General features: G+C 34.7%; 8 protein-coding genes across 10 annotated transcripts in view; 4 read left to right on the top strand and 4 right to left on the bottom strand.

The window, feature by feature from the left end:
• The first annotated feature begins 20217 nt into the window (after positions 1 to 20217).
• LOC116120008 (inactive GDSL esterase/lipase-like protein 25) lies at positions 20218 to 22373 on the top strand. The gene is made up of 5 exons (XM_031405941.1): positions 20218 to 20496; positions 20731 to 20846; positions 20968 to 21192; positions 21288 to 21549; positions 22081 to 22373. Exons 1-5 carry the CDS (start codon positions 20238 to 20240, stop codon positions 22371 to 22373), a joined length of 1155 nt encoding a protein of 384 aa, XP_031261801.1. The 5' UTR covers positions 20218 to 20237.
• A 1012-nt stretch (positions 22374 to 23385) lies between these two features.
• Positions 23386 to 23871, bottom strand: LOC116120007 (RING-H2 finger protein ATL80-like). Its single transcript, XM_031405940.1, has one exon. It carries the CDS (start codon positions 23869 to 23871, stop codon positions 23386 to 23388), a length of 486 nt encoding a protein of 161 aa, XP_031261800.1.
• Positions 23872 to 24926: 1055 nt separating this feature from the next.
• Positions 24927 to 26270, top strand: LOC116120006 (omega-amidase, chloroplastic-like). Its single transcript, XM_031405939.1, has 5 exons — positions 24927 to 24998; positions 25235 to 25351; positions 25437 to 25658; positions 25794 to 25887; positions 26113 to 26270. Exons 1-5 carry the CDS (start codon positions 24930 to 24932, stop codon positions 26268 to 26270), a joined length of 660 nt encoding a protein of 219 aa, XP_031261799.1. The 5' UTR covers positions 24927 to 24929.
• A 416-nt stretch (positions 26271 to 26686) lies between these two features.
• Positions 26687 to 29280, bottom strand: LOC116120030 (protein XRI1-like). Its single transcript, XM_031405964.1, is given in 8 exon segments — positions 26687 to 27155; positions 27532 to 27615; positions 27721 to 27761; positions 27833 to 27935; positions 28018 to 28081; positions 28237 to 28376; positions 28482 to 28812; positions 29161 to 29280. Coding segments are annotated over 7 exon segments (825 nt in total). The 5' UTR covers positions 28603 to 28812; positions 29161 to 29280; the 3' UTR covers positions 26687 to 26883.
• Positions 29281 to 56357: 27077 nt separating this feature from the next.
• LOC116120034 (RING-H2 finger protein ATL39-like) lies at positions 56358 to 56843 on the bottom strand. The gene has a single exon (XM_031405969.1). It carries the CDS (start codon positions 56841 to 56843, stop codon positions 56358 to 56360), a length of 486 nt encoding a protein of 161 aa, XP_031261829.1.
• A 595-nt stretch (positions 56844 to 57438) lies between these two features.
• Positions 57439 to 60300, top strand: LOC116120029 (omega-amidase, chloroplastic-like). Of its 2 annotated transcripts, XM_031405962.1 has the most exons (10): positions 57487 to 57558; positions 57794 to 57910; positions 57996 to 58217; positions 58354 to 58447; positions 58674 to 58748; positions 58832 to 58910; positions 59018 to 59033; positions 59115 to 59195; positions 59303 to 59385; positions 59464 to 60300. In XM_031405962.1, exons 1-10 carry the CDS (start codon positions 57490 to 57492, stop codon positions 59537 to 59539), a joined length of 912 nt encoding a protein of 303 aa, XP_031261822.1. In that variant the 5' UTR covers positions 57487 to 57489; the 3' UTR covers positions 59540 to 60300. The 2 variants fall into 2 exon arrangements, with proteins under 2 accessions (XP_031261823.1, XP_031261822.1); XM_031405963.1 differs by lacking the exon at positions 57794 to 57910 and having other exon boundaries at positions 57439 to 57558.
• A 103-nt stretch (positions 60301 to 60403) lies between these two features.
• LOC116120047 (putative pentatricopeptide repeat-containing protein At5g37570) lies at positions 60404 to 62576 on the top strand. The gene is made up of 2 exons (XM_031405993.1): positions 60404 to 61593; positions 61839 to 62576. The coding sequence occupies exons 1-2, from the start codon at positions 60558 to 60560 to the stop codon at positions 62489 to 62491; spliced, it is 1689 nt and encodes a 562-aa protein (XP_031261853.1). The 5' UTR covers positions 60404 to 60557; the 3' UTR covers positions 62492 to 62576.
• Positions 62577 to 62643: 67 nt separating this feature from the next.
• The window catches only part of LOC116120026 (developmentally-regulated G-protein 2), a 5301-nt gene continuing 3400 nt past the window's right edge, over positions 62644 to 64544 (bottom strand). Inside the window, exons 9-12 of one of the 2 annotated variants that reach the window (XM_031405957.1) lie at positions 64017 to 64187; positions 63524 to 63637; positions 63224 to 63394; positions 62644 to 63026 (exon numbers count right to left, since the gene is read on the bottom strand). In XM_031405957.1, the coding sequence (XP_031261817.1) occupies positions 62931 to 63026; positions 63224 to 63394; positions 63524 to 63637; positions 64017 to 64187 (552 nt within the window). In that variant the 3' untranslated portion in view covers positions 62644 to 62930. The remainder of the gene's footprint in view (positions 63027 to 63223; positions 63395 to 63523; positions 63638 to 64016; positions 64188 to 64544) is intronic. The other variant, XM_031405958.1, reaches the window with a different exon arrangement.

The following is a 64544-nucleotide window of genomic DNA, read 5'->3' as shown; positions in this document are numbered from 1 at the left end:
AAGTATATGGCATTGGGATGAGATTTCATAATGGTCTCCATAGTCATGTTCTTAGTTAAGGTTCTATGGCGGTGAAGGGATGAAGGAAAAATTGACAATATTGGTCAAATGTTGATAATATCAACATAATGTTATTCACTGCGTTGATTGGTGATTGGTGATGTCTATGATGCTTTAACTACGATAAAGTTAACGGAAAAAAGTGATGGAAACTTTGCTGTCTTTATTAACCATTACAATTGTGTAAGGTGGTGTGGGGTCTTACCTACAGTTCAAGTCAGGAATCTCTAGGTGCAAGTGCGTTTGATGATTGTGATGTTGATAATTGATCCTCAAGAATAATGAGGGGTTAAGTTTAAAAAGCGAAAGGTTGGAAAACCAAGCTAATCGCCTAAATCAGAGTTGGATAGGTATTAGCGGATGAGGTTGAAGATGACAATGACAAGACATTTGATCTCTTGAAATGGTGGAAGATAAACAACAAAATATCAAGTTCTCCTTTGTGGCCGAGATTATTGGCTATGCCTGTTTCAACTGTTGCATATTAGTGAGTCAAGTTTAGTACGGGGGGTCGTGTATTGGACATTTCGTAGCTCCCTTATACGAAAATGGTGGAGGCTTTCTGTGCACATAGTTTGGATTCGAACTACGCGTGCAGCGGCACCAGTAGCCTTGAGGAGACCTTGATGAGTTAACGAAATGAGACCGGGTAAAATTTTGATTTCTTTCAATTATTTAATGTCTTTATTGGATTTGTTAATTATACTTCAATTATTAATATGTGTTTATCAAACTTTTTTTAGAATTTCCATCTCTTAAGAATAAAAAGCAATCGTCCTAACAAATGATTGAAGGGCATCCAAATTTCCATAACGAGGTATATACTATGATTGATTTAGTTTCATTTGTTCTTCTATTAATAATTTTAGATTTGAGTTGGACAAACTTATAAAAAGAAAGAAATTTAACATGAAAGCTAGCTAAAACGTTGGAACTTTTTTTGCTTTGACAGTTGACATTTGACATGGATTGGAATGTGCTGGAGTTGGACAGTATTGCTTGCTTGGAAGCCTCTTTTGAAATCTTTTTGGAGTTGTTATATTGTATTCGTCTGTGAACTTTGTTATGTACTTTCTAGGTTCATTTCAATATTTGATTTGGAAATGCTTGTTATGCAACTTAGTTGTTTTGGTGGAAATGTGTTGTTATGTTGTGGTTGCGGAAAGTTTTTGCTATTTAATCATGTGTTTGATTTGTAATTTTAGGGTGAAACTAGTTGACAGGGACTATTTTCAATTTGCATTGTTTGATTTAATGTCTTTGTGTACTCTATAATTTGAATCAGAGTCCTGCATCATGCTTTGTTTTTGCAAATATTTGATTTGTAAGTTAAATTATTAATACTTGATGTACATTAAAATTATATGAATTCAAATTATCGATTACAAAAAAATAAACATAATTCAATAAAAAATGAGCCAAGTGAAGGAGTGGATGGGAATGGGTTAAATAGTCCAAGCCCATTCGAAAAAAAACTAGAAAAAAAAAAAAAATTGAGGCCAAAGGAGAGGGGTTTGAAGGAATGGGCAAACTAATCCAGCCCATCTTAATGACTGGTTAAAACAGTAACCATGGTTACAAACTGGTTTTATAACCGAACGATCGGTTGTGATTAATTTTTTTTAAAATCGGTCTGGGTTCAAGATGTGGGTAAACCTGCGATTAACTGGTTTTTTCCACCCTAATGGATGAATCTATCACTCCTTGTTGAATAATATGAACAAACAATTGTTATCATATCAATATATAATTTTCATGTTGCTCATTTTGGTTTTGCTTGATAAACTTTTGTATTCATAATTGTGAAATTTCTATAACAAGTGAATAATTGGGACCATTTTTGTGTTAAACACGAGCACTTATGAGGATGATCTATCGTTCCTGTTGAATAATACAAAAAAAATGTAATTATATGAATTATAAATTTTTATGTCATTCATTAGGTTTTGCTTTGATAAATTTTGTATTCATAATGTGATAGGTTCTAATAACTCGTGAATCATTGGGACATATATATTTAAGACATTTTTGTGTAAAAACAAGAGCCATTTATGATGGATGAATTTTGTTGATGCTTAATTTGACACAACGACTCGTACGTGCAAGTGCTAAGCTACTCATAGAAATTACACGGAATGATCATGAGAAGTGTTTATGGTGATAGATGACTATATTTGATACAAACTAAATAAAGATGGTAAAGAGAGAGTTTTATAGTGGTTCGATGCTTAAACGAATCCTACATCCACTGTTTTTTATTCTCTGGCTTTTTTTTTTATATTCCAGTAGAGCTTACAAAAAAGAAGAAAATGTTTATTTACAGAGAAAAAATATGGTTGAAGCTCGAGTTTGTGTAGCCCCCTCTTTCATGAAGAGAGGGTGTCCATTTATACCTTTTAGGTAGGAATGTATGAGTGTTTTGCAAGTTGCCTTGACATGTAAGGATCACTCCTCAATCCTTATCTAAAATAGGATAGGATGATATAAAATATCTCTTTGATGGACGTTTGAGTTTACACTAATAACTAACTTTGTCTTTGAGTACTATTAAGCTCTAATTGGTGGTGGTGACATCAGTATGTATTTTTGGACAACAACATCAACACAAACAAGAGTCGAACATAAAAAACAAATCCAGAGATATCTATAAAATATAAATAAATAAATATTTCAAAATTTCTTATCAACAAAACAAAGTTCTCATGATAAGAAAACATAAAAAAGCAAATACTTGAAGGCAAAAACAAATCAAAGCAAGAAAGAAACAACATTAACACCTTTGTTTAGTTTACGTTATAACTTCAAAGAGATAGAGGATAATATACTTACAAGATGAATGAGGACAACCAAGGAGGAAGCTTGGCCACCGGCAGAGAGCAATGACGGAGCTTAGTTGGAGGTGGAGGCTAAACGGCGGGGGATTGGAGGCTGGAACGACGGAGATTCGGGGAATAAGAATATAGGATCTGATGAGGGGGATTTATGGATATAGGATTAGGACACTACTTTAAATGGAGCGAGCTCACGAGCGCTCACAAATTAAGCGAGCTCTTTGAGCTCGCAAGCAGGTCGGTGAGTATCGCTGCTTGAGCTCAGCTCGTTTAATGTTTTGAGAGCTCGAGCTCAAACTTCGCTAAGAAATACCGGGCCGAGCCCGGTTTGACATGAGCTTGTTTGTAAACCTATGACAATATGAACAAAAATGTATATTATAATATATTGATTTTTTCTGTCGTCATTTTGGTTTTTGCTTTGATAATTTTTGTATTCATAATTGTTGATATTTTAATAAACATGTGAAAAGCAGAACCATATACATTTAGGCACCATTTTTTGTGTAAAACAAGTGGCTTCATGATGAATGAATACACCATTCCTGTTGAATAATATGAACAAATGTATATCATATCAATATATAAATTTTCAGTGTTCATTGGTTTTTGTTGGTAAGTTTTTGTATTCATAATTGTGATAATTCATAACACATGAATAATTGGGGACCATCATATTAGGACCATTTTGTGTAAAACAAGAGCCACTTATGATGTGAATCTATCGTTCCTTGTTGAATAATGCGAACAAAATGTATATTATATTAATATATAAAATTTTTATGTCGTTCATTTTGGTTTTTCTTTGATAAATTTTGTATTCATAATTGTGATAATTTCTAATAACGTGAATCATGGGACCATATATATTTAAGACAATTTGTGTAAAACAAGAGCCATTTATGATGGATGAATTTTGTTGATGAGTGAATTTGACAACAGACCTCGATGTGCAAAGTGCTAAGAAAGTCTTAGAAATACAGTGAATGATTCAGAGAAGTGTTATAATCTAAGATGAATATGTTTGATGAAACATAAATAAAGATGGACAAGAGAGATTTTATAATGGTTCGAATGGAACTAAAGGATCCTACCATTGTATTTTTATTATTCTATGGCTATTTTTTTTTATCTGTAAGGTGTACAAAAATGGAGAAATGTTTTATTTGAGAAAAAATAATGGGTGAAGCTCTTGTTTGTGCCTAGCTCTCTCTTTGTGAAGAGAGGTTCAATTTATACCTTTGAGGTCAATGTAATGAGTGTTTTTGCAAGTTGGCCTAACACGTGAGGACCTCCTTTAATCCTTATCTAAAATATGATATGATTGATATAAAAATATTCTTGAGGTGTTTGTGCTTTTACAACTAATACCACTTTGTTTTGAGTACTTTTAAAGCTCTAATTTGGTGGTGTTGACATCAATGTTATTTTGGCACAACAACACAACCAAAACACAGTAGAACTAAAAAAAACATCCAGAGATATCTATAAATATAAATAAAATAAATATTTCAAAATTTTATCACAACAACAAAGTTCTGATGATAAGAAAAATAAAAAAGCAAAATACTTTGAAGGCAAATAACAAATCCCAAAGCAAAGAAACAACATTAACAACTTTGTGTAGTTATTACGTTATAATATTCAAAGAAGATAGAGGATAATGCTTCAAGATGGAATGGGACAAAGGCGAAGCTTGGCCAAGTAGAGAGCGACGATGGAGCTTAGATAGGGTGGAGACTAAACGGCAATGGATTGGAGGCTGGAACGATGGAAATTTGGGGAATAAGAACTATGGATTTTGGAGTAGGGATTTATGGAAATAGGTTAGGGGCACTACTTTAAACTACGCGAGCTCATACGAGCTCATGTAGCGCTCGCAAAATTAAACGGAGCTCCTCTGAGCTCGCAAGGGGTCGAGAGTTGAGTTCAGCGTGCTTGAGCTCAGCTCGTTTAATGTTTCGGAGCTACTCAGCTCAAACTTTGCTTAAGAAATACCGGGCCGAGCCGGTTCGACATAGCTTGTTTGTAACCCTATGACTAATATGACAAAATGTATTTCTATCAATATATTGATTTTTATGTCGTCATTTTGGTTTTGCTTTGATAAGTTTTGTATTTCATAATTGTGTAATTTTATAACATGGATAAGCAGAACCATATACATTTAGGACCATTTTGTGTAAAAACAAGTGGGCTTTCATGATGAATGAATCCACCATTCTTGTTGAAAATATGAACAAAATGTATATCATATCAATATATAAATTTTTCATGTGTTCATTTGGTTTTTGTTTGGATAAGTTTTTGTATTCATAATTGTGAAATTTCAATAACACATGAATAATGGGGACCATTATTTGGACCATTTTTGTGTAAAACAGAGACCGTATGATGATGAATCTATCGGTCCTTGTTGAATAATGCAAAAACAAATGTATATTATTAATATATAAAATTTTATGTCGTCTTTGGTTTTTTCTTTGATAAATTTGTATTTCATAATTGTGATTAATTTCTAAAACTCGTGAATCATGGACATATATATTTAAGACCATTTTTGTGTAAAACAAGAGCCATTTAGATGGATAAATTTGTTTCATGCTTGATTGTGACGCCAACGATCATACGTGCAAAGGCTAAGTGCTCTTAGAAATACATGTAATGATTCATGAGAAGTGTTTATCGTGCTAAGTGATAATGTTGGATGAAACATAAATAAAAGTGGACAAGAGGGATTTTTATAGTGATCGGATGCTTAAAAGAAATACTACCATGTTATTTTATTTATTCTCTGGTATTTTTTGATAGTTCTTGTAAGGCAGACAAAAATGAGAAAAGTTATATATAGAGAAAAAATAAATGGTTGAAGCTCTTGTTATGGCCTAGCCCCTCTTCGTGAAGTGAGGTTGTCATTATACCTTTGAGGTCAATGTAATGAGTACTTTGCAAGTTGCCTTGACACGTTGAGGACCATCCATAATCCTTATCTTAAATAGGATAGGAATGATATAAAATATATCTCTTTGTGGCAGTTGAGCTTTTACAACTAATATCACTTGTCTTGAGTACTTGTTAAGCTCTAATTGAGGAACTGACAGCAGTGGTTTTTGGACACAACAACATTAGCACAATCAAGATCGAACATAAAAAACCAATCCATGAGATTATCTATAAATATAAATAAATAAATATTTCAAAATTATCATCAACAAAAAAAGCTTCCGATGATAAGAAAAAGTAAAACACAAAAATACTTGAAGGCAAATAACAAACCCAAAGCAAAGAAACAACATTACACCTTGTTATTATTACGTTAAACATTAAAGAAGATAGAGGATGATATGCTACAAGATGAATGAGGACAAGGCGAAGCTTGGCCACCAGTAGAGAGTGGCGACGGGCTTAGATATGAGGGTGGGGGCTAAACGGCAGTGGAGGAGGCTGAACGGCGAAGATTCAGGCAATAAGAATATAGGATTTTGAACTTGGATAAGAAAGAAGTTGGGATTTATGGAAATGGTTAGCGGCACTACGCTCGCGAAATTAGCGAGTTCCTCTGAGATGGCAAGCAGGTCAAGTTAAGTATCAGCGTGCTTGAGCTAGCTCATAATGTTTCAAAGCTGCTCAAGCTCAAAATCGGTTAGGAAATATCGGGCCGAGCCGGATTCGACATGAGCTAGTTTGTCGCTCTATGAATAATATGAACAAAATGTATATTGTATCAATATATAAATTTTATGCGTTCTTTTGGTTTTGCTTGATAAATTTTGTATTCATAATTGTGAATATTTTAATATAAAATGAAATAATTAGGACCATATATACTGGACCATTTATGTGTAAAACAAGAGGCTTCATGATGGATGAATTCTTCATTCCTTGTTGAATACTATGAACAAAAATGTATACATATCAATATATAAATTTTTTATGTGTTCATTTTGGTTTTTGCTTTGATAAATTTTTGTATTCATATGTGTGATGATTTCATAAACGCTGTGAATAATGGGACCTCCCATATTTAGGACCTTTTTTGTGTAAAACAATAGTCATTTATGATGAATGAATCTATCATCCTTGTTGAAATACGAAGAAAATGATATTCTATCACTATATAAATTTTTATGTCGTTCATTTTGGTTTTTGTTTGATAAATTTTATCATAATTGTGATATTTAAATAACTCGTGAATCATTGGGACGACAATAAATTAAGACCATTTTGTTGTAAAAACAAGAGCCATTTATGATGGCTGAATTGGTTGAGCTTGAGTTTTGAAAAACAACGACTGCACGTCACAAGTGTTAAGCTGCTCTTAAAAATTTCACGTGAATGATCGTGGAAGTGTTTATGGTACTGAGAGATATATGTTTGATGAAACATAAATAAAAGATGGACAAGCAGGAGTTTTAGTGGTTTGGATTTTAAAGCGAATCTTACATCCACTCTTATTTATATCCCTGACTATTTTTATGAATGGAGAAATGCTTTGTTTTACAGAGAAAAAAATAGGAAGCTCAAAATATGCCTAGCTCTCCTATGCAAAACCTCTATTTTCCAAGAAGAGAAATACCATTTTATCTTTGAGTCAATGGAATGAGTGCTTTTACAAGTTGTCTGACACTTGGGGTACACTCTTTTATCCTTTTTAAAAAGGGATAGAATTGATATAAAATATTTCTTGGAGGCGGTTTTGGTTTTTGATAGCTAATACACTATATATTTAAGTACTTTGAACTCTATTGGTGGTTGCTGACATTAGTGTATATTTTTGACACAATAAATTATCATTCCTTGTGAATAATATGACAAAATGAAAGAAATGTCAAACTTGGATGATCAACTCTCTTGGCTATTTCTTCCGTTCTCTTTAGTTTTATGTGTGACCTCTAGGTTCACTTGGCCTAGTCGTGGGACCAATATCATAGGCTATTCAGATATGTTTTGTATACGCTTAGAAACAAAACTCCCACCGATTATGGTACCATCTGCATGCCCCATAACCTTAAAATTCACAATGAAGATATACTACAACAAACCCTTTATAATCGTACACACTGTAAATCAAATCCTTCTGTGTCTAATATCTAATTAAGAATGATTCATGGTATTCAAAATCCTATCTAATTTTATATCAAATTGAAACTAATAATTATAGAATGTGTCACCAAAAAAAACCTTTTAAGTAACAGTGTTATACCCCGACCAGAGATTTCCATTTTCCAACATATTTTGACGTTTGTCTAAGAACTGATATCAATTTACCAAGTCAACGGATCTCATTTTGACTATCACTTGTCCTCACACATAAAAAGCACATGGCAATCGGCTTATTAACACATGACTGATATAGCTCGGTGTTTATACACTATATGAACCATATGCGTTTATGCCGAATCCAAAGTGATATATTAGGTATAAGGATTAATAATACACTCGGTAATATTATGATGAATAACTTGACTATATTTTAAATGTCCCTATGATTCATCATAAATGACCATATTCGATAAATAGTTCAATAACGTTATCATACTAATGCCACTAGATATAACTTCTATAATCACCCAACTAATACTATCACAGATATCTATGGAGGCATTCGGCAATGCTTTACTGTAATATTATTGCCAATTATAGTACCTATGTAGGGAATACTTTGAGGGTTTTGATCTTCTAAAGATTTGTATCATCGGTACATTTCAAGTAATACATATATATAAATGAAGAATAAACACATGTGAAATAAGACACATTTCTTCTATTGATAAGATAAAAAAAACAAAATATATATATTAAACATATTATACAAAACATAATACCTTGGAACCGACGACAAGATTGGTTCCTATGGCATAACATAATACAACAATGTGGGTGCATCAATATGAGAGAGAAATCGAAATGCAGCTACTAATTTTTATACTTTGTTGATGTGAAAATTCGGTGACTCTATGTTATCAAAACTTATTTAGTGTGATGTCTTTGGGTGCGTTTGGCACACTATTTTTCCTATCCTTCCTAAGAAAATGAAATAATTATTTTCTATTCAACCTAAAATCCAGTCCAATTTATTCAACTCAAAAGATTTACAATTAACTTTTTCAATAAAAGTTTTAAAATTAATCAAAACGCCCCGCACCCACCCAGGCCGCTTCACCAGCAGTAGACTGTCACCGTTGCCACTGCCACTATCAGATGCTGGCTCAGAAACAATGTATGACGACTAGATATGGCCGCTGCACACAACTGTCGTTCTGGCCAAACCAATAGATCTGTCGAAAAGGACCGATCTAAGTGCATAGATTGGCTCAGACGACATATCTTTTAGCTATAGATTTGGCCAGAGAAAAGCCATATTGGCACGGTGGCCAGATCAGCACAGGCGTCATCATTTTTGACGACTTGATCACCATCCGACGGTGGTGACGACTGTCGGCAAATAGTTGGGTGGGTGAGGGTATTTTGTATTATAACCTTTTAGTGAGGGGTGTTTAGTTAAATTAACAATGGAAGGGTTAAAAGGAATCTAAATATTTCAAAAAATATTTTCCAAAAACAACATTCTCAGAACAGATAATTTCTGAAATGTATATATTATAGAATGCTTTCTAAAAAGTTAAAAAATATACACCTTTTTTTTTTAATTATTATTTAGTTAATAACTTTTTTTTTTTTTTTTTTTTTTTAACTATAGAGGTCTGAAAAAATTAATAAAGTTCCTTTCTTGATTCAGTTGTTCGGAGCTTTTACGTTCTAACATTTAGCACCTTCATTATTTGTGGTATATCAATAATATTTTTCTTCTATTCTTATATCAGAAATCCTTTTGTTTCAGATAAAAGTCGATTAAAGGATTTTGGATCCAATAAAGATAAATGAGAGAATAACGACCATGGGCTACGAGTGGTAAATATTGACTTTGGGTGTATTATTTAAGGTCTTGAGTTCGAATTATCCGATTGTTAATAGGGTGGCCAAGAAGCTTACCCCATCATGAACTCAGGGCCTCGGGGGTATTAGTCGAGGTGCACCAACTCACATGGACAATAGAGATTAATCAAGATGTGCGAAGTTAACGCGAACAATCAGAAATCAACGAGATCTGTGCAAACTGACTGGAAACAACCAGGTACTTAGTCGAGGTGGTACACAAGACTGACGATCTGGTCTGGCTCTGGCTCTGGCTGCTGGCTCGAAGAACCTTAGTCACGAAAAAAGATTGATCCAACTAGTGACAAAGTGCATTAAAGGGAAAGAAAATATCAAAAAATTAACAAACAATAAGCTAAAAACATATTAATAACTCTCACTTATGCATTCTACTTCGTTTTATTCACAATCGCGCACTCGTACATGCATGTAGCTTCAACGTCAACTAATTGTGCATGCATGTGATCTTTTAGTTTAAATAGGATTTAATTAAGCTGGGACCATGCATCGAACGGTGGACATTTAACCACGATATCATGCATCTGCATTGGTGCCTGATTTTTCCCAACCCTTTTAGTATAAATAAAGTGAGAGGAGCCTGGAAAAGCACAACAGCAGCTCTATAAGATAATACTATTGAAAAATATGGCAAGTCCAAGTTATAATTTGCTTTGTGATGATAAGTTTGTGTGTTACTGTCACCTTGTGTTTATTTAGCTGCAATGGTGCTGAGAATTACTTCTTCATCTTTGGGGATTCACTTTTTGATGCTGGAAATAATCAATACATTCACCAAATCGTTACATTGCTTTTCACTCCCCTATGGCAAGAACTTTCCTTCAGCCAAAGGGAGATATTTTGATGGCCGTTTGGCTCCTGATTTTATGGTAAAATAGTAGTTTAATTTGGTGCATATAATTGAATTGTGTGAAAAACACACTACAATGTCATGAATATAATGTGCAAGAGTCTAATAATATTACCTCATATAAATATATTAAAAACAATTTAATAGAAGAAATAAAATGTAATAAATTTTGTTAGTAAATATGTTCCAAGCAAGTGATATAGGCTTAATGAACTCTCCAGTTCATTTGACTGCAGCAAGAAGTTGAACTTACCTTCATGCCCCAATTCTGAAACCTGGAGCAGATTTCACTCATGGCGCAAATTTGCTTCCGCTGGAGCACTGCTACCTTAATGTCACAAATTCGGTACGCAAAATATGTCTTCGCCGAAAACATTTCTCATCATTCGTATATATATAGTTTTTCGTTGCAATCAAAATCATGGTTAAGTTGAGACTTGGTAATGGAGCCTTTCCTTTCAGATGATTTTGGGAAACAGGTCCAAATGTTCAAGGATGTATAGTAAACTGGACGAACAACATGGACTAGATGAAGCCAGAGGAGAGATGGAAAAGCGGTTTATTTGATTTCCATGGTGGCAACGATTACTCAACTTCCATTCAGACCACTCTAAGATATATACCAGAACAACAGAATACGTAGACACAGTGATTGAAACGATCTTCAGGGATCCAGTAAGATTATATTATACGGTGAGTATTTTGTTGGTTAATATCAAATTTTCAGCTGATATTTTTTTTTTTTTTTTTGCAGGAAATATATAACGAGGAGGAAGGAAATTTATGTTTCAAAATGTTGGACCCTCGGTTGTGACATGCGAAACAGAGTCAATGTGAGTGATGAAGCATGCGTCCGGGTTACCATTACATTGGCGATTCTTCACAACAATGCTTTAGTCAAGAAACTTAAAACCTTAACTAGCGAAAATTCTTGGCCAGGATCTGTATTCTCAGCCTTTGATTTTTTCACCGCAGTTGGGAACAGGATCAAAGATCCCACAACATATGGTTAGTTAACTATAATACCATATCATTTTCCATTAAAAAATTATAATTCTTATCACAATAAAGCTATCGGTCATTGGTAAGTTCATCTAATCAGAATCAGATCAATTCTTATTCAAATTAATACATTGTTCCTCTATAGTTTATCTAAGCAGATTAGAAAAATTTCATAAATAGACTTTCACGTTCTCTTGTATCAGAAAAAATCTTATTAAAATAGATCATATCATCGTAATTGGAATCTTCTCTTGATATGATCTTTACACTAATATATTTGTATGATAAGACTTTAAAAACTCAAGGATATAATCATATATGTTATATAGTGAGGTTTTATTAAATGAATACATAAAGATAATGTGATACGTTGATCTCTCGATCTTAACAACTTTTAGCTCTTCCATTCATGCATATGCTCTAGTTCTACTCGCTTTGTCTCTATACATTCAGTCATTTAAGGTGACTAGGGTTTTTGATGTTAAAATGAAGGGTTCAAGTATGGGGACGTGGCATGCTGTGGTATAGGATTATCGTGGAAGTGGGTGTGGAATAAACCAGCCTTATGAACTGTGCTTTAACCGAGTGAATATGGTTACTTTGATGGTTCATACCACTGAAGCTGTCTACTCTCAATTGGCTGACATTATGTGAGTGGAGGACCAGAGGTTCTTAGTTGCCCCTCTCTATTTATTTGAAGTGTTGAAGTTGAAGTTGAAGTTAAAGCCAAAGCAAAACCATGGTCTGGGGACCTTTTGATGATTCTGAGCTATAAATTCCACCTTAATATCTATGTATGGAAATAAATTATAATAGCAATCAGCAGCTAATAAGTCTGTGGGTTTTCTAAGTTTCTGCAGATTAAAAAAATCGTCTTGTCTTGTTCATGGACGGGTTGTTTTGAATAATTTGATCTAATTTTCAATTTTCTCTCTGTTTGATGATCATGTTATTAATTATATGCTTAATAGTTTTGATAAGTGGGAGTCGATATAATATATATAATTAGTGTCTGTCAGGTCCGTGTTACTTTGATTTGTTATAACTATAAAAGAGAAAAAACATTATTATTCATTTTCTTCGAACATCATAATTATTCTCCTTTTTGATAGTTTTAAAAGATAAAAAACTAAATACACTAAAAGGGAAATTCAAATTCATAATTTAAAAATAACTTAATTCATTTTATCTAAAACTGAATTTGGTTATAATTCTTATGCTCTTCTTTTTCATTGTCATTCTCTATCCAAAAGAATTCAAACTTCAAATATTAACTTATATAGGTGATTACACGATATCCATGCCTAATCTGAGAGTTAGAGGGATTACGCGTGTGTTACATCCATTTCAACACTTCCTACTACTGCAGACTTACCAGGGTGAGTTATCATTCCTTGTTGAAGCATAGGATAAATAAATAGATATTCTATCGGATTATCTTTGCCATAGATATATGGGGCAGTAGACAAGGCTGTTGATTTGAAAATTCGGTAGACTCTTTTGTTTTTCAGACTTCCTTAGTCTTTAAACATCCCATCAAATTAAAACATGTTTTACATTATGTGGAAATACACATGGGACATGGATTCCCGTACATATATTCCTCAGTTCCTGTAGATTCTTTATTCTAATTAACACAGTTAGTTTCAGAATCCTGAAATTCTGATAGGATCCGATGCATTAGGCTGGATAGTTGCACACAAATAGCTAGAGGTCAAGGCAAGAAGCCAATATTCAGCAAGACCTCCCTAGAACTTTCTTCTGTAAATGATAAGAGTCTCCTGGAATCGACTCGATCGACCGAAGCACGACACAGAGGGCAATCGGAATGGAGTAGAGCCACATATCAAACAAGGGGAGTGAAACGAGTGCCTGCAACGAGGAAGCTGGCAAACAAATTCCCCTTCCGCAAAACCTCAAGCACACAAACATTCATCTTCAGCTGGTTCTTTGACCCGCAGCTTCAGGAGTCTCCAGAATCCTTTACTGTACCTGAATGAAGAAGCTATATACGGACTCTGAATGCAGGCTCTTTGTTCTCCCCCTTCCGCCGGGCGGTGAACCGAAGTTCTCGGAGGAGGCAGCCCGGAGTTGAAACCCACACATCCGAACATACTAAAGTGTAAACAATAATGGCAATGGCTATACATCCCACCAGGAGAATGCCATAACAAAAGATGGCATGTTTTGGATTGATCAAGAGGTGATTTGAATAATCGTTGGGTGTAATTTACAAAGTGTTGATATAGAAGAAGTGCAAAGATTAAGATTAAAGCTGCCGGCATGAAGGAAAAACTCAAGGGATGGGATGATTTTATGTGCTGTAGAATGGAATCTCATGGCCGCCGTTTTGGATTAATTGAATCACCTGGTTACCAAAGGCGAGATTCTAATAGATACTAAAGTTAATTCCTTGTAGAATCTACAGGAGTGTTGGTAAGGAAATGGACAATTAAGCCAACTTGTACACTATACTAATGTGGACATATTTTGGCTGAAGTTCAAATTAAAACAAACAGTCTGTAAATGGCCAATCTGACAATCTAAGGTCATTTGTTAGACTTAAAATCCTATTTTATATTTGCCTAGAACGATCAACAAGAAGGCAACGATTTAATTAAATTGAATGGTTTGCGGGAATTCTAGAACAGTGTAAAGATAACCAATATATATAATAAATATAATTCAGTTCCAAAAGCTCTTGGACCCATTAACTTATCCTGTATTTTTATTGAAGATGCCACTAAAGAGTGACTTGATATTTATAAATATAAATCCAACTTGTGCTAGTTGTGTGTGTGAGTGAGATGGCAAACACCAGAGGAAACTTCAGCTTTACTGCATTCAGCCATTGGAGCTGCCCACCATTCAAAGGTTTGCTTTCCAAATAAGATCTTCTCTGTTTTGGACTCTTTTATTTTATATGATCATACCCTTACATTGATGAGTATTTTTGGTTGAGATTTTTCCTTTTATTAATTACCTATCACTATTATGATACAAAGAGCTCGTCAATTGTGCATAAAATATTACTTGTTCTGTTGTGTGTTTTAGAAAGTTTATCGAGTGATAAATTTGTTCTGTATGTGAACAGTTCAAGATTGGACTCTGCCAGTTATCGTTAGTGTAGACAAAAATCAAAACCTAATCATGCTCATAATTCAATTAAATTTGCTGCAGAGAAAGGGGCAAGGCTTGTTGTTACCTGTGAGTTAATTATTACCACCAAGTACTTGAGTGATTCCAGCTATGTATGCCTAGTTATGTTGGTTATGTTTTTTATCAACAGGAAATGTGGAATATGCTGAGAATTTTGAGGAAAAGGATGCTTCCCCGTCATTTTCAATGTTATCAGAGGCTGTTTGAGCCTTGGGATCACCATTGTTGGGTGGCTCCATGCCTGAATGCGACAGTGGTATGTTGTTTAATACTTGCTGTGTTTTGGAGCAGATGGAAAGCTGAAAGTAAGATAGGAAAGTAATTGGTCTAAAATTATTCGATATGGTTTTGATTTCATTGACTGTGATGGTAATCTCAGGAAATTATGAAAAGGAAGATATAGAAGGTTAAAAATTTGAAAGAATTAACAAGATTGGTCTTGTTTTGCAGGTCCATTTGTTTGATATTGACACCCGGGGATATTTCTTTCAAAGATATGATATTTTCAATGCAGGAGATAGACCAACCATGGTAGATACAGGTTTGCATTTGGTCACATAAAAAAATTTAGTTGTAAATTATGGTGAATCTTGCATTTTCTGCAGGCTTGCTCAGAGGACTTTTGTGTTTCACCTAACAATTGCACATCTCATCTCTTTCCGTTCTTCCTTCTAAATTAAATAGCATCTCTTGCATTTTACTATCCATTGTTCAAAATAGTAAGGAATGAACTTTCATTTGTCGAATGCAGAAATGGGCTGTATTGGAGTAGGAATTTGTCATGATATACTTCCCAGAACTCGCAATGCTATACAGGCAAAAGGTTTTTTGTTAGTTATAAAAATCGGTTTGTAACAAACTATGTGACATATTTATGAGGCTGAATTACTTGTGTGAATGTTAGGTGCCCATTTAATAGTTTATCCCGGGCATTCAACATAGCACTGGTGAAACTCTTGTGGGAGCTGGTACAGAGAGCAAGGTAGAAACATTGGCTTCTTTAAGCAGCAGTGTTCTGAATTTGGTTAAAGCCATCTGTTAAAGTTTTTTCATTGGTTTTCCCCATTTGTGCTCACATTTCAGGGCAGCTGATAACCAGGTACCACAAAGCTGATATTGTCCAATATTAATTCAGCTATAGCCTAAAAGAAGTCTGATATGAGTGTATGGTTGTAGTTGGTTGTAGCTACTGCTCGCCTTCACGAGATCCAAGGTCCTACATGATAGGGTCATTCCACTCTGTTGGACCGGTATTGAAATTTGGCATTGGTTACTGTTTACATTCTGAGAATAAAGCAGTGAAATTACCTCCAATATCATGGATTATAAACAGTCTAGTCCAATAACATAATATTAATACCATGTTATTCAAATGAAAAATCTTACTCCTATAATCTTTTCTCACAAACTTTCTCTTACAATCTCGATATGACAACTCATAATTGGTCAGCTTATAATGGATCTTACTTGATAAATTACGGCTAGCCAAGTACGAACTGTCACGCTAGGGTTGTGAGAGAAAATTTGTGAAAAGAGGTTGTGCATGTAGCATTATTCTATTCAAATATTATAAAAAATGAATTATATATATATATTAAAAATGTAAAAAATTGGATATTTTAAATTTTTTATGTTGTTCATTTTGGATTTTGTTTTAATAAATATTTGTATTTATAATTGTGATAATTTCTAATAACACGTGAACGAGACAACATAAAAATTTTAGACATTTTATTGAAAAAAATTATTTGGGACCATATATATTTAGGACAATTTTGTGTAAAACAAGAGCTATTTATGATGGATAAATTTATCATTCCTTGTTGAATAATTACGGCTGCAATTGAGCCGAGCCGAGCCGAGTTGAGTATTGGCTGGCTCGAGCTTGACTCAATTGAAAAATGTAGAGCTCAAGCTTGAGCTCATTGAGTTGAGTAAACTGGAGCTTGAGCTCGAAATCAAACTCAAGCTTGTAGACAGTTCAAGCGAGCCTGAGCAACTCGATCGCGAGCTCGACTAATGCAGTTCCCTGAATCTTGTGCAATTCAAATGTTCATGAAATCTCCCATATATAATTATTCATATCTCATCAATCAACTCTATAGTTGCCAACCAAAACAACAGACTACATCTGTTAATGAGTGATTTTGACACCAACGACCTCACAAGTGCAAAGTGTTAAGAAGTCTTAAAATTACACGTGAATGATAATGAGAGTTGATTACGGTGCAGAGATTATATATGTTTGTAGAAACATAAATAATAGATTGACAAGAGAGATTTTTATAGTGGTTCTGACACTTAAAGCGAATCCTACATCCACTGTTATTTTATTATTTTCTGGCTATTTTTCTGATATTGCCTGTAAGGTGTACAAAAATGGAGAAATGCTCTATTTACAGAGAAAAAATAATGGTTGAAGCTCTCATTTATGCCCAACTCTCATATGCCCAACCCCCATATGCCTAGCCCCCTCTTTCATGAAGAGAGGCGCCCATTTATACTTTTGAGGTCAATATAATGAGTATTTTTGCAAGTTACCTTGACACGTGAGGACCACTCCTTAATCCTTATCTTCAAATGAGATAGGATTGATATAAAATATCTCTTTGAGGCAGTTTGAGTTTTGACAGCTAATACCATTTTGTCTTTGAGTGCCTGTTAAGCTCTAATTGGTGGTGCTGATATCAATGTGTATTTTTGGCACAACAACATCAACACAAACAAGATCAAACATAAAAAACAAAACCATGAGATATCTATAAATATAAATTAAATAAATATTTCAAAATTTTGTCATCAACACAACAAAGCTTCTGATGATAAGAAACAAAAAAAGCAAAATAATTTGAAGGCAAATTACAAATCCCAAAGCAAAGAAACAACGTTAACACCTTTGTTTAGTTATTACGTTATAACATTTAAAGAAGATAGAGGATGATATATTACGTTATAATATGAACAAAATGTATATTCTATGAATATATAAATTTTTCACATTGTTTATTTTGGTTTTTGCTTTGATAAATTTTTGTATTGATAATTGTGACAATTTCTAATAACTCGTGAATCATTGAGACCATATATATTTAGGACCATTTTTGTGTAAAAACAAGAGCCATTTATGATTGATGAATTATGTTGATGCTTGATTTTGACACTAATAACTCGCACGTGTAAAATGTTAAGTTGTTCTTAAAAATTACACGTGAATGATTCATAAGAAGTGTTTATGATGCTGAGATGATATATGTTTGATGAAACATAAATAAAAATGGACAAGTGAGATTTTTATAGTGGTTCGGATGTTTAAAGCGAATCCTACATCCACTATTATTTTATTATTTTCTGACTATTTTTATGATATTGCTTGTAAGACATACAAAAATGGAGAAATGTTTTGTTTTATAGAGAAAAAATAATGAAGCTCAAATCTATGCCCAGCTCTCATATGCCAAACTTCTCATTTTCATGAGAAGAGATGTCTATTTATACCTTTAAGGTCAATATAATGAGTGTTTTTACAAGTTGTCTTGACACGTGGGGACCACTCTTTAATCCTTATCTTAAAATGGGAGAGGATTGATATAAAATATCTCTTGGAGGCGGTTTGAATTTTTGAAAACTAATACCATCTTATCTTTAAGTGCTTGTTGAACTTTGATTGGTGATATTGACATTAGTGTGTATTTTTTACACAACGAATTTATCATTCCTTGTTGAATAATATGAACAAAATGTGTGTTCCATCAATATATGAGAAGAATCGACAATGCAGCTAACTTAATTTTTATACTTTGTTGATTTGAAATTTTGGTACACTCTATTGTTATCAAACTTAATTTATGTGGATGGGTGCGTTTGACACACTATTTTTCCCTATCCTATCCTAAGAAAATAAAATAATTATTTTTCTATTTAACCCAAAATCTAGTTCAATTTTATTCAGCTCAAAACATTTAACAATTACATTTCTCAATAAAAAATTTAAAATTAACAAAAACGCCCCCACCCACCCAAGCCACTATCACCAACTAGCAATTGTCGCCGTTGTCACTGCCACCACCTGACGCTGGCACCGTAACGATGCATGATCGACTGGATCTGGCCAGTCGTGCATCATTCTGTCCGTTTTCGGCTAGATCCACCATGGATCTTGGCAAAAATGACCAAATCTAAGTCGTTTGATCTGACCGTCAATGGCTAGATCTTTGGCCAGAAAAAGTCATATCGGCACACGGTCGGCCAGATCTAGCCGGTTGTACGCCATCTCGACAACTTTCGACCACCATCCGGCGGTGGTGGCCGGCTGCAGGCAATAGTTGGGTAGGTCGGGGTGTTTTTGTTAATTTATAAACTTTTATTGTGGGTGGTATTTAGTTAAATTAACAAATATAAGGGTTAAAACATAATCTAAATATTTTCAGAAAATATTTTCCAAAACGCATTCTCATAATCCTATCCTATTTCATTAAATAGTATTCTATTATAGAATTCTATTCTAAAAATTACAACAAACACCATTTATTTTTTTAATTATTAGAGTTAATAACTCTTTTTTTTTTTTTTTTGTTTTGTTTTTGTTTTTGTTTTAACTATAGTCTGAATAAAATAATAAAGATCCTCTCTTGAATTCAGTTTTTCTGAGCTTTTAATGATCTCATAACATTTATGCATCTTCATTTATTTGTGGTTATCAATAATAGTTTTCTTCTATATCTACTAATCAGGAATCCTTTATTTGTTTCGGATAAAAGTTGATAAAGGATTTTTATCCAAATAAAGATTAATGAGAGACTAACAACTACTGGGTGATCGAGTGGTTAACTAAGACTCTTGGGTGTATTACTTAAGATGTTCTGAGTTCAATTCACCTCGATTGCTAAAAGATTGGCCACTGAAGGTTTACCTATTCATTAACTTCAGGGTTTCAGAGTATTAATCGACGTGTGCACAAACTGAAATAGACAACTGGAGAACCTTAGTCACCGAAAAAAGATTGCATCCAACTAGTGACAAAGTGCATTAAATGGGAAAGAAAATAATTCAAAACTTAATAGCAAACAATAAGCATAAAAACATATTAATAACTCTCACTTATGCATTCTACTTTCGTTTTATTCACAATCGCATGCACTCGTACTCGTACTGCATGTAGCTTCAACGTCAACCTAATTGTGCATGCATGTGATCTTTATAGGTTATACATAGGATTTAATTAAGCTGGGACCATGCATCGAACGGTGGACATTTAACCACGATTATCATGCATCTGCATTGGTGCCTGATTTTTCCCAACCCTTTTAGTATAAATAAAAAGTGAGAGGAGCCTGAAAAAGCACAATACAAAGTAGCTCTATAAGATAATACTATTGAAAACTATGGCAAGTCCAAGTTATAATTTGCTTTATGTGATGATAAGTTTGTGTGTTACTGTCACCTTTGTGTTTCCATTTAGCTGCAATGGTGCTGAGAATTACTTCTTCATCTTGGGGGATTCACTTTTTGATGCTGGAAATAATCAATACATTTCACCAAATCGTTATATTCCTGCTTTTCACCTCCCCTATGGCAGGACCTATTTCCCTCTTCAGCCAACTGGGAGATATTCTGATGGCCGTTTGGCTCCTGATTTTATTGGTAAGAATATTGTAGTTTAATTTGGTGCATATATAATTGAATGTTTGTTGAAAAACACTATACATGTCATGAATATAAATGTGCAAGAGTCTAATAATATTACCTCATATAAATATATTTTAAAAACAATTTAATTAGAAGTAAATATAAATATGTAATAAGATTTTGTTAGTAAATATGTTCCAAGCAAGTGATATAGGCTTAATGAACTCTCCATGTTTCATTTGACTGCAGCATCGAAGTTGAACTTACCATTCATGCCACCAATTCTGAAACCTGGAGCAGATTTCACTCATGGCGCAAATTTTGCTTCCGCTGGAGCAACTGCTACCGTTAATGTCACAAATACGGTACGCAAAATATTGTCTTCGCCGAAAACATTTCTCATCATTCTGTATATATATAGTTTTTCGTTGCAATCAAACTCATGGTTTAAGTTGATGACTTGGTAATGGAGCCTTTTCCTTTCAGATGATTTTTGGGAAACAGGTCCAACTGTTCAAGGAGTTAGTAGTAAACTGGACGAACATACTTGGCATAGATGAAGCCAAGAGGAGACTTGGAAAAGCGGTTTATTTGATTTCCATTGGTGGCAACGATTACTTCAGACATTCCAATTCAAACTCTAATGATACTATACCAGAACAACAAGAATACGTAGACAAAGTGATTGAAACGATCTTCCAGGGTATCCAGGTAAGATTATATATTATACTGGTGCAGTATTTTGTTGGTTAATTATCAAATTTTCAGCTGATTTTTTTTTTTTTTTTTTTTGGGTTTGGTTGCAGGAAATATATAACGGAGGAGGAAGGAAATTTATGTTTCAAAATGTTGGACCGCTCGGTTGTGTGCCAATGTCGAAACAGACGTCAGATGTGATTGATGAAGCATGCGCCGGGTTACCATTAACATTGGCGATTCTTCACAACAATGCTTTAGTCAAGAAACTTAAAACCTTAACTAGCGAAAATTCTTGGCCAGGATTTGTATTCTCAGCCTTTGATTTCTTCACCGCAGTTGGGAACAGGATCAAAGATCCCACAACATATGGTTAGTTAACTATAATAACCATATCCATTTTCCATTAAAAAATTATAATTCTTATCACAATAAGGCTATCGCGTCTTTGGTAAGTTCATCTAATCAGAATCAGACCAATTCTTACTCAAATTAATACATTTTGTCCTCTATAAGTTTATCTAAGCAGGATTAGAAAAATTTTCATTAAAATAGACTTTTCACGTTCTCTGTAAGTTCATTTAACCAGAATAAGAAAAAATCTTATTAAAATAGATCTATCATATCATCTGTAATTGGAATCTTCTCTTGATATGATCTTTACCTAATATATTTGTATGATAAGACTTTTAAAAACTCAAGAACATAATCATATATGCGTTATATAGTGAGGTTTTATTAAATGAATACATAAAGATAATGTGATACGTTGATTCCTCGATCTTAACCAACAATTTCTAGCTTCTTCCATTCATGCATATGCGTTCTAGTTCTACTCAGCTTTTGTCTCTACTACATTCTGTCATTTAATGGTGACTAGGGTTTTTGATGTTAAAAATGAAGGGTTCAAGTATGGGGACGTGGCATGCTGTGGTACGGGATCTCATCGTGGAAGTGGGTGTGGATCATTAACTCAGGTTTATGAACTGTGCTTTAACCCGAGTGAATATGTGTACTTTGATGGTGGCCATACCACTGAAGCTGTCTACTCTCAATTGGCTGACATTATGTGGAGTGGAGGACCAGAGGTTCTTAGTGTGCCCCTCTCCTATTTATTTGAAGTTGAAGTTGAAGTTGAAGTTAAAGCCAAAGCAAAACCACTGGTCTGGGGACCTTTTGATGATTCTGAGCTATAAATTCCACCTTAATATCTATGTATGGAAATAAATTATAATAAGCTTAATCCAGCAGCTAATAAGTCTGTTGGGTTGCCTAAGTTTTCAGCAGATTAAAAAAAATACCGTCTCTTGTTCTTGTTCATGGACGGTTTTGTTTTTGAATAATCTTGAATCTAGTTTTTTCAATTTTCTCCTCGTGTTTGATGATCATGTTATACTAATTATTATGCTTAATAGTTTTGTATAAGTGGGAGTTCGAATTATATATATATTAGTGTCTGGTCAGCTTGCGTGTACTTCGATTATGTTATAACTATGGAAGAAGAAGAAAACATTATCTATTCATTTTCTTCGATCGATATATAATACATTCTCCTTTTGATAGTTTTAAAAGAATAAATCTAAATAATTATACCGAAAAGGGAAATTCAAATTCATAATTTAAAAATAACTGCAATTCTATTTTATCTAAAACTGAATTTGGTCATACCTTCTTTATTGCTCTTCTTCTTCATGTCATTCTCTTCTACAAAAAGAATTCAAACTTCAACATATTAATCTATATAGATGATTAACACGACATTCCACTGCTTAAATCCTGAGAGTTAGAGGGATTACCGCGTGCCTTAACCCTACATTCCAACACTCCTCCCACTACTTGAGTTACCAGGGTGAGTTTATCATTCCTTGTTGAAGCATAGGAATAAATTATATAGATATTCTATCGGATTATCTTTTGCCATAGATATATGTGGACAGTAGACAAGGCTGTTGATTTGAAAATTCGGTAGACTCTCTTTTGTTTTTCAGACTTCCTTTAGTCTTTCAAACTATCCCATCAAATTAAAACATGTTTCACATTATGTGGAAATATCACAATGGGATCATTGGATTCCCGTACATATATTCCTCAGTTCCTGTAGATGTCTTTATTCAGTTAATTAACACAGTTCAGTTTCAGAATCCTGAAATTCTGATAGGATCCGATGCATTAGAGCTGGCATAGTTGCACCCAATACATAGCTAGAGGTCAAGGCAAGAAGCCAATATTCAGCAAGACCTCCCTAGAACTTTCTTCTGTAAATGATAACGAGTTCCTCCTGGAATCGACTCGATCGACCGAAGCACGACACAGAGGGCAATCGGAATGAGAGTAGAGCCACATATCAATACAAGGGGAGTGAAACGAGTGCCTGCAACGAGGAAGCTGGCAAACAAATTCCCCTTCCGCAAAACCCGTCAAGCACACAACACATTCATCTTCAGCTGGTTCTTTTGACCCCGCAGCTTCAGGAGTCTCCAGAATCCTTTTACTGTACCTGAATGAAGAAGCTATATACGGACTCTGAATGTACAGGCTCTTCTGTTCCTCCCCTTCCGCCGTGGCTGAACCTGAAGTTCTCGGAGGAGGCAGCCCGGAGTTGAAACCACACCATCCGAACATTACTAAAGTGTAAACAATAATGGCAATGGCTATACATCCCACCAGGAGAATGCCATAACAAAAGATGGGCATGTTTTGGATTGATCAAGAGGTGATTTGAATAATCTGTTGGGTGTAATTTACAAAGTGTTGATATAGAAGAAGTTGCAAGGGATTAAGATTAAAGCTGCCGGCATGAAGGAAAAACTCAAGTGGGATGAGATGATTTTATGTGCTGTAGAATGGAATCTCATGGCCGCCGTTTTGGATTAATTGAATCACCTGGTTATCCAAAGGCGAAGATTCTAATAGATACTAAAGTTTAATTCCTTGTAGAATCTACAGAGTGTTGGTAAGGAAATGGACAAATTAAGCCAACTTCTACAACTCATACTAATGTGGACATATTTTGGCTTGAAGTTCAAATTAAAACAAACAGTCTGTAAATGGCCAATCTGACAATCTAAGGTCATTTGTTAGATTTAAAATCCTATTTTATATTTGCCCTAGAACGATCAAAAGAAGGCAACGATATTAATTAAATTGAATGGTTTTGCGTGAATCTCTAGAACAGTGTAAAGTATAAACCAATATATATAATAAATATACTTCAGATTCCAAANTGGGATGATTTTATGTGCTGTAGAATGGAATCTCATGGCCGCCGTTTTGGATTAATTGAATCACCTGGTTATCCAAAGGCGAAGATTCTAATAGATACTAAAGTTTAATTCCTTGTAGAATCTACAGAGTGTTGGTAAGGAAATGGACAAATTAAGCCAACTTGTACGACTCATACTAATGTGGACATATTTTGGCTTGAAGTTCAAATTAAAACAAACAGTCTGTAAATGGCCAATCTGACAATCTAAGGTCATTTGTTAGACTTAAAATCCTATTTTATATTTGCCCTAGAACGATCAAAAGAAGGCAACGATATTAATTAAATTGAATGGTTTTGCGTGAATCTCTAGAACAGTGTAAAGTATAAACCAATATATATAATAAATATACTTCAGATTCCAAAAGCTCTTGGACCCATTAACCTTATCCTGTATTTTTATTTGAAGATGCCACTAAAGAGTGGTTTTGATTATTTATAAATATAAAGGGTAATTCCAACTTTGGCTAGTTGTGTGTGTGAGCGTGAGATGGCAAACACCAGAGGAAACTTCAGCTTTACTGCACTTCAGCCATTGGAGCTGCCCACCATTTCAAAGGTTTGCTTTCCAAATTAAGATCTTCTCTTGTTTTGAACTCTTTTAATTTTTATAGATCTTATGACCCTTTTACATTGATGAGCATTTTTGGTTGAGATTTGTTTCCTTTTTATTAATTACCTATCACTATCTTATGATAACAAGAGATCTGTCAATTGTGCATGAAAAATTACTTGTTCTGTTGTGTGTTTTAGAAAGTTATCTGAGTTGATAAATTTTGTTCTGTATGTGAACAGTTCAAGATTGGACTCTGCCAGTTATCAGTTAGTGTAGACAAAAATCAAAACCTAATCCATGCTCATAATTCAATTAAATTTGCTGCAGAGAAAGGGGCAAGGCTTGTTGTGTTACCTGTGAGTTAATTATTAACCACCAAGTACTTGAGTGATTCCAGCTATGTATGCCTAGTTCATGTTGGTTATGTTTTTTATACAACAGGAAATGTGGAATTGTCCTTATTCAAATGATTACTTTGCGAAATATGCTGAGAATTTTGAGGAAGAGGATGCTTCGCCGTCATTTTCAATCTTATCAGAGGCTGCTTTGAGCCTTGGGATCACCATTGTTGGTGGCTCCATGCCTGAATGCGACAGTGGTAAGTTGTTTAATACTTGCTGTGTTTCTGGAGCAGATGGAAAGCTGAAAGCTAAGCATAGGAAAGTAAGTTGGTCTAAATTATTCGATATGGTTTTGATTTCATTGATGTTGATGGTGAATCTCAGGAAAATTATAAAAAGGAAGATATAGAAGGTTAAACATTTGAAAGAATTAACTAAGATTGGTCTTGTTTTGCAGGTCCATTTGTTTGATATTGACATCCCAGGGGATATTTCTTTCAAAGAATCTGATATTTTCACTGCAGGAGATAGACCAACCATGGTAGATACAGGTTTGCATTTGGTCACATAAAAAATTTAGTTGTTAAATTATGGTGAATCTTGCATTTTCTGCAGGCTTGCTCAGAGGACTTTGTGCTTTACGCTAATCAAGTTATGCTACATCTCATCTCTTTTCCATGTTCTTCCTTCTACATTACATATGCATCTCTTGCATTTTCAGTATCCCATTGTTCAAAATAGTAAGGAACCGACACGTTTTCACTTGTCGAATGCAGAAATGGGCTGTATTGGAGTAGGAATTTGTCATGATATACGCTTCCCAGAACTCGCAATGCTATACAGAGCAAAAGGTTTTTTGTTAGTTATAAAACTCCGGTTTGTAACAAACTATGCTGACATATTTATGAGGCTGAATTACTTGTGTGAATGTTAGGTGCCGATTTAATATGTTATCCCGGGGCTTTCAACATGAGCACCGGCGAACTATTGTGGGAGCTGGTACAGAGAGCAAGGTAAGAACACATTGGCTTCTTTAAGCAGCAGTGTTTCTGAATTTGGCTTAAAGCCATCTGTTAAAGTTTTTTCATTGGTTTTCCCCATTTGTGCTCACATTTTCTAGGGCAGCTGATAACCAGGTACTACAAAAGCTGATATTGTCCATATATTAATTCAGCTATAGCCTAAAAGAATGTCTGATATGAGTGATATGGTTGTAGTTGTTTGTAGCTACTTGCTCGCCTTCACGAGAATCCAATGGTTCCTACATGATATGGGGTCATTCCACTCTTGTTGGACCGGTGTTGAAAATTTTGGCATTGGTTACTTTGTTTACATTCTGAGAATAAAAGCAGCATCATGGTTACATTGGAGTCTACAAGCAAGGTCAGGTCAGATGAAGAGCTACAAGAGACCTTAAATACAATAATAAAACACAACTGGGAAACATAAACACTGTGCTGTGACTTAACGAAATCCCCGAGTTACTTCAAAAATAGAATTTTCGATGTTAATTTATATGCTTGAATTTTGGAAGAAAACTTATCTACTCATCCTTTGGTTCTCATAATTGTGATGCTGCCTTTTCCTCCTTCAGTTTGAATTTTTGTTTTGCCAACGACAGGCTTCCCAGAAAATGCTGAAGTTGGGTAGGCAGAGGGATCTTCAATATTTTGCTTTGAATTTGATGGTGGTGTGTGGATTCGCTGGTTTATGTCCTTCAGAGTAACATCTCCATGGACTCCACATGGTTTTATGAAGGCAAATGGATAGGCAACTGAAGAAGCTAATTTAGTAGGGGTCCGTATGAAAGATTTTCTGCCTAAAGCAATTAGAAAAGAGTCAGAAATATAATTATATATATCAGATACAATTGAGTCAATAAATCGTAATTCCAAGCATATGGTACAGAGAGACCAGTAGCTAGCTCCCCATGGACTTGTACCACATATACGCGACTAATTTGTGGGACAGGACAACCCATATAAAATACCCGAGATGAGGACTATGGTATCGCAAAAAATACTAATGTCATATTGTGTGTCCCATCCACAAAAATGTCCTTAATAGTCTGTTATTGAGTTATTGAACAATGCCTTTGTGTGAATTAGAAAGAGAGAAGATTATTGTGTAACAAAAAGAAGATTCCCTTCCCTCCGGAAACAAACAACAAAGAGAAATTTAGAAGGGAGGAATACCTTTAAAAACATCATTTCCAGGAGTTTGAGTCACACATTGTTGAACTGCATTAGCATCACATGTAGGTGGCGAATTGCTGAACTCTACAATGGTCAAACACTTTTGTAAGCACACGAACATGTAGAAACAAAATAGAAAGGAATGGCTCATATGACAGAGCAATCAGATTATAGTAAAATCTCATGCACCTGGAACCTGAATTTGTACATTTGATGCTCCAGAGAAGTTCCTGAGTCTCACCTGACAAAGCAATCAGATTATAGTGGAATGGCCATCAAACTGAAAAGCGAAGAAGCATACATATTAGCAGAGCTGATATTTGTCTCAGCATCGTTAAAGGATTGGGTAAACCACCCATCAAATGACTCATCCAGGTTCTCATAACCCGAGGCAGACACATCTCCTGACATATGTTACAATACGATTAGAAAAAAAAAATAAGCATTTGAATTCATATTTGCACCAAAACAGATCTTGCAACAAACCTGAAAACCCAGAAATCCACTGTGATGCTTCAGGTAAAACCTATTCAACTGGTTCCCCTCTCTCCTAAACATTAAATGAAGAACATGAATATGGGCAATATTGATGGCATAATTCATTTCGTATTTTCATACTGGATATAGCATTTAGTCCATATCAAATGTTCAAAATGAACTATATTACAAAAGGACATAATGCAATACAGAGTGTCCAGCACTGACAATTGATTTTAGGATTGCAGAAGGCATCTCATTGCCGCACAAAGAAGAGTCTACTACTTGATTGTCAAACTGTAGCATCCGCCGCCTCTTTACTTGCGAAGAAGACTCCCTATATTCTATTGGTTTCTTATTCATATTACCTGAAATACATTTTTCAATTGAAATAGATATATTCCAACAACTTGATCTTTCAACCAAATGAAAAAACAAATTAAGTCAAAGAATGCTGTGAAAAAAACCCCTACCACAATGAGTAGCATAGTAAGCCAAATCCTCACACGCCTTAACAGGGGTCGTTTCATCATCAAGCATGTAAGAAACATCTTCTGCATTCAAAGTCACTTCACTCCATTGACAACCTGACATCTCTGCTCAAAATAATAGCACCAACTCAAACATCACTGCTCTCTGTCTTATCCTAAATTTTTTTTTTTTTTTTTTTTTTTTTTGGCCAAGCCACTAGTTTAATTAACATATTTGCCTTTTGAAAAAACTGGGAATAGGGGCCTAAACTCACAGTAACCCGCATCTTTTCGAAGACGAAATTCCTCCCCTTGCCAATGCCACGTCTCACCACTACAATGGGCAAACATACAATCCTCACATCGAGTGTATTGAAACAAAACCAAAAATTTTAAATCTCAAGCAATAACTCAAGTCAAAAACCAGAATCCATGATACATACTAGTAGCATTTGTTATAGTCTCAATGCACTCAAATGAAACAAACAAAATTAACTAAAATTACTTCCAAATACAACCTTGTAGGTACATTCTGAATTAATATAAATGGCTAATATGAACTCTAATTTACAAGAAGAAGAAAAAAAAACCAATTCACTTCGTTACACTCGTTCAGCAACTCTGAACTGAATCACATAAACACAAAGAAAGATCACTAAATTACGTTTAACTTTAAAATTACCTCTTTCTGAGGTCTGAGCCATTGCAAGCACCGTCAGTGGCTGACATTCTCAAGAGATTTCTAGGGTTTTGAAACTCTCTTTATCACCAGTCTTGTCTCTGTTACTACAAAACAGCACTTAGAATTAGAAATGAAATGCCACTTTGTAACTGGCCTTAAGCTTCGGTTTCGCTCGTCCGCCACCCACGACACGCGCAGATTCTGGGCCTTGACTTGGGCCTTTTCGTCCCAATTGACATGATTGGGCTGAGAGGCCCAAACTTTTTTCGATTACACCAAATTTGTTGGGTTATTTGAAATTACCCCTCCAATATCATGATTATAAACAGTCTAGTCCATAACATATTTAATACCATGTTATTCAAATGAAAAATCTTACACCTATAATCTTTTCTCACAAACTTTCTCTCACAACCTCGATGTGACAACTCATAATTGGTCAGCTTTAATGATCTACTTGATAAATTACGGTAGCCAGTACGAACTGCCACTCTAGGTTGTGAAGAAAATTTGTGAAAAGAGGTTGTGCATGTACATTATTCTATTCAAATATTATAAAAATGAATTTTATATTATTAAAAATGTAAAAAATTGGATATTTTAAATTTTTTTGTTGTTCATTTTGGATTTTGTTTTATAAATTTTTGTATTTATATTGTGATAATTTCTAATAACACTGAACGAGACAACATGGAAATTTTAGACATTTTATTGAAAAAAATTATTTGGGACCATATATATTTAGGACAATTTTGTGTAAAACAAGAGCTATTTATGATGGATAATTTATCATTCCTTGTTGAATAATTAGGGCGCAATTGAGCCGAGCCGAGTTGAGTATTGGCTGGCTCGAGCTTGACTCAATTGAAATGTAAAGCTCAAGCTTGAGCTCTGTTGAGTAAACTGGAGCTTGAGCTCGAAATCAACTCAGGCTTGTAGACAGTTCAGCGAGCCTGAGCAACTCGATCGCGAGCTCGACTAATGCAGTTCCCTGATCTTGTGCAATTCAAATGTTCATGAAATCTCCCATATATAATTATTCTATCTCATCAATCAACTCTATAGTTGCCAACCAAAACAAAGACTACATCTGTTAATGAGTGATTTTGACACCAACGACCTCACAGTGCAAAGTGTTAAGAAGTCTTAAAATTACACGTGAATGATTATGGAGTTGATTACGGTGCAGAGATTATATATGTTTGTAGAAACTAAATAATAATTGACAAGAGAGATTTTTATAGTGGTTCTGACACTTAAAGCGAATCCTACATCCACTGTTATTTATTATTTTCTGGCTATTTTTCTGATATTGCCTGTAAGGTGTACAAAAATGGAGAAATGCTCTATTTACAGAGAAAAATAATGGTTGAAGCTCTCTTTATGCCCAACTCTCATATGCAACCCCTATATGCCTAGCCCCCTCTTTCATGAAGAGAGCACCCATTTATACTTTTGAGGTCAATAATGATGTTTTTGCAAGTTACCTTGAACGTGAGAACCACTCCTTAATCCTTATCTTCAAATGAGATAGGATTGATATAAAATATCTCTTTGAGGCAGTTTAGTTTTGACAGCTAATACCATTTTGTCTTTGATGCCTTTAAGCTCTAATTGGTTGCTGATATAATGTGTATTTTTGGCACACAACATCAACACAAACAAGATCAAACATAAAAAAACAAACCAGAGATATCTATAATATAAATTAAATAATATTTCAAAATTTTGTCATCACACAACACAGCTTCTGATATAAGAACAAAAAAGCAATACTTTGAAGGCAAATAAAATCCAAAGCAAAGAAACAGTTACACCTTTGTTTAGTTTACGTTATACATTAAAAGATAGAGGATGATATATTACGTTATAATATGAACAAATGTATATTCATCAATATATAAATTTTCACATTGTTCATTTGGTTTTTGCTTTGATAAATTTTTGTATTCATAATTGTCTAATTTCTAACCGTGAATAATTGGGACCATCTATATTTAGGACCTTTGTGTAAAACAAGACCTTTATGATGGATGAATCATTGTCCTTGTTGAATATACAACAAAAGTATATATTCTATATATATAATTTTTATGTCGTTATTTTGGTTTTTGCTTGATAAATTTTTGTATTGATAATTGTGCATTTCTAATAACCGTGAACATTGAGACCATATATATTTAGGACCATTTTTGTGTAAAAACAAGAGCCTTTATGATTGATGAATTATGTTGATGCTGATTTTGACACTAATAACTCCACGTGTAAAATGTTAAGTTGTTCTTAAAAATTACACGTGATGATTCATGAGAAGTGTTTATGATGCTGAGATGATATATGTTTGTGAAACATAAATAAAATGGACAAGTGGGATTTTATAGTGGTTCGGATGTTTAAAGCGAATCCTACATCTACTGTTATTTTATTATTTCCTGACTATTTTTATGTATGCTTGTAAACATACAAAATGGAGAAATGTTTGTTTTATAGAGAAAAATAATGAAGCTCAAATCTATGCCCAGCTCTCATATGCCAAACTTCTCATTTTCACGAGGAGAGATGCTATTTATACCTTTAAGGTCATTAATGAGTGCTTTTCAAGTTGTCTTGACACGTGGGGACCACATCCTTATCAAAATGGGAGAGGATTGATAAAATATCTCTTGGAGGCGGTTTGAATTTTTTGAAAACTAATACCATCTTACTTTAAGTGCTTGTTGAACTTTGATTGATGATGCTGACATTAGTGTGTATTTTTTACACAACGAATTTATCATTCCTTGTTGAATAATATGAACAAAATGTGTGTTCCATCAATATATGAGAAGAATCGACAATCCAGCTAACTTAATTTTTATACTTTGTTGATTTGAAATTTTGGTACACTCTATTGTTATCAAACTTAATTTATGTGGATGGGTGCGTTTGGCACACTATTTTTCTCTATCCTATCCTAAGAAAATGAAATAATTATTTTTCTATTTAACCCAAAATCTAGTTCAATTTTATTCAACTCAAAACATTTAACAATTACATTTCTCAATAAAAAATTTAAAATTAACAAAAATGCCCCCACCCACCTAAGCCACTATCACCAGCTAGCAATTGTCGCCGTTGTCGCTGCCACCAGTTGACGCTGGCACTGTAACGATGCATGATCGACTGGATCTAGCTAGTCGTGCATCAATTTGTCCGTTTTCGGCTAGATCCACTATGGATCTTGGCGAAAATGACCAGATCTAAGGCGTTTGATCTGACCGTCAATGGCTAGATCTTTGGCCAGAAAAAGTCATATCGGCACATGGTTGGCCAGATCTAGCCGATTGTACGCTATTTCGACAACTTTCGACCACCATCCGGCGGTGGTGGCCGGCTGCGGGCAATAGTTGGGTAAGTCGAGGTGTTTTTGTTAATTTATAAACTTTTATTGTGGGGGGTATTTAGTTAAATTAACAAATGCAAGAGTTAAAAAAGAATCTAAATATTTTCAGAAAATATTTTCCAAAACGCATTCTCATAATCCTATCCTATTTCATTAAATAGTATTGGCTTCGTTTGGTTGGATTTTGGGAATACTACTTTTAGTATTCCCAAAAAAGTTAAACAGTAAAATACNCTCTGTTACTACAAAACAAGCACTTAGAATTAGAAATGAGAATGCCACCCTTGTAACTGGCCTTAAGTTTCGGTTTCGCTCGTCCCGCCACCCACGACGGCCGTTTCTGGGCCTTGACTTGGGCCTATTTCGTCCCAATTTGACATGATTGGGCTGAGAGGCCCAAACTTTTTTGGATTACACCAAATTTGTTGGGTTATTTATAATTACCACCAATATCATGGACTATAAACAGTCTAGTCCAATAACATAATATCAATACTATGTTATTCAAAAGAAAAATCCTACAACGATAATCTTTTCTCACATGTTTTCTTTTACAACCTCGACGTGATAACTTATAATTAGTCAGCTCATAATGGATCCCACTTGATAGATTACGGCTAGCCAATTGAGAACTATCACGTCAAGGTTGTGAGATAAAGTTTGTGAAAAGAGGTTGTGGGTGTATTATTACTCTATTCAAATATTATAAAAAATGAATTTTATATATATATCAATACTATGTTATTCAAAAGAAAAATCCTACAACGATAATCTTTTCTCACATGTTTTCTTTCACAACCTCGACGTGATAACTTATAATTAGTCAGCTCATAATGGATCCCACTTGATATATTACGGCTAGCCAATTGAGAACTATCATGTCAAGGTTGTGAGAGAAAGTTTGTGAAAAGAGGTTGTAGGTGTATCATTACTCTATTCAAATATTATAAAAAATGAATTATATATATAATAAAAATGTAAAAAATTGGATATTTTAAAATTTTTATGTTGTTCATTTTGGATTTTGTTTTAATAATTTTTTGTATTTATATATGATATAATTTCTATTAACACGTGAATGAGACAACATGGAAATTTTAGACATTTTATTGAAAAAAATTAATTGGGACCGTATATATTTAGGAGAATGTTTGTGTAAAACAAGAGCCATTTATGATGGATAAATTTATCACCAAGCTGAGTAAACTGGAGCTTGAGCTTGACATCAAACTCAGGCTTGTAGACAGTTCAAGCGAGCCCGAGTAGCTCGCTTGCGAGCTCGACTGATGCAGTTCCCTGAATCTTGTGCAGTTCAAATAACAACTCCTACAGTTCAAATGTTCATGAAATCTCACATATATATAATCATTCATATCTCATCAATCAACTCTATAGTTGCCAACCAAAACAACAAATTATGTATATTGATGAGTGAATTTGACAACAATGGCCTCGCATGTGCAAAGTGCTAAGAAAATCTTAGAAATTATACGTGAATGATTCATGAGAAGTATTTATAATGCTAAGATGATAAATGTTTGATGAAACATAAATAAAAGATGGACAAAAGAGATTTTTATAATGGTTCGGATGCTTAAAGTGAATCTTACATCTACTGTTATTTTATTATTCTCTGGCTATTTTTCGGATATTGCTTGTAAGGTGTACAAAAATGGAGAAATGTTTTATTTGCAGTGAAGAAAATAATGGTTGAAGCTCTCGTTTGTGCCCAACCCTCTCTTTCGTGAAGAGAGGTACTCATTTATACTTTTGAGGTCAATGTAATGAGTGATTTTGCAAGTTGCCTTGACATGTGAGGACCACTCCTTAATCTTTATATTAAAATGGGATAGGACCGATGTAAAATATTTCTTTGAGACGGTTTGAGTTTTGATAGCTAATACCACTTTGTCTTTGAGTACTTGTTAAGCTCTAATTGGTGGTGCTAAAATCAGTGTGTATTTTTTGCACCATAACATCAACACAAACCAGATCAAACATAAAAAAAACAAATCCATGAGATATCTATAAATATAAATTAAATAAATATTTTAAAATTTTCTCATCAACAAAACAAAGCTTCTAATGATAAGAAGCAAAATACTTTGAAGGCAAATAACAAATCCCAAAGCACGGAAACAACATTAACACCTTTGTTTAGTTATTACATTATAACATTCAAAGAAGATAGAGGATGATATACTTACAAGATGAATGAGGACAAAGGCGGAGCTTGGCCACCTGCAAAGAGTGGCGATAGAGCTTAGATTGGAGGGTTGGAGGCTAAACGGCGGTGGATTGGAGGCTGAAACAATGGAGATTTGGGGAATAAGAATATAGGATTTTGAACTTGGATAAGAAAAAGAAGTTAGGGATTTATGGAAATAGGATTAGGGACACTACTTTAAAATACACGAGCTCATACGAGCCCACGAGCGCTCGCGAAATTAAGCGAGCTCCTCTGAGCTTGCAAGCGAGTCGAGTCGAGTATCAGCGTGCTTGAGCTCGACTCGTTTAATGTTTCGAGCTGCTTGAGCTCAAACTCGGCTTAGAAAATACCGAGTCGAGCCCGATTCGACATGAGCTCGTTTGTAGTCCTATGAATAATATGAACAAAATGTATATTCTATCAATATATAAATTTTTTATGTTGTTCATTTTGGTTTTTGCTTTGATAAATTTTTGTATTTATAATTGTGATAATTTTAATAACACGTGAATAATTAGGACTATATATATTTAGGACCATTTTTGTGTAAAACAAGAGGCTTTCATGATGGATGAATCTATCATTCCTTGTTAAATAATATGAACAAAATGTATATCATATCAATATATAAATTTTTCATGTCGTTCATTTTGGTATTTGTTTTGATAATTTTTTGTATTCATAATTGTGATAATTTCTAATAACGTGTGAATAATTGGGATAATCTATATTTAGGACCATTTTTGTGTAAAACAAGAGCCATTTATGATGGATGAATCTATCGTTTCTTGTTGAATAATACGAACAAAATGTATATTCTATTAATATATAAATTTTTTATGTCATTCATTTTGGTTTTTGCTTTAATAAATTTTTGTATTCATAATTGTGATAATTTCTAATAACTCGTGAATCATTGGGACCATATATATTTAAGACCATTTTTGCGTAAAATCAAGAGCCATTTATGATGGATGAATTTTGTTGATGTTTGATTTTGACACCAACGACTCGCACGTGCAAAGTGCTAAGCTGCTCTTAGAAATTACACATGAATGATTCATAAGAAGTGTTTATGGTGCTGAGATGATATATGTTTGATGAAACATAAATAAAAGATGGACAAGAGGAATTTTTATAGTAGTTCGGATGCTTAAAGCGAATCCTACATCCACTGTTATTTTATTGTTCTCTGGCTATTTTTCTGATATTGCCTATTAGGCATACAAAAATGGAGAAATGCTTTATTTACAGAGAAAAATAATAGTTGAAGCTCTCGTTTGTACCTAACCCCCTCTTTTGTGAAGTGATGTGCCCATTTGTACCTTTAGTGCTTTTGCAAATTTGCAATAACACGTGAGGACCACTCCTTAATCCTTATCTTAAAATGGGATAGGATTGATATAAAATATCTCTTCGAGGCGGTTTGAGTTTTGACAGCTAATACCACTTTGTCTTTGAGTACTTGTTAAGCTTTAATTGATGGTGCTGACATCAGTGTATATTTTTGGTACAACAACATCAACACAAACAAGATCAAACATAAAAAAAAAATCCATGAGATATCTATAAATATAAATTAAATAAATATTTCAAAATTTTCTCATCAATAAAACAAAGCTTCTGATGATAAGAAGCAAAAAAAGTAGAGTACTTTGAAGGCAAATAACCAATCTCAAAGAAAGAAACAACATTAACACATTTGTTTAGTTATTACGTTATAAAATTCAAAGAAGATAGAGGATGATACGCTTACAAGATGAATGAGGACAAAGGCAGAGCTTGGCCATCGGTAGAGAGCGGCGACGAAGCTTAGATTGGAGGGTTAGAGGCTAAACGATGGTGGATTGGAGGCTGGAACGATGGAGATAGGAATAAGAATATAGGATTTTGCACTAGGATAAGAAAATGAAGTTAGGGATTTATGGAAATAGGATTAGGGACACTACTTTAAACTACGCGAGCTCATACGAGCCCATGAGCACTCGCGAAATTAAGCGAGATCCTCTAAGCTTGCAAGCAGGTCGAGTTGAGTATCAGCGTGCTTGAGCTTAGCTCGTTTAATGTTTCGAGCTGCTCAAGCTCAAACTCAACTTAGAAAATACCGAGTCGAGCCCGGTTCGACATGAGCTCGTTTGTAGCCCTATGAATAATATGAAAAAAATGTATATTCTATCAATATATAATTTTTTTATGTTGTTCATTTTGGTTTTTGCTTTGATAAATTTTTGTATTCATGATTGTGATAATTTTAATAACACATGAAAAATTAGGGCCATATATATTTAGGACCATTTTTGTGTAAAACAAGAGGCTTTCATGATGGATGATAGGGGTGGAAAAAAAAACCCGAAAATCAAACCGGATTGAAAATCCCTTTTTCTGGGATTCGGTTCGGTTATTTAGAAAAATTTAATACCTGGTTCGGTTTTGGTTTTTATCAAATTAATTCTGGTTACATGAAACCGGTTTTTTGAGTTGAATTTAAAAAAAATATATATGTGTTTTGCATTTTTGGTTTTTGACTCTTTTGGATTTTTGCAATTGCAATCCCTAACTCTCACTCTCACTCTCTGTCTCTCTCAGTTCTCAGTTCTCACACCTCAGCCACACAAATTTCTCACGCTGCCGATCTTGTGCTCACTAGTCACTAGTCACTAGTCACCAGTCACCAGTCACCAGTCACCATTCTTCTTTCTTCACGAAGTTGCTGGCTCGCTGCAGTCGCCATCTCAGTAACTCTCACTCTCACTCTCTCAGTTCTCATGCCTTAGCCATAGCTAGCCTCAGGTACAAATTTCTTAAACTTTTTACTCCCAGTCGCCATCTTTTGCTCTCCAGTCACCATTCTTCTTTTTTCACCTAGCCACTGTAGTCTCTGTCTCAGTAACTCTTACTCTCACTTGCTTAGTTCTCATACCTCAGCCAGCCTCAGGTTGCTCACAGGTCCCTGGTTTATGTTAGACTCGGACCACATTTGGGTTTCCCAGGTCCCTCAAGCATGCCTATTGCGTGACCTTAGCCAGCCTCAAGTTGTTCCCAGCCGTCGATCTTTTGCTCACCAGTCACCATTCTTCTTTCTTCACCTAGTCTTTGCAGTAGCCATCGTCGCTCTAGTCTCCACATCGTCATTTTTTTTTTCTAGTTTCCAATCATCTCTTTGCTTTGTAAGTTTTTTTTGTATTGTTTTCTTTGGTTGTTTGGTTGTGTAATGTGGAGTACCTAGTGTTCAACCAACAATAATTGTGTGCTACAAAAAGTAAAAACCTAAATTAGAATGAGTTCTCTGCGGGATATATATGTATAATGCAATAAAGTCAATAACAATAATTGGTATGTTATTTAGGTGATGAGGTCCCTCTAGATTTATTTATTTGTTAATGGAGATGATTGACAAATTTCTAAACCCTTGAACAAGTAAAATCCAGCAGAGCGAGTTTAGACAACCAAATTTAGTGCACAATGCCAGAATCCTGTCCAAATTAACACTGCTACTTTTTGTTTACCCTTTAATCAGATAGAATTTTCTAATTTTTACTTGAGTTAAAACATAATCTAATAAAAAATTTATAATGTCATTGTCTGCATGACAAGAATGGTATAAACTGATCACTAATAATTGACTTTAAACATATTTTTTCTCTTTAAATAAAGTTAAGAATTGGCTACTATTCTCTTTATTTCTCTTCTATATTTGTTTCTCTATTTCTTTAGATGTTCTGTTAATGCAGACAACAGACAGTAAAATAAGTGTGTCTCTTCTCTTGTCTCTCTATTTTCTGTGTGGTTATGTTTGTCTTTCCAACATTGGACTGTATAAAAAAGAAGAAAAGTATTAAAATTAATGGTTAGTGCATGTTTGGAAGCTCCTTTGCATTATATTTCATTTCAATGCCACACTAATAACAATTTAGTGCTAAACACGTGTATTGAGTTGAAGAAATTCTGACTTCTTCTGATTTGTATTGTTTTCTTTGGTTGTGTAATGTGAAGGCATTTCGGGTGTTTTATTGTTCGTGGTTCTTTCTCCTTTGATTTGTATTGTTTTCTTTGGTTGTTTGGTTGTGTAATGTGGAGGTTGGAGGGTGTTTGATTGTTTGTGGTTGCCGCCTACTGGTTAGTGTTGATTATTTATGTGTTCATTTTTCGTAAATTCTAGTTTTCAAAATGAAACGGTGCATCCTATTGAAGGACTGAAAAAGGCATACGAGAAGTTGTCATCTCCTGGGTAATTTAATTACTTCTTTTTTGGTGTAATTGTATTTTATTTTGTTCATTATTTTGATTGAATTTTGTGTATAATTAATTGTTTCAGGAATTCAAGTGAGGAAGTCCCAAATACTGCTGATTTAAGGAAGGTTAGTGAGTTTTATTACATTGGTAATTTTGTGTACATGTTGAAATGTTAGTTAATGCATATTCCTTTTTTTATGCCATTGTAGATATCTTTGACAAGTGACAACAACACACCCACTTTTGACACTTCAAATGACACTCAAGCACTTACACCAAGACCACCTAGACCTTTAGCTCCAAAACGTGCGAAATCTACTACTAGTAGGAAGAATACATCTGAAATGTGGGATCACTTCACCAAAAATGAGTGTGAGAATAAGAATGATTTGATGGCAACATGTAACTATTGTGGGAATATTCTTGCTTGTCCAAGTAAGAGTGGTACAAGTTGTCTACGTAATCACTTAAGTAGGCGTAAAAAGTATCCTCTAAATGTGGAGGACAAAAGACAGAAGACATTATTCTTTCAACAAGCATCACGTGACCTCTCAAGTGATGCTGCCACCTCTACACAATCTTTATTGTTGTCATGGAAATTTGATCAAGATTTGATTAGAGAAACTATTGTCCAAATGATCATTATCGATAAGCTATCGTTTAATTTTGTGGAACGTGAGGGGTTTCAACGTGTGATGACTGTGGCACAGCCTAGGTTTCAAATGCCCTCCCATAAGACTGTGGCTACAGATTGTTTCAAGATTTATATTGAAGAGAGTGAAAAGCTAAAGAAGTTTTTTAGTAAGTTTAATCATTCAGTTTGTCTCACCACTGATACATGGACAAATTGTTAGAACCTCAACTATGCGCGTCTTATGGTTCACTTCATTGAAGACGATTGGCAACTACACAAAAGGATTTTAAACTTTTTTCCTATAAGTAGTCATAAAGGTTTAATCATTGGGAAGGCAGTGGAGAGGTGCTTGCTTGATTGAGGTATTTCTAATGTATTCACAGAAATGGTTGACAATGCAAGTTCTAATGATGTGGGTATAAGCTACCTTAGGATTCAGTTATCAAGTTGGCAGGGAAATGTCTTGGGTGGTCAATTTCTTCTCATGAGATGTTCTGCCCACATACTAAGTTTGATTGTAAAAGAGGGGTTAAAAGATATAGATGACTCTATATTTAGAATTCGTGTTATAGTGAGGTATGTGAGGTCTTCTCTAGCAAGGTTAATGAGATTTATGGAGTGTGTGGAGAATTAAAAAATTGAAAGTAAGAGTCATTTGGTGCTTGATGTAGAAACAAGGTGGAACTCTACTTATATGATGTTGGATACCTGTTAGACCGATCGTCACAGTCTAAAAATTAAACCTAAGTACCGTAGTTAGCGGTAAGCAGGATCGAATCCACAGGGAGCAAGACTAACAACCTAATATATTTTAAGTAGCGGAAATGAAATTGGCAATGGATTAATGAAACTAAATAGACTAAATGCAAATAATGAAATAGTGCAATTAAAACTAATAAAAACTTTATAATAAAAATGTTGCCGTTACGGTTTTAGTTCGACACGAGACCGACTCACACAATTCTTCTCCACCCTCTACGATCCCCTAAACCTACAAGGCAAGGTAAATCAATGAAATAGTTTCTCGACACTCTAGGTATAATCTATCCTGTCTTACCCGATCACTCAAGTTCGATTGGTTAAAGACTATCATTGAACGTCGATAAACGCTACAAGGCAATACCACTAGTTGGTACGCGATTAACAAATACAATCTGTCAACACGTAATATCCAATCAACCAACTTCACAATAAACGCAACAATAGTAGAAATTAAATTAAATCCAAACACAACTCAATTACAATCGATGCGAAGTAATGTAAGCAATATTCATCATTTAATTATTCCAAACAATCATTCAGCAAGTTCTATGAAAACATTAAATCACAATGGACAACAATATTCATCACAAGTTATGCCCAAATCATATTAAAGTATCGAAATCAATCATGAAACGAAAACAAATATAATCTGAAGCATAATACTGCCGAATGTCCTATAATCGGGCTCATCCAACTAGTCGAGAGTTGTTTATTAGAGTCGTGGAGTCAATCCCGATCTCGCCTATGCCGTAACAGACAACCAGGAGCTTAGCCGCTCATGGAGGTGATGACGGAGGCCGAAACGGTGGAAACGGAGCTGACCATGGTGGAGAGGAGGTAACCGACAGCGATGTGGTGCGAAAAAGGGGCGAAAATGACCAACGGACAGCTCGGAATACGAACAGCCGCGGTTCGCCGAAAAACGTTAATTTTTCGACGGGTCTCTAGAAAACGGTGGCGGAAATGGGATCCGAAGGTACCGATGGAAAGCTCTGGTGATGGGGAGTTCAGATCAGGTCCTGGGGAGGTGAGAAGTCACCGGAAATGAGTAGGATCTGGCCTGGAAGATGAAGAGTCGCGACGGCAAAACCGCAGATTCCGGCAGTTTTCGCGGCGGCTGAAGCTTGGAAATGCAAGATCCGGCTATGGGGAATGAAGATCTACCCTTGGGGAGCTGGAACGTCACCGAAAAATGGCCAAAACTGGCCGAGAAGACGAAACGACGCGGTGGAAGACGAAGCATCGCGGCGTGGTGGTTCTCGGTGGTGGTTTGCCTTGGTGGTTTGCCAGGATTGGATGATCTGTGGTCGAGGAAGCCGAAGAGTCACCGTAGGTGGAAGACGAAGGGTCGCCGGAAAACTCTATGGATGGCAGCCTCCTGTTCACGCGATCTGCACTTTTTGTTTTATAGAACACATTGCAAAATTTTAGTTTAGTCCCTGCATAATTGAAAAGTGACAAAATCAGCCCTTTAAAACATGACATTTTACCCCCTAAATAGCATAAATGAGACAAAATCACCCTTAATCCATAAACCACAACCTAATATCAACTCATATACTTTCCAAAATCATTCCAAACATGTTAAATTCATAAGAAAAATATTAGGAAGCGATTTTCATGAATAAATTCATAAATTCTTTAATTGTCTCAATATACTTCAATTTAATCACAAATGGGGTATTTTTATCACCAAAATAGAGTCACTTTCATGACTCTAACAATACCTCAGTTAAATTCCAAAGAGCATTTGACTTACTGGAAATAGAAGATAGTAAGTATAGAGATGAGCTTTCTAGTGGGGACAAGTCAAGGGGTTTGCCTACGTATAGTGATTCGGAATATGCTTGATACTTGTTACCCTTTCTGAAAATTTTCTATGATGATATCGTACGTGTGTTGGCTTTTTTATGTTACTGGTAATGAGTACATATGACAGATATATGGCATTGGGATGAAGATTTCATAATGGTCTCATAGTCATGTTCTTAGCTTAAGTTCTATGGCGGTAAGGATGAAGGAAAAATTTGACAAATATTGGTCAAATGTTGATAATATCAACATAATGTTATTCACTGCGTTGATTTGGTGATTGGTGAGTCCTATGATGCTTTAACTACTGATAAGTTAACGAAAAAAGTGATGGAAACTTTGCTGTCTTTATTTAACCATTACAATTTGTGTAAGGTGGTTGGGGGTCTTACTACACAGTCAAGTCAGGAATCTCTAGGTGCAAGTGCGCTTGATGATTGTGATGTTGATATTGATCCTCAAGAATACATGAGGGTTAAGTTTAAAAAGCGAAAGGTTGGAAAACCAAGCTAATCAGCCTAAATCAGAGTTGGATAAGTATTTAGCGGATGACGTTGAAGATGACAATGACAAGACATTTGATCTCTTGAAATGGTGGAAGATAAACAACAAAATATCAAGTTCTCTCTTTGATGGCACGAGATTATTGGCTATGCCTGTTTCAACTGTTGCATTTGAGTCAGCTTTTAGTACGGGGGGTCGTGTATTGGATCCATTTCGTAGCTCCCTTACTACGAAAATGGTGGAGGCTCTTCTGTGCACATAAGTTTGGATTCGGACTACGCGTGCAGCCGTGCACCATTAGCCATTGAGGAGACCTTGGATGAGTTAACGAAAATTGAGACGGGTAAAATTTTTGATTTACTTTCAATTATTTAATGTCTTTATTGGATTTGTTAATTATACTTTCAATTATTTAATTATGTGTTTATCAAATCTTTTTTTAGAATTTCCATCTTTAAGAATAAAAAGCACTCGTCCTCAACTAAATGATTGAAGGGCAATCCAAATTTCCAATAACGAGGTATATACTATGACTTGATTTAGTTTCATTTGTTCTTCTATTTACTAATTTGTAGATTTGATTGGACAAACTTATAAAAAGAAAGAAATTTAACATGAAAGCTAGCTAACAAGTTGTGGAACTTTTTTTGCTTTGACAGTTGACATTTGACAATGGATTGGAATGTGCTTGGAGTTGGACAGTTATTGCTTGCTTGGACGCCTCTTTTGAAATCTTTTTGTGGATTTGTTATATTTGTATTCGTCTTGTGAACTTTGTTTATGTATCTTCTAAGTTTGCATTTCACTATTTGATTTGGAAATGTGCTTGTTATGCACTTACGTTTGTTTTGTGGAAATGTGTTTGTTATGTTTGTGTTGCGGAAATGTTTTTGCTATTTTAATCATGTGTTTGATTTGTAATTTTAGGGTGAAACTAAGTTGACAGGGGACTATTTTTCAATTTGCATATGTTTGATTTGTAAATGTCTTTGTGTACTCTATAATTTGAAATCAGAGTCTGCATCATGTCTTTGTTTTTGCAATATTTGATTTGTAATTTTAAATTATTAATACTTGATGTACATTAAAATTATATGAATTCAAATTATCCGATTACAAAAAATATAACATCAATTCAAGTTAAAAAATGAGCCAAAGTGAAGGATTGGATGTAATTGGGTTAAAATCGTCCAAGCCCATTCGAAAAAACTAGAAAAAAAAAAAAAAATTGAGGCCAAAGGAGAGGGTTTGAAGGAATTGGGCCGAACTAATCCAGCCCATCTTAATTGACTGGTTTAAAACCAGTTAACCTGGTTACAAACTGGTTTATAACCGAAACCCGATCGGTTTTGATTAAATTTTTTTTTAAATCGGTCTGGTTCAAGATGTGGGTAAACCGGTTCGATTAACTGGTTTTTTCCACCCCTAATGGATGAATCTATCACTCCTTGTTGAATAATATGAACAAAATTGTATATCATATCAATATATAAATTTTTCATGTTGCTCATTTTGGTTTTTGCTTTGATAAACTTTTGTATTCATAATTGTGATAATTTCTAATAACAAGTGAATAATTGGGACCATTTTTGTGTAAAACAAGAGCCACTTATGATGGATGAATCTATCGTTCCTTGTTGAATAATACAAAAAAAATGTATATTATATGAATATATAAATTTTTTATGTCATTCATTTAGGTTTTGCTTTGATAAATTTTTGTATTCATAATTGTGATAGTTTCTAATAACTCGTGAATCATTGGGACCATATATATTTAAGACAATTTTTGTGTAAAAACAAGAGCCATTTATGATGGATGAATTTTGTTGATGCTTAATTTTGACACAAACGACTCGTACGTGCTAAGTGCTAAGCTACTCATAGAAATTACACGTGAATGATTCATGAGAAGTGTTTATGGTGCTAAGATGATATATATTTGATAAAACATAAATAAAAGATGGTCAAGAGGGATTTTTATAGTGGTTCGAATGCTTAAAAGAATCCTACATCCACTGTTATTTTATTATTCTCTGGCTATTTTTTTTTTTATATTTCCAGTAAGGCTTACAAAAATGAAGAAATGTTTTATTTACAGAGAAAAAATAATGGTTGAAGCTCTAGTTTGTGCCTAGCCCCCTCTTTCATGAAGAGAGGTGTCCATTTATACCTTTTAGGTCAATGTAATGAGTGTTTTTGCAAGTTGCCTTGACATGTAAGGATCACTCCTCAATCCTTATCTTAAAATAGGATAGGATTGATATAAAATATCTCTTTGAGGCGGTTTGAGCTTTTACAACTAATATCACTTTGTCTTTGAGTACTTATTAAGCTCTAATTGGTGGTGCTGACATCAGTATGTATTTTTGGCACAACAACATCAACACAAACAAGATCGAACATAAAAAACAAATCCATGAGATATCTATAAATATAAATAAAATAAATATTTTCAAAATTTCTTATCAACAAAACAAAGCTTCTCATGATAAGAAACATAAAAAGCAAAATACTTTGAAGGCAAATAACAAATCCCAAAGCAAAGAAACAACATTAACACCTTGTTTAGTTTACGTTTTAACTTTCAAAGAAGATAGAGGATAATATACTTACAAGATGAATGAGGACAAAGGCAGAGCTTGGCCACCGGCAGAGAGCAATGACGGAGTCTAGATTGGAGGTTGGAGGCTAAACGGCGGTGTTGGAGGCTGGAACGACGGAGTTCGGGGAATAAGAATATAGGATCTTGATTAGGGATTTATGGATATAGGATTAGGGACACTACTTTAAATGCGCGAGCTCACGAGCGCTCACAAAATTAAGCGAGCTCCTTGAGCTCGCAAGCAGGTCGAGTTGTATCAGCGTGCTGAGCTCAGCTCGTTTAATGTTTGAGCTGCTCGAGCTCAAACTTCTGCTTAGAATACCGGGCCGAGCCCGGTTTGACATGAGCTTGTTTGTAACCCTATGACTAATATGAACAAAATGTATATTCTATCAATTATGATTTTTATGTCGTTCATTTTGGTTTTTGCTTTGATAAATTTTTGTATTCATAATTGTGATAATTTTAATACATGTGAATAAGCAGAACCATATACATTTAGGACCATTTGTGGTAAAACAAGTGCTTTCATGATGAATGAATCCACCATCCTTGTTGAATAATATGAACAAAATGTATATCATATCAATATATAAATTTTTCATGTTGTTCATTTTGGTTTTTGTTTGGATAAGTTTTTGTATTCTAATTGTGATAATTCCAATAACACATGATAGTGGACCATCTATATTAGGACCATTTTTTGTAAAACAAGAGCCACTTATGATGGATGATCTATCGTTCCTTGTTGAATAATGCGAACAAATGTTATATTATATTAATTATAATTTTTTATGTCGTTCATTTTGGTTTTTCTTTGATAAATTTTTGTATTCATAATTGTGATAATTTCAATAACTCGTGAATCATTGGGACCATATATATTTAAGACAATTTTTGTGTAAAACAAGAGCCATTTATGATGGATGAATTTTGTTGATGATGAATTGACAACACGACCTCGCATGTGCAAAGTGCTAAGAAAGTCTTAGAAATTACACGTGAATGATTCATGAGAAGTGTTTATAATGCTAAGATGATATATGTTGATGAAACATAAATAAAAGATGGACAGAGAGATTTTTATAATGGTTCGAATGCTTAAAAGAATCCTACATCCTTGTTATTTTATTATTCTCTGGCTATTTTTTTTAATTCCTGTAGGTTACAAAATGGAGAAATGTTTTATTTATAGAGAAAAAATAATGGTTGAAGCTCTTGTTTGTGCCTACCTCCTCTTTTGTGAAGAGAGGTGTCAATTTATACCTTTAGGTCAATGTAATGAGTGTTTTTGCAAGTGCCTAAACACGTGAGGACCACTCCTTATCTTATCTTAAAATATGATATGATTGATATAAAATATCTCTTTGAGGGTTTGTGCTTTTAACTAATACCTTTGTTTTTGATACTTTTTAAGCTCTAATTGGGGGTGTTGACATCAATGTGTATTTTTGGCACAACAACATCAACACAAACAAGATCGAACATAAAAAACAAATCCATGAGATATCTATAAATATAAATAAAATAAATATTTCAAAATTTTATCATCAACAAAACAAAGCTTCTGATGATAAGAAAAATAAAAAAGCAAAATACTTTGAAGGCAAATAACAAATCCCAAAGCAAAGAAACAACATTAACAACTTTGTTTAGTTATTACGTTATAATATTCAAAGAAGATAGAGGATAATATGCTTACAAGATGAATGAGGACAAAGGCGAAGCTTGGCCACCAGTAGAGAGCGACGATGGAGCTTAGATATGAGGGTTGGAGACTAAACGGCAATGGATTGGAGGCTGGAACGATGGAAATTTGGGGAATAAGAATATAGGATTTTGAGTAGGGATTTATGGAAATAGGATTAGGGGCACTACTTTAAACTACGCGAGCTCATACGAGCTCATGAGCGCTCGCAAAATTAAACGAGCTCCTCTGAGCTCGCAAGCGGGTCGAGTTGAGTATCAGCGTGCTTGAGCTCAGCTCGTTTAATGTTTTGAGCTGCTCGAGCTCAAACTTCGCTTAAGAAATACCGGGCCGAGCCCGGTTTGACATGAGCTTGTTTGTAACCCTATGACTAATATGAACAAAATGTATATTCTATCAATATATTGATTTTTTATGTCGTTCATTTTGGTTTTTGCTTTGATAAGTTTTTGTATTCATAATTGTGATAATTTTAATAACATGTGAATAAGCAGAACCATATACATTTAGGACCATTTTTGTGTAAAACAAGTGGCTTTCATGATGAATGAATCCACCATTCCTTGTTGAATAATATGAACAAAATGTATATCATATCAATATATAAATTTTTCATGTTGTTCATTTTGGTTTTTGTTTGGATAAGTTTTTGTATTCATAATTGTGATAATTTCCAATAACACATGAATAATTGGGACCATCTATATTTAGGACCATTTTTGTGTAAAACAAGAGCCACTTATGATGGATGAATCTATCGTTCCTTGTTGAATAATGCAAACAAAATGTATATTATATTAATATATAAATTTTTTATGTCGTTCATTTTGGTTTTTTCTTTGATAAATTTTTGTATTCATAATTGTGATAATTTCTAATAACTCGTGAATCATTCGGACCATATATATTTAAGACCATTTTTGTGTAAAAACAAGAGCCATTTATGATGGATAAATTTTGTTCATGCTTGATTTTGACGCCAACGACTCATACGTGCAAAGTGCTAAGCTGCTCTTAGAAATTACACGTAAATGATTCATGAGAAGTGTTTATAGTGCTAAGATGATATATGTTTGATGAAACATAAATAAAAGATGGACAAGAGGGATTTTTATAGTGATTCGGATGCTTAAAAGAATCCTACATCCATTGTTATTTTATTATTCTCTGGCTATTTTTTTGATATTTCTTGTAAGGCAGACAAAAATGGAGAAATGTTTTATATATAGAGAAAAAATAATGGTTGAAGCTCTTGTTTATGCCTAGCCCCCTCTTTCGTGAAGTGAGGTGTCCATTTATACCTTTGAGGTCAATGTAATGAGTACTTTTGCAAGTTGCCTTGACACGTGAGGACCATTCCATAATCCTTATCTTAAAATAGGATAGGATTGATATAAAATATATCTCTTTGTGGCAGTTTGAGCTTTTACAACTAATATCACTTTGTCTTTGAGTACTTGTTAAGCTCTAATTGATGGAACTGACATCAGTGTGTATTTTTGGCACAACAACATTAGCACAATCAAGATCGAACATAAAAAACAAATCCATGAGATATCTATAAATATAAATAAAATAAATATTTCAAAATTTTATCATCAACAAAAAAAGCTTCCGATGATAAGAAAAATAAAAACACAAAATACTTTGAAGGCAAATAACAAATCCCAAAGCAAAGAAACAACATTAACACCTTTGTTTAGTTATTACGTTATAACATTCAAAGAAGATAGAGGATGATATGCTTACAAGATGAATGAGGACAAAGGCGAAGCTTGGCCACCAGTAGAGAGTGGCGACGGAGCTTAGATATGAGGGTTGGAGGCTAAACGGCAGTGGATTGGAGGCTGGAACGGCGAAGATTCAGGCAATAAGAATATAGGATTTTGAACTTGGATAAGAAAATGAAGTTAGGGATTTATGGAAATGGGTTAGCGGCACTACGCTCGCGAAATTAAGCGAGTTCCTCTGAGATTGCAAGCAGGTCAAGTTAAGTATCAGCGTGCTTGAGCTCAGCTCATTTAATGTTTCAAGCTGCTCAAGCTCAAACTCGGCTTAGGAAATATCGGGCCGAGCCCGGTTCGACATGAGCTAGTTTGTCGCTCTATGAATAATATGAACAAAATGTATATTGTATCAATATATAAATTTTTTATGTCGTTCATTTTGGTTTTTGCTTTGATAAATTTTTGTATTCATAATTGTGAATATTTTAATAAAATGTAAATAATTAGGACCATATATACTTAGGACCATTTATGTGTAAAACAAGAGGCTTTCATGATGGATGAATCTTTCATTCCTTGTTGAATACTATGAACAAAATGTATATCATATCAATATATAAATTTTTTATGTTGTTCATTTTGGTTTTTGCTTTGATAAATTTTTGTATTCATAATTGTGATGATTTCTAATAACGCGTGAATAATTGGGACCATCCATATTTAGGACCTTTTTTGTGTAAAACAATAGTCATTTATGATGAATGAATCTATCATTCCTTGTTGAATAATACGAAGAAAATGTATATTCTATCACTATATAAATTTTTATGTCGTTCATTTTGGTTTTTGCTTTGATAAATTTTTTTATTCATAATTGTGATAATTTCAAATAACTCGTGAATCATTGGGACGACCATATAAATTTAAGACCATTTTTGTGTAAAAACAAGAGCCATTTATGATGGATGAATTTTGTTGATGCTTGATTTTGAAAACAACGACTCGCACGTACAAAGTGTTAAGCTGCTCTTAAAAATTTCACGTGAATGATTCGTGAGAAGTGTTTATGGTACTGAGATGATATATGTTTGATGAAACATAAATAAAAGATGGACAAGAAGGATTTTTATAGTGGTTTGGATTCTTAAAGCGAATCTTACATCCACTCTTATTTTATTATTCCCTGACTATTTTTATGAATGGAGAAATGCTTTGTTTTACAGAGAAAAAATAGTGAAGCTCAAATCTATGCCTAGCTCTCCTATGCCAAACCTCTCATTTTCACGAAGAGAAATACCCATTTATATCTTTGAGGTCAATGTAATGAGTGCTTTTACAAGTTGTCTTGACACTTGGGGTCCACTCTTTATCCTTTTTTAAAATGGGATAGAATTGATATAAAATATTTCTTGGAGGCGGTTTGGGTTTTTGATAGCTAATATCACTATATATTTAAGTACTTGTTGAACTCTAATTGGTGGTGCTGACATTAGTGTATATTTTTGACACAATAAATTCATCATTCCTTGTTGAATAATATGAACAAAATGAAAGAAATGTCAACCTTGGATGATCAACTCTCTTTGGCTATTTCTCCGTTCTCTTTAGTTTTTATGTGTGACCTCCTAGGTTCACTGTGGCCTAGTCGTGGGACCAATATCATAGTCTATTCAGATATGTTTTGTCATAACTCTTTATGAACAAAACTCCCACCGATTATGGTAACCATCTAGCAATGCCCCATAACCCTTAAATCACAATGAAGATATACTCCAACAAACCCTTTTATAATCGTACACACTGTATAATCAAATCCTTCTGTTGTCTAATCCTAATTAAGAATGGATTCATGGTATTCAAAATCCTTATCTTAATTTTATATCAAATTGACAATTAATACATATAGAATGTGTCACCATAAAACAACCTTTTAAGTAACATTTTATATACCCCGACCAGAGATTTCCATTTTCCAACATATCTTGACGTTTGTCTAAGAACTTGATATCAATTTATACCAAGTCAACGGATCTCATTTTGACTATCACTTGTCCTCACACATAAACAGCACATGGCCAAATCGGCTTATTAACACATGACATGATTAGCCTCGTGTTTATACACTATATGAACCATATGCGTTTATGCAGAATCCAACCGTGATATCTTAGGTATAAGGATTAATAATACACTCGTATAATCTTATGATGAATAACTGACTATATTTTAAATGTCCATATGATTCATCATAAATGACCATATTCGATAAATAGTTCACTAACCGTTTATCTATACTAATGCCCTAGTGATATAACTTCTATAATCACCCACACTAATACTATCACATGATATTCTATGGAGGCATTCGGCATGCGTACTTTGTAATATTATTGCCCAATTAATATTACCTATGTAGGGAATACTTTGAGGGTTTTGATCTTCTAAAGATTTGTATCATTCGGACATTTCACATGTAATACATATATATAAATGAAGCAATAAACCACATGTGAAATAAGAACACTTTCTTCTATTGATAAGATAAAAAAACAAAATATATATATTAACATATATATACAAAACATAATACCTTGGAACCGACGACAAGATTGGTTCCTATGGCATACACTAATACAAAATGTGTGTTCAATCAATATATGAGGAGAATCGACAATGCAGCTAACTTAATTTTTATACTTTGTTGATTTGAAAATTCGGTAGACTCTATTGTTATCAAACTTAATTTATGTGGATGTCTTTGGGTGCGTTTGGCACACTATTTTTCCCTATCCTATCCTAAGAAAATGAAATAATTACTTTTCTATTCAACCTAAAATCCAGTCCAATTTTATTCAACTCAAAAGATTTAACAATTACCTTTTTCAATAAAAGTTTTAAAATTAATCAAAACGCCCCCACCCACCCAGGCCGCTATCACCAGCTAGTAGCTGTCACCGTTGCCACTGCCACTATCAGATGCTGGCTCAGAAACAATGTATGACCGACTAGATATGGCCGGTCGTGCACCAATCTGTCCGTTTCTGGCCAAATCCACCATAGATCTTGTCGAAAAGGACCAGATCTAAGGCATTAGATTTGGCTATCAACGACCATATCTTTAGCTATAGATTTGGCCAGAAAAGCCATATTGGCACGGCTGGCCAGATCCAGCCAGTCGTACATCATTTTGACGACTTCTGATCACCATCCGACGGTGGTGATCGACTGTCGGCAATAGTTGGGTGGGTGAGGGTATTTTTGTTAATTTATAAACTTTTATTGTGAGGGGTGTTTAGTTAAATTAACAAATGTAAGGGTTAAAAAGGAATCTAAATATTTTCAAAAAATATTTTCCAAAACACATTCTCAGAATCATATCTTATTTCATTAAATAGTATTATATTATAGAATGCTATTCTAAAAAGTTAAAAAAATATACACCTTTTTTTTTTTAATTATTATTTGAGTTAATAACTCTTTTTTTTTTTTTTTTTTTTTAACTATAGAGTCTGAATAAAATATAATAAAGATCCTTTCTTGAATTCAGTTTTTCTGAGCTTTTAACGATCTCATAACATTTATGCACCTTCATTTATTTGTGGTTATCAATAATATTTTTCTTCTATATCTACTAATCAGGAATCCTTTATTTGTTTCAGATAAAAGTCGATAAAGGATTTTGATCCAAATAAAGATAAATGAGAGACTAACGACCATTGGATGACCGAGTGGTTAAATATGACTCTTGGGTGTATTATTTAAGATGTCTTGAGTTCGATTCATCTCGATTGTTAATAGGTTGGCCAAGAAGCTTACCCCATCATTAACTTCAGGGCCTCGGGGTATTAGTCGAGGTGTGCACAAACTCACATGGACAACTAGAGATTAATCAAGATGTGCGTAAGTTAACGCGAACAATCAGAAATCAATCGAGATCTGTGCAAACTGACTTGAACAACCAGGTATTAGCCGAGGTGTACACAAACTGACTGACTCTGGCTCTGGCTCTGGCTCTGGCTCTGGCTCGAAGAACCTTAGTCACCAAAAAAAGATCGCATCCAACTAGTGACAAAGTGCATTAAATGGGAAAGAAAATCAGTCAAAAATTAACAGCAACCAATAAGCGTAAAAACATATTAATCACTCTCACTTATGCATTCTACTTTCGTTTTATTCACAATCGCGTGCACTCGTACTGCATGTTAGCTTCAACGTCAATTTAATTGTGCATGCATGTGATCTTTGTAGTTTATATATAGGATTTAATTAAGCTGGGACCATGCATCGAACGGTGGACATTTAACCACGATCATCATGCATCTGCATTGGTGCCTGATTTTTCCCAACCCTTTTAGTATAAATAACAAGTGAGAGGAGCCTGACAAAGCACACTGCTAGGTAGCTCTATAAGATAATACTATTGAAAACTATGGCAAGTCCAAGTTATAATTTGCTTTGTGTGATGATAAGTTTGTGTGTTACTGTCACCTTTGTGTTTCCATTTAGCTGCAATGGTGCTGAGAGTTACTTCTTCATCTTTGGGGATTCACTTTTTGATGCTGGAAATAATCAATACATTTCACCAGATAGTTACATTGCTGCTTATCACCTCCCCTATGGCAAGACCTATTTCGCTCTTCACCCAACTGGGAGATATTCTGATGGCCGTTTGGCTCCTGATTTTATTGGTAAGAATATTGTAGTTTAATTTGGTGCATGTATAATTGAATGCTTGTTAAAAAACACTATACATGTCATGAATATTAATGTGCAAGAGTCTAATAATATTACCTCATATAAATATATTTTAAAAACAATTTAATTAGAAGTAAATATAAATATGTAATAAAATTTTGTTAGTAAATATGTTCCCAGCAAGTGATATAGGCTTAATGAACTCTCCATGTTTCATTTGAATGCAGCAACGAAGTTGAACTTACCGTTCATGCCGCCAATTCTGGAACCTGGAGCAGATTTCACTCATGGCGCAAATTTTGCTTCCGCTGGAGCAGCTGCTACCCTTAATGCCACAAATGCGGTACGCAAAATATTGTCTTCGCCGAAAACATTTCTCATCATTCTGTATATATATAGTTTTTCGTTGCAATCAAACTCATGGTTTAAGTTGATGACTTGGTAATGGAGCCTTTTCCTTTCAGATGATTTTTGGGAAACAGGTCCAACTGTTCAAGGAGTTAGTAGTAAACTGGACGAACATACTTGGCATAGATGAAGCCAAGAGGAGACTTGGAAAAGCGGTTTATTTGATTTCCATTGGTGGCAACGATTACTTCAGACATTCCAATTCAAACTCTAATGATACTATACCAGAACAACAAGAATACGTAGACAAAGTGATTGAAACGATCTTCCAGGGTATCCAGGTAAGATTATATATTATACTGGTGCAGTATTTTGTTGGTTAATTATCAAATTTTCAGCTGATTTTTTTTTTTTTTTTTTTTGGGTTTGGTTGCAGGAAATATATAACGGAGGAGGAAGGAAATTTATGTTTCAAAATGTTGGACCGCTCGGTTGTGTGCCAATGTCGAAACAGACGTCAGATGTGATTGATGAAGCATGCGCCGGGTTACCATTAACATTGGCGATTCTTCACAACAATGCTTTAGTCAAGAAACTTAAAACCTTAACTAGTGAAAATTCTTGGCCAGGATCTGTATTCTCAGCCTTTGATTTCTTCACCGCAGTTGGGAACAGGATCAAAGATCCCACAACATATGGTTAGTTAACTATAATCACCATATCCATTTTCCATCAAAAAATTATAATTCTTATCACAATAAAGCTATCGCGTCATTGGTAAGTTCATCTAATCAGAGTCAGATCAATTCTTATTCAAATTAATACATTTTGTCCTCTATAAGTTTATCTAAGCAGAATTAGAAAAAATTTCATTAAAATAGACGTTTCACGTTCTCTGTATCAGAAAAAATCTTATTAAAATAGATCTATCATATCATCTGTAATTGGAATCTTCTCTTGATATGATCTTTACCTAATATATTTGTATGATAAGACTTCTAAAAACTCAAGGATATAATCATATATATGTTATATAGTGAGGTTTTATTAAATGAATACATAAAGATAATGTGATACGTTGATTCCTCGATCTTAACCAGCACTTTCTAGCTTCTTCCATTCATGCATATGCATTCTAGTTCTACTCGGCTTTTGTCTCTACTACATTCAGTCATTTAACGGTGACTAGGGTTTTTGATGTTACAAATGAAGGGTTCAAGTATGGGGACGTGGCATGCTGTGGTATAGGACCTTATCGTGGAAGTGGGTGTGGAAATATAACCCAGCCTTATGAACTGTGCTTTAACCCGAGTGAATATGTATACTTTGATGGTTCCCATACCACTGAAGCTGTCTACTCTCAATTGGCTGACATTATGTGGAGTGGAGGACCAGAGGTTCTTAGTTTGCCCCTCTCCTATTTATTTGAAGTTGAAGTTGAAGTTGAAGTTGAAGTTAAAGCCAAAGCAAAACCACTGGTCTGGGGACCTTTTGATGATTCTGAGCTATAAATTCCACCTTAATATCTATGTATGGAAATAAAATTATAATAAGCTTAATCCAGCAGCTAATAAGTCTGTTGGGTTTTCTAAGTTTCCTGCAAATTAAATAAATGCCGTCTCCTGATCTTGTTCGTGGACGGTTTTGTATTTGAATAATCTTGAATCTAATTTTTTCAATTTTCTTCTCATGTTTGATGATCATGTTGTATTAATTATTATGCTTAATAGTTTTGAATAAGTGGGAGCTCAAATTATATATATATATATTAGTGTCCGATCAGTTTACGTATACTTTGATTATGTTATAACTATAAAAGAGGAATAAAACATTATCTATTCATTTTCTTCAACCACATAATATATTCCCCTTTTTATAGTTTTAAATAGATAAAACTAAATAACTACACTTAATAGTTAAGAAAAATTCAAATTCATAATTTAAAAATAACTATAATTCAATTTTATCTAAAACTGAAATTCTTTGGTTATACTTTCTTTATCGCTCTTCTTCTTCATCGTGTCTTCCTCTTATATCAAAAGGATTCAAACTTCAATATATTAATTTATATAGGTGATTAGCACGATATCCCTGCCTAGATCTTGAGAGTTAAAGGGATTACAGCGTGTTTTAACATACATTTCAGCACTTCTCCTACTACTTGAGTTCAGCACTTCTCCTACTAGAGTTCGCCAAGGGTGAGTTTATCATTCCTTGTTGAAGCATAGGAATAAATTAAATAGATATTCTATCGGATTATCTTTTGCCATAGATATATGTGGACAGTAGACAAGGCTGCTCATCACTTGATTTCCATAGTTTGTTGATTTGAAAATTCGGTAGACTCTCTTTTGTTTTTCAGACTTCCTTTAGTCTTTCAACCAATCCCATCAAATTAAAACATGTTTTACATTATGTGGAAATATCACAATGGGATCATTGGATTCCCGTACATATATTCCTCAGTTCTTGTAGATGTCTTTATTCAATTAACACATTTTAGTTTCAGAATCCTGAAATTCTGATAGGATCCGATGCATTAGTGCTGGGATAGTTGCACCCAATATATAGCTAGAGGTCAAGGCAAGAAGCCAATATTCAGCAAGACCTCCCTAGAACTTTCTTCTGTAAATGATAATGAGTTCCTCCTGGAATCGACTCGATCGACCGAAGCACGACACAGAGGGCAATCGGAATGAGAGTAGAGCCACATATCAATACAAGGGGAGTGAAACGAGTGCCTGCAACGAGGAAGCTGGCAAACAAATTCCCCTTCCGCAAAACCTGTCAAGCACACAACACATTCATCTTCAGCTGGTTCTTTTGACCCCGCAGCTTCAGGAGTCTCCAGAATCCCTTTACTGTACCTGAATGAAGAAGCTATATACGGACTCTGAATGCCCAGGCTCTTCTGTTCCTCCCCTTCCGCCGCGGCTGAACCTGAAGTTCTCGGAGGAGGCAGCCCGGAGTTGAAACCGCACCATCCGAACATTACTAAAGTGTAAACAATAATGGCAATGGCTATACATCCCACCAGGAGAATGCCATAACAAAAGATAGGCATGTTTTGGATTGATCAAGAGGTGATTTGAATAATCTGTTGGGTGTAATTTACAAAGTGTTGATATAGAAGAAGTTGCAAGGGATTAAGATTAAAGCTGCCGGCATGAAGGAAAAACTCAATGGGATGGGATGATTTTATGTGCTGTAGAATGGAATCTCATGGCCGCCGTTTTGGATTAATTGAATCACCTGGTTATCCAAAGGCGAAGATTCTAATAGATACTAAAGTTTAATTCCTTGTAGAATCTACAGGAGTGTTGGTAAGGAAATGGACAAATTAAGCCAACTTCTACAACTCATACTAATGTGGACATATTTTGGCTTGAAGTTCAAATTAAAACAAACAGTCTGTAAATGGCCAATCTGACAATCTAAGGTCATTTGTTAGAATTAAAATCCTATTTTATATTTGCCCTAGAACGATCAAAAGAAGGCAACGATATTAATTAAATTGAATGGTTTTGCGTGAATCTCTAGAACAGTGTAAAGTATAAACCAATATATATAATAAATATACTTCAGATTCCAAAAGCTCTTGGACCCATTAACCTTATCCTGTATTTTTATTTGAAGATGCCACTAAAGAGTGACTTTGATTATTTATAAATATAAATCCAACTTTGGCTAGTTGTGTGTGTGAGCGTGAGATGGCAAACACCAGAGGAAACTTCAGCTTTACTGCACTTCAGCCATTGGAGCTGCCCACCATTTCAAAGGTTTGCTTTCCAAATCAAGATCTTCTCTTGTTTTGAGCTCTTTTTATTTTTATAGATCTTATACCCCTTTTACATTGATGAGTATTTTTGGTTGAGATTTTTTCCTTTTTATTAATTACCTATCACTATCTTATGATTACAAGAGCTCTGTCAATTGTGCATAAAATATTACTTGTTCTGTTGTGTGTTTTAGAAAGTTATCTGAGTTGATAAATTTTGTTCTGTATGTGAACAGTTCAAGATTGGACTCTGCCAGTTATCAGTTAGTGTAGACAAAAATCAAAACCTAATTCATGCTCATAATTCAATTAAATTTGCTGCAGAGAAAGGGGCAAGGCTTGTTATGTTACCTGTGAGTTAATTATTAACCACCAAGTACTTGAGTGATTCCAGCTATGTATGCCTAGTTGATGTTGGTTATGTTTTTTATACAACAGGAAATGTGGAATTGTCCTTATTCAAATGATTACTTTGCGAAATATGCTGAGAATTTTGAGGAAAAGGATGCTTCACCGTCATTTTCAATGTTATCAGAGGCTGCTTTGAGCCTTGGGATCACCATTGTTGGTGGCTCCATGCCTGAATGCGACAGTGGTATGTTGTTTAATACTTGCTGTGTTTTTGGAGCAGATGGAAAGCTGAAGGCTAAGCATAGGAAAGTAATTTGGTCTAAAATTATTCGATATGGTTTTGATTTCATTGACGTTGATGGTAAATCTCAGGAAAATTATGAAAAGGAAGATATAGAAGGTTAAACATTTGAAAGAATTAACTAAGATTGGTCTTGTTTTGCAGGTCCATTTGTTTGATATTGACATCCCTGGGGATATTTCTTTCAAAGAATCTGATATTTTCACTGCAGGAGATAGACCAACCATGGTAGATACAGGTTTGCATTTGGTCAGATAAAAAATTTAGTTGTTAAATTATGGTGAATCTTGCATTTTCTGCAGGCTTGCTCAGAGGACTTTTGTGTTTCACTCTAACCAACTTTTGCCACATCTCATCTCTTTTCCATGTTCTTCCTTCTACATTACATATGCATCTCTTGCATTTTCACTATCCCATTGTTCAAAATAGTAAGGAACTGACACATTTTCATTTGTCGAATGCAGAAATGGGCTGTATTGGAGTAGGAATTTGTCATGATATACACTTCCCAGAACTCGCAATGCTATACAGCGCAAAAGGTTTTTTGTTAGTTATAAAACTCCGGTTTGTAACAAACTATGCTGACATATTTATGAGGCTGAATTACTTGTGTGAATGTTAGGTGCCCATTTAATATGTTATCCCGGGGCATTCAACATAAGCACTGGTGAACTATTGTGGGAGCTGGTACAGAGAGCAAGGTAAGAACACATTGGCTTCTTTAAGCAGCAATGTTTCTGAATTTGGCTTAAAGCCATCTGTTAAAGTTTTTTCATTGGTTTTCCCCATTTGTGCTCACATTTTCCAGGGCAGCTGATAACCAGGTACCACAAAAGCTGATATTGTCCATATATTAATTCAGCTATAGCCTAAAAGAATGTCTGATATGAGTGATATGGTTGTAGTTGTTTGTAGCTACTTGCTCGCCTTCACGAGAATCCAATGGTTCCTACATGATATGGTGTCATTCCACTCTTGTTGGACCGGTATTGAAAATTTTGGCATTGGTTACTTTGTTTACATTCTGAGAATAAAAGCAGCATTAAGAAAAGGTCTTGGTGAACTGATAATGGCTCTATTTTTACTTTAACAGAACGGTGAAATTATTGCAACGTCCGGTCATGAAGAGACAGTAGTAGTTGCTGAGATTGACTATTCAGCTATTCAACTCCGGAGGTAGTGTCCTAATTCTCAAGTTTAAAAGCTAAACTTGTATCAAGTTCCTGATTGTGTTCATAATGTTTTTGATTATAGAGAGCACATACCCGTTCAGAATCAAAGGCGGGGAGATGTATACAAGTTCATTGACTTGGTTGAACATAAGCCTTGAAGCATTAGTAATGGACAACAGTCCATGTAAACTCAAAAATGTTATTAGATTATTCTGTCTTGCAAATTAGTGACCATCTTGAGAGACTGTTCAGTAAATTTTTGTATGGGAAATAAGGTTCCAGAGTCTTGCTATTTTGCCTCAAATTCTAAGGTTGTACGAGGCATTTTGATGTTGGTCACTATCATGGCTTACTCCCCATATATGTAGAACAATGTTTTGAAAACCGGACCGGGCCTTGACCTGGTTAAAGGCCTGGTTCAGGGTTAGATCGTCAAGGTACCCGTTGGTCCAAAAAGTTTGAAATTTTGTAAAAACATCCCTAATTTTTTTTGAAATATAGCAAACATACCCCTGTGATGTGTTTGGGTTTTGACTTTTCTGGCTACCAAAATTCAATTCGACACCATCACTTGGACTGCCGTCCTCCACTCTACAAAACCCTTCTAACCTTGGAACTTGGTAGCCCCCTATTTATCGATTGTGACTTGCGTATTGAGTTGATTTTTTTGACCAAATTTTGGTTACTTTTTGGCCTCCAAAATTTGATCTGACACCACCCCTTGAACCATCGGCCTCCTTTCTACAAAACCTCTCTAACCCCAAACATTTGGTAGCCCCCTGTCCGTCGACAGTAAGATTAGGGATTTGGGTGAATAGTAAAATTGGAAATTCAGATCGGAAAGTATGTTGGTCGACAGTCGAACTAGTCCGATCGGCTGGTCCATTCCGGTTTTCAGAACATTGATGTACAATGAGTTGGTGTTAATTTTTCTTTTTTGTTCTTTAACTTAAAGTTTGTGTATCTTAATATTTCTTTATCCATAAAAAAAGGGCAAATCGGCATTCAGCTGTCACATTAATAATGGGTGCAGGATAAGTGAAAGCCACTTGTTATAATCTATAACCCTCCAACAACGTAAATTTCCCACGAAAACTAGCCACCCTTTTGACTATTCTGCAAAACCCCCAACTCAAAATCTGAACGTGACCACATACAAAATGACCAAAATTATTCATGACAACAAAGAACTTACCCCCACATACCAAATATTGTAAGACCGAACATAGCATAACTCACTACCTACACATAAGCAAAACCCTTGACCAACTAAAACAAACACATGCCCTCTTACTTAAAACCCTACCTAAAACCCACCACCAAAATTATTTAACCCAATTTCTCTTCCATCTCCTTAAGCTATCCGGTGATAACTTGAGCTATGCACGCCAAGTGTTCGACAAAATACCCAATTGTAGGAATCAATTCCTCTGGACTTCCCTTATACGTAGCCATGTTGTTCATACTCAATTTAGCCATTCCATTTGGTTGTATGCTAAAATGCAGCGGTTGGGTGTATTGCCATCTGGGTTCACTTTCTCTTCCGTGCTCAATGCATGTGCTCGTATGCCGGCATTTCTTGAAGGCAAACAAGTGCAGGCTAAAGTAGTGCAATTAGGTTACTTCCGGAACAAGTTTGTAATAACTGCATTGCTTGACATGTATGCAAAATGTGGGTTTGTATTGGACGCGAGAAGATTATTTGATATGATGGATGATGAGGATAAAGATCTTATTGCATGGACTGCTATGATTTGTGGATACACTAAGATGGCTATGATGGATGATGCGCAAAGACTGTTTGATAGCATGAGCCAGCGCAATGTGATTTCTTGGACTGCAATGGTTGCAGGGTATGCAAAATGTGGTGATATGAGAGCGGCAAAGGAGTTTTATGATAGGATGATAGAGAAGAATTCTGTGACATGGGTTGCTATGATTGCAGGGTATGGGAAGTGTGGTGATGTGAGTGAGGCTAAAAGAGTGTTTGATGAGATTTTGGAACCTGATGCTTCATGCTGGGCAGCAATGGTGGCTTGTTATGCACAAAATGGGTATGCTGAGAAAAGTATTGAATTGTATAAGGTGATGAGAGAAAAAAATGAGAGAATCAGTGAGGTAGCAATGGTGGGAGCTATCTCAGCTTGTACACAACTTGGAGACATTGAAATGGCAACTAAATTGGCTGAGCATGTGGAGCAAGGTTGCTGTGGTAAGTTCTTCTGGTTGTACATTTTATCATTATAGAGTTTATAAATGGTTTTGAAACGCTCACATTAATCCGTATCATGAATATTGTTGTTGAAGTCTTTGGTGGTACATATACACTAAATGATCTCTACAACATAAGTTTGTAAAACAGATATATGGATGACGTGATACTACTCCAATTTAAGACTAAGACTATTTTTTTTAAGAATGATGTGGAAACGATATTTCTTTTTCTCACTCTTTCAGAGCGAACACTCTATGTATCCAATGCACTTATCCATATGCATGCAAAATGTGGATGTTTGGTTCAAGCTCAGAGAGAATTTGATAGAATGAAGGAAAAAGATGTGATATCATATAGTGCAATGATCATGGCCCTTGCTGAACATGGGAAGTCCCAAGAAGCACTGGATGTATTCTTGAAGATGAAAAATGAAGGAATAAAGCCAAACCAGGTCACATTCATTGGAGTCCTTAATGCATGTAGTCATGGAGGGCTGGTTGCAGAAGGGTGCAAGCACTTTGAGAAGATGACTCGAGTTTTTCGTATGGAGCCCTTGACTGAGCACCTTACTTGCATGGTTGATCTCCTTGGAAGGGCCGGGCAAGTTGAAAAGGCATACAGTCTAATAATGCAATACAAAAATGCCTTTGATGGAGGAACTTGGGGAGCTTTGCTGGGAGCTTGTAAGGTTCATGGTAATGCTGAATTGGGTGAGATTGCAGCCAGGAATCTCTTCCAACTTGAGCCCGAGAATCCCGGAAATTATGTCCTTTTGGCAAATATTTATGCATCAGTAGGTAGGTGGAAAGATTCAGAGAGCGTGAAGATGATGATGAATGAAATAGGAAAGAAGAAATCTCCTGGTTGTAGCTGGATATCAAGTTCAAATGAATAAAGAATTTTCACAGCTTTTTGACTTTTTGTTTGTCAGCCTCCATACTTGGCCAAACTGATGTTAGTGTTTGTTAATGGTTATACAAGTTCATATTAATTTCCCAATTCCTTCATGACAATATTTTGAAAAATAATGAAAATAATTTTGTCACATGTATCCATCAAACATTAATAAAATTTGTAACATTATCTATTCAACCAAGTAACCAAGATTAATAATACATTATAACAGAGTATTAAATATTAATCAGAGCCTCATTTAGAAAATTTAATTTAAGATACAATCCAGGGCCAAAATATATGTGTATTCTGGATAGCAGACTCGATATGGCCTAGCCATACAGTAATTTGGGCGCACCATACTTGCAGCCGCAAATTGTTCTTCAATGCCAACCTCATTTGATAATCAAAGGTGAGCAGGGCAGTATCCATTGATGTATTCAAGTCTTCAAGGGAGCTTTCTTCTCTCGGTCAGATATTCGAGCAGGAGCATTTGAATGCGACTTGAATCGACCTCTCCCTCCATCTTCCCTTTCCTGCAAAATTCATATCACAAGTCTTCAATTTTCATATCTAAATTTTTTTTCGTTTATCACGCCCAAAGTGGACACCATAAACTCTATTTTCTAAAACAGAAAAAGAAATTAAAAGTACACAGAAAGGACAAAATTTCGGCTGAGAAAGAGCTAAGAAAACAGCTGCATAAAGCCATAAACTCAAAAGATATCAACACCTTTTTCTTAACAATCTGAACTACATCCTCATCTTGAAGAACATGACCGAGGCCACAATGCTGTGGGTAATGCCTTGCACTTATACCCCACACTAGCACATATTTCACATCCTTCACCAAACTCCTGTGGATGTGATTACAGAAGTCTTCCACTGTGCAGCCACCTCTATCCTATCAAGTACAAGGAGAGAGAAAATAAAGAAAAAAGTGAAAAGAGAACAAAAACCAGGAACTTAGCACTGAAAGAATCCACTAATAAACAGATGTGTTCATTTTATAAGAGGAGGGTATATGACATACAACAGAGAGAACTACAGGCTCGCTGAAATCAGGTTGCTGGCCTTGTGGTTTTGTATAAACTCTCACAAGTCCCATTGCATCCCACATCCTTGCGAGCAGTCTGTCTAAGTTAAGCTGTACAAGGAACATTAACAATAAGTTATTGTTTCTCTAAACAACTCACATCAAAAGTGAAATTTAAATGTGTATCGTGCTCAAAGTACTTCCAAGTTGCACCATATCTTGGAATCACACTTGAAGTCACATTATTGAGCTTGCTGGCCAAACAATGCATGATAGGACATAGCAAGTACACACGGAAGAAGAATGCATAATACATTTAATCTGATAAATCCAATATTGTTGTTAACTGGCCAAAAGAGAACAAATGCAATTGGCTGGTCATAAGGCTTTTACATGCCATTAGATTCTAGTGGTGCATCGAGTTACATAATAAATATAATCCTTCATGCCTCATTTACATTAAACAAAATATATTGAGTGCAGAACATGCCTTTAGATTGCAGCTAATGACAACAGAATTTGGCTGCCGGGCTAACTTATCCACATCATCAATACCAATAACATCTATCTTATTGTAGACATATATACACTTCATGTATTTACGATTTCCTTCAATGACATCTATAAGATCATCCACTGTGGCATCCTCTCGAAATAGCACCTACAATAAAATCCATCACCAAATAAGTACCCTTTTCTTTGAGATAGCAGGTAGGCAGCACAAGAGATTAAATCTAACCCATATCAGAGAGTATACATAAAGAAGCATGTAAAAGAGAAATTATATTGGGAGAATCTACAACAGCAATCCATAAAGCCTAAGTAGCATAGGTTGTAGATAAAAAGAGAAATTATCGAAAAAATATGTGCAGAAGAAAAGGAAATCATATCTTAAAGCTTAGTGCTATGTTCTTGACTCTCATTTTGAAGAACAAGTCATTCATTGAAGAATCTTATAAACATTAAAGAGACCTCTGGACTTCCATATGCAATGACAAATATAAAACTTAACTTTACT

This window comes from Pistacia vera, unplaced genomic scaffold (assembly GCF_008641045.1).
Source record: "Pistacia vera cultivar Batoury unplaced genomic scaffold, PisVer_v2 Contig918, whole genome shotgun sequence".
In the NCBI taxonomy this organism is placed as follows: domain Eukaryota; kingdom Viridiplantae; phylum Streptophyta; class Magnoliopsida; order Sapindales; family Anacardiaceae; genus Pistacia; species Pistacia vera.
This window is presented reverse-complemented; position numbering and strand designations above follow the sequence as displayed.

What these genes read in the sequence shown, in the direction of transcription:
- LOC116120008 (XM_031405941.1), top strand. Translation starts at nt 20,238, where the DNA reads ATGGCAAGTCCAAGTTATAATTTGCTTTATGTGATGATAAGTTTGTGT. An exon ending in CCGTTAATGTCACAAATACG is followed by an intron (nt 20,847 to 20,967) that starts GTACGCAAAATA and finishes TTTTCCTTTCAG; the next exon opens with ATGATTTTTGGGAAACAGGT. An exon ending in CAAAGATCCCACAACATATG is followed by an intron (nt 21,550 to 22,080) that starts GTTAGTTAACTA and finishes TTAAAAATGAAG; the next exon opens with GGTTCAAGTATGGGGACGTG.
- LOC116120047 (XM_031405993.1), top strand. Translation starts at nt 60,558, where the DNA reads ATGACAACAAAGAACTTACCCCCACATACCAAATATTGTAAGACCGAA. An exon ending in TGTGGAGCAAGGTTGCTGTG is followed by an intron (nt 61,594 to 61,838) that starts GTAAGTTCTTCT and finishes TCACTCTTTCAG; the next exon opens with AGCGAACACTCTATGTATCC.
- LOC116120029 (XM_031405962.1), top strand. Translation starts at nt 57,490, where the DNA reads ATGGCAAACACCAGAGGAAACTTCAGCTTTACTGCACTTCAGCCATTG. An exon ending in AGCTGCCCACCATTTCAAAG is followed by an intron (nt 57,559 to 57,793) that starts GTTTGCTTTCCA and finishes GTATGTGAACAG; the next exon opens with TTCAAGATTGGACTCTGCCA. An exon ending in AATGCTATACAGCGCAAAAG is followed by an intron (nt 58,749 to 58,831) that starts GTTTTTTGTTAG and finishes TGTGAATGTTAG; the next exon opens with GTGCCCATTTAATATGTTAT.
- LOC116120006 (XM_031405939.1), top strand. Translation starts at nt 24,930, where the DNA reads ATGGCAAACACCAGAGGAAACTTCAGCTTTACTGCACTTCAGCCATTG. An exon ending in AGCTGCCCACCATTTCAAAG is followed by an intron (nt 24,999 to 25,234) that starts GTTTGCTTTCCA and finishes GTATGTGAACAG; the next exon opens with TTCAAGATTGGACTCTGCCA. An exon ending in ACCAACCATGGTAGATACAG is followed by an intron (nt 25,888 to 26,112) that starts GTTTGCATTTGG and finishes TGTCGAATGCAG; the next exon opens with AAATGGGCTGTATTGGAGTA.
- LOC116120034 (XM_031405969.1), bottom strand. Translation starts at nt 56,843, where the DNA reads ATGCCTATCTTTTGTTATGGCATTCTCCTGGTGGGATGTATAGCCATT.
- LOC116120007 (XM_031405940.1), bottom strand. Translation starts at nt 23,871, where the DNA reads ATGCCCATCTTTTGTTATGGCATTCTCCTGGTGGGATGTATAGCCATT.